This window comes from Bidens hawaiensis, unplaced genomic scaffold, assembly GCF_021521415.1.
Source record: "Bidens hawaiensis isolate Kalapana, Puna unplaced genomic scaffold, B.hawaiensis_p1.1 tig00006365_1, whole genome shotgun sequence".
In the NCBI taxonomy this organism is placed as follows: domain Eukaryota; kingdom Viridiplantae; phylum Streptophyta; class Magnoliopsida; order Asterales; family Asteraceae; genus Bidens; species Bidens hawaiensis.
In genome coordinates, this window is record NW_027491425.1 from 1,044,868 (window position 1) to 1,116,956 (window position 72,089).

At 37.0% G+C, this 72,089-nt stretch overlaps 4 protein-coding genes and 1 pseudogene across 4 annotated transcripts in view; 1 reads left to right on the forward strand and 4 right to left on the reverse strand.

Annotated features, from left to right (window-relative positions):
• Positions 1-11,271: 11,271 nt before the first annotated feature.
• On the reverse strand, positions 11,272-13,257 carry LOC143632157 (protein COFACTOR ASSEMBLY OF COMPLEX C SUBUNIT B CCB3, chloroplastic-like). The gene is made up of 4 exons (XM_077100735.1): positions 13,224-13,257; positions 13,108-13,148; positions 12,201-12,406; positions 11,272-11,626 (listed from the first exon to the last, which is right to left on the reverse strand). The coding sequence occupies exons 1-4, from the start codon at positions 13,255-13,257 to the stop codon at positions 11,272-11,274; spliced, it is 636 nt and encodes a 211-aa protein (XP_076956850.1).
• A 19,357-nt stretch (positions 13,258-32,614) lies between these two features.
• On the forward strand, positions 32,615-35,092 carry LOC143632106 (protein S-acyltransferase 11-like). The gene is made up of 4 exons (XM_077100690.1): positions 32,615-32,667; positions 33,790-34,015; positions 34,106-34,404; positions 34,494-35,092. The coding sequence occupies exons 1-4, from the start codon at positions 32,623-32,625 to the stop codon at positions 34,965-34,967; spliced, it is 1,044 nt and encodes a 347-aa protein (XP_076956805.1). The 5' UTR covers positions 32,615-32,622; the 3' UTR covers positions 34,968-35,092.
• Positions 35,093-35,664: 572 nt separating this feature from the next.
• Positions 35,665-36,473, reverse strand: LOC143632159 (pentatricopeptide repeat-containing protein At1g09220, mitochondrial-like; annotated as a pseudogene).
• A 2,795-nt stretch (positions 36,474-39,268) lies between these two features.
• On the reverse strand, positions 39,269-45,937 carry LOC143632128 (uncharacterized). Its single transcript, XM_077100708.1, has 7 exons — positions 45,805-45,937; positions 43,881-44,276; positions 43,060-43,137; positions 41,328-42,972; positions 40,842-40,936; positions 40,392-40,533; positions 39,269-40,056 (listed from the first exon to the last, which is right to left on the reverse strand). The coding sequence occupies exons 2-7, from the start codon at positions 43,899-43,901 to the stop codon at positions 39,383-39,385; spliced, it is 2,655 nt and encodes an 884-aa protein (XP_076956823.1). The 5' UTR covers positions 43,902-44,276; positions 45,805-45,937; the 3' UTR covers positions 39,269-39,382.
• A 25,281-nt stretch (positions 45,938-71,218) lies between these two features.
• Positions 71,219-72,089, reverse strand: part of LOC143632160 (uncharacterized) — a 1,015-nt gene continuing 144 nt past the window's right edge. The window contains exons 2-4 of the mRNA XM_077100736.1: positions 71,827-72,055; positions 71,414-71,778; positions 71,219-71,314 (exon numbers count right to left, since the gene is read on the reverse strand). Coding sequence (XP_076956851.1) covers positions 71,219-71,314; positions 71,414-71,778; positions 71,827-72,055 — 690 coding nt within the window. The remainder of the gene's footprint in view (positions 71,315-71,413; positions 71,779-71,826; positions 72,056-72,089) is intronic.

The following is a 72,089-nucleotide window of genomic DNA, read 5'->3' on the forward strand; positions in this document are numbered from 1 at the left end:
TTTTGCTATTTTTTAACCTTTTTTTACTAATTTTTATATTTGTTTTCAGGAAAGAGAAAAAGTTATATTTATATTTACATTTTTTATTCACTTTAATTATGGACCACAAGATTTAAACATTAATTAAAAACATGTTGTTGAGAATGGGTTTCTAGAGTTTTCACAAGTCAAGTGGGTTTTCATTTTAACCTTACATATATAGGGTAAGGTTAAAATAAAAACCCACTTGAGTTGTGAAAACCTGCGGAAACCCTATGTAACATCGTTTTTTTTTTGTTACATGTAATATATGTTGTAACATTTAATACAAAACATCGAAACATCAAAAAAAATGTTTTGCTATTTTTTAACATTTTTTACTAATTTTTATATATGTTTTCAGAAGAGAGAAAAAGTTATATTTATATTTACATCTTTTATTCACTTTAATTGTGGATCACAAAATTTAAACATTAATTAAAAACATGTGGTTGAGAATGAGTTTCTAGAGTTTTCACAACGTAAGTGGGTTTTCATTTTATACTTAGCCTATATACACACACACACACACACACACACACATTAGCATGCTATCGTTGGATTTTTTTTTTTTTTTTTGGAAAAAAGATAGTGAGTTTAAAAAATATTTATGGCTTTAATTTTTTGTTATTGTTTTAAATTCTTTATATGACTTATAACAGCATCTAAAAGATTTAGGGTACACTAATCATGGAATATAGTGTGCTCTTCAAGCAAGACGAGCAACATGCATGTAATCCAAAACATAAAACAAAATACTCTCAAGCATGTGGGAATTTCACGTGTGTACTGCGTATCCTTTATGTAAAAATTGAAAAACTGTAATTAGTGGTATGGGCGATGCGAAAGATATGAAATGTTTGTCATTAGGTAGCGGTGCATGATTCCGGACAAGTGATAACATGAGCATTTGTTGATGATTGTACGATAATGAGAGAACACGACAAGGTTATGAATGATAGATGGATGTTGATAAAATAGAGCCGACCCCATTGATTTTAGACTATAGAAGCTATATATGCATGTTCTTGGGTGGTGCATAGAAACAAAACTAGGGCAGAACAACAAAATTATACGTCCGAAAGGATTACGAAAATACCCTTTTATATAATTGAATAGGAATATATGATCAATTGATTGTTCATAATACGTGTGATTGAAAGGACCAAAAGTGAAAAGAAGTCATATCCTACTAATTTATAGGTAACCAAACTTTAATAATAGACAAATTTGGTTTAGATTTTCATGATTTTAGGGAAGGGTAGATCATTGAAATGACCACAAGTAAAAATTAATAAACTTACACATTCGAAACTAAGTGACTATGCAACAATACAAAACGAACTTTAGGTAAATAATTGTGAAAATCAAACAATTCACTTGTATGTGGTGCTTAATATATAATGAGAGTTTGTAATGTAGTGAGGTAACCGATTACACAACTCTCTTATGTATCACAGTAAAAACTAAAGGTACAACTAAATTACACGACTTTCGTGATTATTGAAGGGCCCATAAGTGTTCTGAAGGGTGTCAACTAGACCCATTAAATATTTTTATGTTCAATATATTAAATTGAAATGCGAGTGACACCTTAAGTTTTTTCTGGCAGTGATACTCATGAAAGTCAGTGGTTTCAAGAACCGTCTCGAATTTTGTGCCCAAAACGGATAATAAAATCGGATTCCTTTTCATAAAATAAAGAGTTAATTGCAATTATTGTCCCTGTAGTGGAACAAAACGCAGGTTGCACCCCGTGATGCCATTTTCGCAGATATGGGCCTTGTGGTGGGAGTTTTATTTTTTACAATTGACTTTTCCGTTAGTTTGATTGCTCGTTTGACCGTTAAAAAAGAGAAAAATCGTCTTTTAACGAACAACAATAATAATAATAATAATACGTCATTCATTAATCCCACTTGTAACCTTTTGGTTTTTCCGTATTCGAATTCGTATTTGTTTATCCGATTCGGGAATGCATTCGGATCTTTCTTATTAATAAATTATGCAATTATTAGTAACTTAATTGTGTTTATCTTATTTTATGATTCCTTAACTTTCATTTGTGCTAAATAGCCCTTAGAAACTTTTAAAATCGCTTAAAATGGCTTAAAATGCATCTTTGGAACCACAGGGACTAAAACTGCCAAAAATGGAAACCTGGTGGAAACCACTCCTTCGCGCGGTTAATCCTTCGTGCGGCGCGAAGAACCCCCAGGTCAGCCAAATTTGGGTTCGATTTCCGTTTAATGCTAAATCTTTCCCTAATCGAATTTAAATCGCGAAAATTGGGCAAAAATTTATTGAATCTGCTAGGCAATGATGTCTAGGTTCATCCTTTGTATTTTGATCAATATATCTAAGATTTTAAGGCTCGATTTCGTCTTTAACGCGATATTCATTTACCAAAACCGACTTGTTTCTTGTCAGACAAATTGATATAATGACTATATAAACGTATCATAACTCCAAACCCTAGAGTTTACTGAAACCTTGCATTCCCAGACGTCACCTACCTTAAACTGATGATTTCTTTCTCGTTTTTGCTTAATTACTCGAAGACTTAAGGCTGCAGTTTGACTTTGACTTTTTTCTGATCTTTGACCTCAATTTCTCGTCAACTCAAGCATTATCCGGGTAAGTTGTTAGCTGGTCAATTGTTTAATAACACTCACTTTTCAATAACCCTCAATCAATTTCTGAGATTGAGGGGTATTGACGGGTCAATTTGAGTCAAACCTGCTTAAGGGCAAAATAGTCAATAACTTTTACTAATCGATTTCACATGCTTCTAATCGAAACCGACTTTTGATCCAGAAGAATTTTATTTTTGTTTCGAGATTCTAAGGCTACTGACCAAAACCTGACTTCCGACTTGTTGTTCGGATTATGGTCAGTACCAGCTCGCTTAAATGTTTAATTTCTCATAATCGGACTTCTAGACATCCATTTGGAATGATTCCAACGGAAATGTTTCGGTTTTATTCATAGTTATTTGTCTCAAAGTTTCAGGTCTATTTGATTTACCTCACACGACGCGTTAGAGGACGATTCGTTTGTTTATTCATCGTTTATTCTTATTCTTATTCACTCGCTTAAGCAATAAGGTGAGATTTATCATTCCCTTCTATTTACTGATTTTATCAAAGTTTTAGGGACATATGCATACTTGTACTAATATTAACTTTTACCTTTATATTACGTACCTATACAAAACGAGCAAACGAATGATTGTGTGTATTCGATCAACTGTTATTTGTTACTTGCTTAAATGCTTATAATTCTATCATATTCGGAGAGGTCCATCATATTCATTATAATATGATCATACGACTGTCAAAGTAGCCATAGCCCGTGTTCGTGAGGCATGGTCAATAGACACATTAACTGTTTACGGTTTGATTGTTTAATTACCGCATTTATTTCGTTTTGCTTATTTTTATATATATTATTGTATCATGAAAACTGGTGATATTCTTACTCAACCTAGTGTTGACAAATTCTCTTTATTTTCTATGCATATGCATGTATCAGTTGACTTGAATCTTAAGTTGAAGAACTCATAGAAGGACCTTAGGGAATAAATGAAGACTATTTATATTTTTAATTGTTTGGATTGTTTTTGACATGTTTGAATGTTTGTGCACTTAAATTTGAAAGAATTAATTTAATAGATATTGTCATATATGATAGTACCTTTGAGCTGTGAACAATCAGTTCGCGCCCCGGCATTTCCGCCATAGGTTGGGGCGTGACACCACCCCACCACCTGAAAGGGACTATCCGTTGACAACCTCCACCACCACCTGATATTTTAGTCGGAAAACTCCACCACCACTCACCCTCTTCTGTCGTCCTATACTACCACCTTATGGCTTGGTTGAAGGTTTGGTGGGTGAAGCTGAATTAGATGGGTTTCAGAGGATAAAGTGTGCTTTAGATTGGTTCCTCCACTGCCGACACCACTTCGGTCAACCGCCACCACCCACATGAAAACACACTGCCGCTGCCACCATGCCGCTCCACTTCTCCGACCGAAATCTCATCAAACTCCAATTAATTTCCAAATCGTAAAATTAAAAACCCTAGAAAATTAAAATGGGAACAAATGTAACATCCGTATTACGAGATTACTAAATAAAAGAAAATTATTGTTTCGTGTGTGTCGCTCGTTTAATTGTGTGCGTGTTTATATTTGGATAAGGATTGAGATTGGTGAAGGAAGTGGGTGGTGGGGTCCATAGCCCTCTGTATAAGGCCATCATCCCCATCCCTTCACCATTTCTTCCCACAACACACACACACTTCCTAGAACACACACACTCTCTCTCAAGACCCGAATCCGAATCCGGGCTAAAGTAAGGAAGATCTTGGCGATCAAGTGCCTTCAAACAACAAGAATCACGTCCAGATCCTCGAGCTGTCCAGATCTGAACCAAACCCGAAGCCAAAGGTGAGTTTTAGCCAACAAGTTTAAGTTTTGTGGTTGAGTTCGACATGCAAATCGATATCTTAGTAGATCGGGTTGAAAGATGTAAGAAAAACATAAACTTGGTGAGTCATAGCCTCACGGGTATGATATAGGACAAAAAGGTGATGTTCGGACCTCATAAAACACGGGTATACAAGTTGGTACGACCCAAAACCCATAAAAAGGGTAAAATCGGGTCCTAAGGAGGAAACAAGGAGAAAAATGGCTTTAAAATGGTAAAAACGAAGAAAGGCAGGTATTTCGCTTCGCTCAGCCGTGAGAAGCGAAACAGGTACTTCGCTTCGCTCAGCCGTGAGAAGCGAAACAGGTATTTCGCTTCGCTCAGCCGTGAGAAGCGAAACCGCTCAGCCATGAAAAGCGAAACAGGTACTTCGCTTCGCTCAACCATGAGAAGCGAAACAGGTAGTTCGCTTCGCTCAACCGTGAGAAGCGAAACAGGTACTTCGCTTCGCTCAGCCATGAGAAGCGAAACAGGTATTTCGCTTCGCTCAGCCGTGAGAAGCAAAAAGTTATGCGAAGCGAAATTCTATGCGAAATTCCTTCCAGGCGAAATTGTTTAAGTTGTGACCCGATTCATTTTCTGATGCGTTTTTGCTAAAGTACCTATTAACGAAAATAAAATTTTTTCGAGCTGACCTGGCAGCTTAACCCCAGCCAGGGGCTCTGCCCCTTGGACCCTGCTAGGGGCTACCACCCCTAGACCCCGCTACCAGGGGCGCTGCCCCCGGACCCCGTTAGTTGAGGGTTTCATTAACTTAGATGTAAGAAGTAGTAGTAATGGTTAATTGACGCGCGTAATGTATTGTACAGTTAGCCATGCACAGCTAAGGAAGGGCATTATCATTGACGGTGAGAGAAATCGTCTCCAGGTGAGTTCTAGCCCCATTTCTCTTTGAGATGGTTTCGGGGCTGTGTGCATACTTGTAAGAATAGTAATATATATATACTTATGCGCTTAACGTGAATGATTAATGCAAGAATAAAGGAAAGATATATATATATATCTATGTGATTAACATAACTGATTAATGTAAGAATGAAAGAAAGAGGTTAGAACTTGCATATGTTAGTTGTTTAACTTAACATGTTTGTAAGAATCTAGAAGGAATGTGAAGTAAGAGTCAGGGTGGCAGACCCTTCTAATACCTGGGCAAAGTCAGGGTGACAGGCCCTTCTAATACCTGGGCAAGAATAGTAAGAGTCAGGGTGGCAGGCCCTTCTAATACCTAGGCAAGAATAGAGTGGCCGACTCTACAATATCGGTGCAAGAAGTCGGGTGGCAGACCCTTATAATATCTGTGCAAGAATGTATGTATAATTGTATGTTTGTAAGAATGTGTAAGAGTAGTACAAATAATACTTGTATGGAAATGAAAGAATGTGTAAGAATAATCCTGTAAACTGTTAACTAGAACTCACTCAGCGTAGCTGACTATTAGTATGCACGCAGGTGAATAGGATGCGACGGGTTGCTTGAGGGAAGACACGTGGCAACAAAGTGAAGACTGGCATCGAAGAAAAGGAGATTCACATGTCGTTTACGTTACCCTTTAAGATTTAATGTATTTTGTTTAAAAACAAGCACTCATGTTATGTAAGAATGTTTAATATTATGTATTCCGCGAAAAGTTTTTAATTAACTCTGATTTTAGAACTGTGTTTATGAGTAAATCCAACGCCAAAATAGGGCTTCCGGGAACGGGGCCTTACAACAAATTAGGATAAATGGTTTGCGATTGAAACGGGTAAAAGGGTCTTCAAGAGCGACTCTATAATGGCCATACCATGAAGCATAAGGGCCATCTGGAGGTTGGTTGAAATACCTTCAAGTTAAATTTTCTCCTTTGACAAATGAAGGCCACTACCACATAATACTTGCAGCACTACAAAGAACCGCATGAGCATTATCTGTACTAGCAAGTAGTACATTGTAATTAGTCCTTCTTAAGCAGTGTAACGTGCTACTAAAATCTATGTGACCAGATATTAGAAAAAGATGAGCAGGTGGTGAATTTTGGGACAACCAATATATTAGGTCCACTTAAAGAGACACATTTGCGTTGTTCTTCTACCTGTATGAAACAATAGAAAACTAACTATTAACTGTACACATTCTAATAAGACTATAATTCTGTGTGTAAAACTATAGGTGCAAAGAGTAATTTATGTAACCAATTCATCCAACAATTGGGAAGACAGCGCCTCCTAATTAGCCATAGACAACTGCATAACGTTACCAAATTCCATAACTTGAATCGGTTCTTTAGTTCCAAATGGCCTAACGACGGGCGTTATGAACTGCGTAACTTTATAAACATTAACATTACATGACACCTAAAAATTTTTGAAGTCCTACAAACCGAAACCCTAACGTTCCTCACGTCCTTAGGATTACTACGTCTTGAGTGTGAGTGGCAGAATGGCGTGACATCGGGTGACGAGGTTGAGAAATGGGAGGTGGTTAGTGATGGTGTACGGTAGAGGAGAGAGAGGGAGATGGTTATGGAAGTAAGGTGTTTCATGGCGGTTGTTTGTCTCTGTGTGTATTTAAAATTACAGGGTTGCAATTGCAAAGGTCCAAATTTCATGTATAAAACCAAAGGGTTGCAATTGCAAGGGTAGAACGATCTTTTCGTTGAAAAAAACGTTGTTTCGCAGCGAGGGTCCTGATTGCAAAAAAAGGACCACCACAGGGCCCATATCTGCGAAAATGGCACCACGGGGTTGCAACCTACGTTTTAGGTTCCACCACAAGAACCATAATTGTAATTAACTCTAAAATAAAAAATGTTTTGGATTCTATGATTCTTATATGTCTCTATGTGTATTTATATACCACAAACCAATTGCCAACAATCCTAAAGCCTAATTTAGGGAGTGTTTGGGATTCCTTGTTTTACCTCCTTATAACTTATAACTTATTGGTTATAAGTCATAAGGTGTTTGAGAAAGTTAAAAATTACGAGTGTATCATATTTTACAAATTTGTAGCTTATAACTTATGACTTATATAGGAATCCCAAACACCCCCTTAATTACATATGATTTATACTTTTTTTTTTATAATTTAAGGTGTAATAAGAAACTAGGACTGAAACCCCTTATTTGTTTCCCAAATTAAGTTTCCTGGACCAAGTGCGACTTTGTAGCCGAATTACTTGAGTTACCTGATTGCGTTTCCCCAGGCCGCCCCCATCACCCTTAAGTAGGCTAGGGTCAAACCTCACCTCGTTTTTTTTAATTGTCGAATAATGTTTGCTTGAAATATTTGTAGGTGGGACTTGGGAGGGAAGATAATATAAATTCTACATTCTAACTAAGGCTTGTAAAATTTAACCACCTGTTTTCTTAAATCTACAAGCTATTAGCAAAATCTACATAGGCGAATTAATTAATTGGTTGAATCACTTATGTATCAGCTATTTACAAAACCATAACTTAATATCAAAATCTTTGCATTTCCTAAAATACCACATTACTTTTTCGTGCAATTTAAATATGAATGTTAACTTCAAACTTCACAAAGAAAGCATCAACGGTTACTTGGACCTTCTCATTCGTTAATCGTTGGTACTAATACACCCAAAAGAATCTTACCACTCTAATAAAAGAGTATCATGTTTTGTCACTTGTCATGCTTTCATGACTCCCTATTTTTCTAACTTATATTCCCTAGATTAATCAATTTAATTTAATTATGCATTTAATATATTAGTAATTACATTGTATTAACTTTTAAGATTCTAACTTATAAGTATCGAATTTGGCTTAATAACTGTTCAAAAGTCAAAGCAATACTGACGACTAAAAATGTTGATCTTTTAAAATAAAGTTTATCTGTTTTAATTAAAATCTAGATTTGTTCTGCTTAGAATTTTTTCTATGGAGATTTAATTTTTTGAAATTTTTTCTATTCAATTATTTTTCACTAATGCTTGGATTTCAACTTTATTTTCATCAATAGCTTATCGTTATCCTATCCTTGGTTTCCAATTTTCAACCGGGCATTACATGGAATGGTTAATGAGCTATAAATGGATATGATATGTGAGCTATAAATTAGTTTTGAAGCTGACGTATATAGACAGACGGGTTTTAAACCGGGTTAAACATGTTTTTGACTAATCGGTTCCAAAATATCTTTCTTATTGTAACATAAGCAATTGTTAATATCATTATTATAATTACAATCATATTTTCCTTCACAATAAATCGATTTTTCAATGGGGCATTACATGGAATGGTTAATGAGCTATAAATGGATATGATATGTGAGCTATAAATTAGTTTTAAGCTACAAACGGGTTTTAAACAGGATGAAACCTGTTTTTGTCTAACCGGTTCCAAAATATCGGCTTCAAACCAGTTTAGCTAAAAAAAACTCCTAACCCGGTGGTTTATAACTACAAACCGGTTTTTGTAATATCAGGTTCAAACCGGTGTTCCTATTATGCTCCTTAGAAATCTTAACCAGAAAGAAGGCTTATGTAACGGTACTCGACTACAAATTATATCTTTAGGTACTCGTGTAGTTGAAGCAAAAATAATTTCTAGAACTAACATTGGACATAGAGTTTTAATCCACATATCACCACTGACTCCAACAGACAACAAAATAGTATATAAGTTTCAAAGACAATAGTTTCCCCTTGCAGTATGTTTTGCGATGACCATAAACAAAACCAAGGTCAATCATTATCTAGGGTTGGTTTGTACTTAAAAGAATCCGTGTTCTCATAAGGACAGCTATGTCGTCTTATCAAGAGTTACAAGCAGGTGTGGGCTAAAGATTCTGATTTTTGATAAACAAGGTAATCTGACCAATACAACCATAAATGTAGTGTACAAGAAATTTTTTTCTTATTTGTAAAATAGTTGCGTAATGTTTGTTTTGTAATACCTGTAATTTTAATGTAAGTTGTAATTGTATTAATAATATATGATAATTATGTTATGTGTTATTGATTGTATATTGCTTAATGTTTAAATATTATAATTTTATTAATTCTCCATGTAATACACGAGTCTCAAACTAGTTTAATTCGTATATATCTCCCAGTCCCACTAAGAGCTATTACAAAAATATGTCATACATATATAATAAAATTTATTTTATGGAACATAGTAAATGTGAAGTTTCAACAATATATTTATAAATATTAAATTCTCAAAGTCCAATTTTAGACGTCTAGTGGCTGGGCCCGCTAGTCAGTGAGTGGTCAGGCCTGTTTTTTCACTGTGGGCTGTGGCCCAGGGCCGATTGTCCGGCCCAACCAGCCTGGTTTCCTTTCACATCGAATAGTGCAAACTGCAAACCCAGACCACTGTTTTCAGATTTCAAAATAATTTTTCACAACAGCCCCACCATTATCTATGATTGGCAACATATCCCCTATACCAACAGAAACCAACAAAACTCTTAACAGGTATATCAAAATAATCAAAACCGATAAAGCTTTTGCAGCCCTTATTGTTGCATTTTCAATTTCAGACCTCCAAGAGGCCCATAGCCCATTGACTTTGACTCCCATTGACTACAATCAGTAGGTCTAGCCGTTAAAACCCGTTTAGATCCAATTTAGGAAACTATTTTAGATCCGATTTAGAAACCTACTCGTAACTTATTTATTAATATTTTTTTGTAACGCTTATAAAAGTTTTTTGGAAACTTTATGTTATTAGTCAATAATAATCCCAACTTTGTTTATTACCATCAGTGGTCCCAAATTTAAAAATGTTGGTTCTCAATAGTCCCCTGTTAAAAAAAACCTAACGGTGTTAAGTTTTTTTCAAATTTCAAACTAATTTATCAGGGCTTTTGATCGGAAGGAGGATACAAGTCGATTAACGTAAAACTTAGCTCGAAATGATGCTTCAAATGGCTTGATTAGTGCTTCAAATCGGGTGTTTGAATTTAAAATTAACAAAAATTAAGTTGTTTGGAGTATCGTTTCGAGCTAAGTTTTACATCAATCGACTCGTATCATTCTTCCAATCAAAAGCCCAAAAAATCAGTTTGAAATTCGAAAAAAGCTTAACGCCATTAGGTTTTTTTAACGGGAGACCATTGAGAGCCAACTTTTTTAAATTTGGGACCGCTAGTGAGAATAAAAAAAGTTGGGATTATTATCGACCAATAACAGAAAGTTGGCATTATTAATATCCAATTTTCCAAGTTTTTTTCGTTTTTCAAAAGAACATTTTCCTTAAGAAAAATGTGTAGGTAATGAACAGTAGTTAAATAAGTTCCTTTTCTTTTTCACTTTCAATTTTTTACTGTTCTATTATTATAGTCAATTTTGAGTGTGTTCCACTTTTAACCTTTCGGATACGATATCTTATAAAATACCGAGTATTTCTTTGCGACATACCTGCTTTTATCTATGCGTCGATATTCCAGCTAAACTTTTACCTAGAATTACAATTTTGCTACTAATATATGGTAAATGTTGTTTGAGTTTATGTGTTATTATGAACTATAAAAGCTTTTTTTATCTAATGACAAGTACACTTGATGTGGCGCACAAGTGACGGATTTTTTTAATGGCGTCGAGCGCAAGTGGGGCCTACGTTGATTTTCCTTGATGTAAAAAAAAATAAAAATCAACTTGCAGTATACACATTTTAATACATCAAGCTAAAGTTAACAAACAAGAAAGTAATAATCAAGCATGACCATCACAAGCAAACAGAAAATTATACTTTATTGAGGTCTTGGTTCAAAAATTTGCAGATTTCTTTATAACTCAATACATAATAATCTACACCTGTTGAGACAAAAGGACAAGCAAGCCTTGAGGACCGACTAATATTTCACTAAGGAAACTAATCAACCCGAACCAAACCACAGGAGTTACATCAACCCCACCAAGGGGCGGAATCACCTTCCGTGTAACTGTCAAAATCGGCTCTGTGGGGGCATATGCTATAACATAAGGAAACTTCCCAACCGGAAGCTTTGGATACCATGACATCACGATTCTTATAATGAAGAGGAATGAGAATGCTGATAAAAACGGGCCCAAAATGGCTATCGCCAACTTAGCTGAGCCCGGGTCCAGATCCATCAAAAACAAGCTTTGCATATTCTCTGGTATGACATCTGATAAGTGCCTTCTGTTAAGGATCAATGAGTCCCGGTTACAAACAATATCAGCCAAAACGATAACAGTTAAAGTTGGCAAGATGGGTGTGTTGGATAATAGGCCAAAACGGGTTTGGATTGAAACACGTCAATTTTAGTACCGGTTGAAATGGGACAGGCGAGGATAGGTTGTTTGCAAACACTTTTAGTGTCCATTCTTTTAAAACAGTTGATGTGTTAGGTATGATCACAAAAACAAAACTTTACGCTAATGATCTAAATCTTCAGATATGAACAATTAAGGAGGTTTTATGCATCATAAATCGACTTTTTTCCAAACCCTTTTAGCTAAAAAAATCAATTTTACCCGTGAGATAAAACACAACCCAAATCAACCCGTATGCAAATAAGCGGGTCAAAATTGCCACTTGTTTTATAGTACTCCGTTAACGCCTTGACATTTCAATGCTAGCCTACACGATTGTTCCTATTTGTAGTCACCGAAGGGCAATTTAGACATTTTCGCATGTCAGTCTAACTTCTAGGTTCCAATTTCAGAAGATGGAGGGAGTAAAAAAAAAAGTGGGTGGAGAAAACGTTACATACATAACTTCAATGGAATTGATTGAAGCTGATAAAGGGATGTCAATGCTAGGAACTGCAACTTCTAACGAGCAAAACGCTTGATATCTTCGGGCCTGCTGGCGTGGGACTCGTTTTGTTGGGCATAGGAGTCTTTTCTGTGAAAAGAGAGGAATCACAACTGTTTTTAAGTGTAAATATCTCACTGCATCCGTAAATTGCAAGTCTAACTAACATAAACAAAGTAAACCTAATAAGAATGGAAGTACAAAACTTTCTAGATCATCCATGCTATGTTTCACCAAGCAACTACAATAAAACTTCAAAAGTGATATACGTTTAAATTTCTGACTAGAACGTGATGATTTCATTCAACTCTTTAGGAAATACCATAAACCGAAAAATATCAATAAATTTGTAACAAAATTAGATGTTAAACCGACCAAACTTAAAGCGAGAAAAAACTTCACTGAAACTTGTGAAAAGGTAACAGATGCCAGCGTAGTGAGCTTCAACTTCCAACTATGACACACGTATTACGAACAAAAGCATTTAATCTCGTCTCACTGATTGACCCAGTAAGTTGCTGTGTCTTATAGGGTGTTTGAGCTTATTTTTAATAGCTTAAAAACTCCAAAATCTTGGCTTCTGCTTATCAGCATTTCTTTCCTTAAATAAACTGATAAGCTGTTGCAATAAGCTAACCCAAACAAACCACTAATTTGTTGGACTTAACTGGATAACACCGATATTTTTGTGGTAGATCACCACGACTCTTTTCTATTATAAGACGAAAACCACACAAAATAAAATAACCATAGACCATCACTTTGTCAATAAAATACATAAATTAGTAAGTAAATAAAGGGGCAGCTAGTTGGTTAATCCAGTGCATAAACAAAGAGTAAGGAGAGAATGAGTTGCTGCTTACAGGGATTGGAGACGAATTAAGGTTCATTCGTACGGAATAACCTGCAAAACAACAAGAATTTAGAGAGAAAACGGGAAAATTGCAAGCTCTAATTATTAATATTATTATTAGTATACCTTTGGTCGGAACTGAAAAGGAAGAAACCGCCATTGTTGGCTCTCAGGGAAAGTGGAATGTTATCTTGATGGTATGTATGTACGGTCCACCAAACTTAACAGCTGACATTTGTTGTAGCCGAGGTACAATAACGGGTAGAAATAAACTGGTTGACGGAACTGAACCGGTTTGAAACCAATTATGTGGAAACTGGTTTGGAACTGATTGAAACCAGGTTTGGAACCGGTTTGTAATTTTCTCCACCAAAACCGGTTCCAATCCGGTTGACCGAACCGAAACAGGTCAAAACCCGAACCGAAATCAATCGTACTATGGTAAGAAACCGGTTTCAACCTGAACCGATCATAAACCGGTTTTGACTTTTATTGACCAAACCGAACCGGTTTTGAGTTTTAAACCGGTTTGTGCACCTCTAATCGCGGGTGCTCTTATTTTACTTGGGTTTAGTTTTTCGGGTCGGTTTACTCAACTCTAATCAGCTAATCTCTCTCAGGTTTTTTGGATTCGGGTTTAATGGGTTTCGAGTATTTGGCCTAAAACGCTTTAAAAATATAAATAAATAAACAAAATGTTAAAATTAAAGCAACATTATTATCACCACTTGTAACATAAATAAGCTTTTATTCGAATCAAACGATCTATGGCTACCAATATATCTCGCGGTAACAAAAATGTATTGTTCTGAGGTATATCAAGGTTTAGTCTCTGATTCATATATCGTCGACCAATCCCTCCCATTTCACATCTTTGTTGAAAGAATTTTTCTTTTTTTTTTTTTTTGTAAATCCTCATATAAGGATTCAGAAAATACCCAATGCAGGTTCGATTCCCACTACCTGCTCTATCACCTTTTATATTTAGTCTATTATCTTAATATATTTATCTTAAATACTCTAACTCTAATTAATACGTCATGTCGTCATTCATGATTGAATATACAATTCAAAGAATTTTCTTATAAAAATCCTACTATATTCTTACTATATTCTTCTTTTTTTTTTTCTGCATAATCCAAAAATACAGTTCGTAGAATTAAAGCAACACTATCGTATTAACCTATAGAATCGATCGAACAACACCTGTAGATGCGAACCAACTTGAAATTAATTCCAATATTTATTAGAATAAATAGGCAACTATAACTTAGAAGTAGAGTAGCAAGAATTTAGAGATAAGTGGGAAAAATGAGCCCCTATTATTATTAAGCCGCTGGTCTGAACTAGGGACGGGATTTCTTTCCTGAATACCCTTACCCATACTCGTACTCCTATATTCGATATGGGTATTGATACCAAGATTTTAGGGTTTTGGTATTCGATACTTACGGATGCGGGTGGTACATGTTTGGAATATGAAGAGACTTTTATCGGGATGTCAAACTTAACCCATGCGTATCATCTTTAAGCGGTTCAAGGCTTGATGCGATACCCGTTGCTTGCCGGTTCAAGGCTTCAAGTGCACGCCCTAAGTAGTATAGTTTATTGAATGTCGGAACCGTACCGGTACCCAGACCAATTCTGTTGATTTGCTACTTGTACCGTTACAAATACCAAGTTCAGTGGAGATTTAAACAGGAAAAAAAAGTGGTACCAAAATGGGTATCGTACCAAAAGTACCCTGAAGAGGTAGGTCCCAGCAGAGCCCAGTTGGACCCGCAAGACTCACCTTGAAAAGGGACGTCTGCGCGGTTGAACCCGCAAGACTTAACTAAAGGGACGTCTGCGCAGAAACCAACTGGATCAGCAGGACCCACCACGCTCAGAGACGTGACGTCCTTACGCGCAGTACGCAAGCTGTTCCCGCAGGAAACGCCTCCCAATGGTTTCCAAGTACTCCGCCTGTTCCCGCAGTTACGGATACCAGCCATCAGGGAAGGCTACCCGCGCAGCATGGCTACACGCACAAGGCTTAACTCTCATAAAAATTCAGTAGTCACCTGAAGAAGGAATGAGCAAGCCGGGAACAGTCCCGCACAAAGGCGGGAGGGGGAATACTCCCGCCCAAATGAGCCAGTCCGTACGATACTGAAAGATCTTTTGTACTGTACCTGACGAGGTATGGGCAAAAGATCTGACCAAAGATACGACAGCTCATTGACAGCAGTATGGCGAGCAGCATGCTCTTGTACTGTATGTCACTATTAGCCGCTACCTACTCACCAACTCCTGACATACCACGTGCATAGCCTGTAGTTGGTGGAAAAGGAATAGTACACAGCAGGCCTGGTCACTATCAGCCGCTGCCTACCCACCAACTACCAGCATGGCACGTGCGTAGGCCACAGTTGGTAGAACAGGAATACTATTCAGCCGGCTACACCTCCTTGGAAACCTACCTTCGGCTATAAATACCCCAAATGGTATGATCATCTCATCTTATCTTGTATCTGATATATTATACCTGATATCTGCTCTAGCAATCTCTTAATATACATTTATATTCAAGAGCAATCTAGTCTGATTCTCACGCCGGAGGGTGGTCACAAGGAGGAACCCCCCCCCCCTTCTCAGTGACGAGCTCACGGTGTCTGTTTTGCAGGTTATCAGAAGAACCATCTTTGCCGGGTCTAACCCCTCGTGGGAAACATCTATTCAACCCCCAGGTTACCCGTAATCTGCCCGGGGTCGGTTAGTGTTTCTTCATTGGCGCCATCCGTGGGAAAAAGCTAGAACTTCATTTCTTCAGTTTTTTTTTCAAACTTCTGGAAAGATGGTTAACGTTACTCCGGTCCCAAGGCCAACGAGTTACCAGGAAGCCCCGGTAATCACAACCCCAGCTACTGGGGGGAACACCGGCGAGCACACAAATTTTACGAACACTACCCCGGTTACCCAAGCCGGGGCAAGTGCAGTAAATTTTACGAACACTACCCCAGTTACCCAAGCTGGGCAAGTGCAGTAAACAACCATCCCCTGGGATTCAATAATACCCAGGTGGAAAGACAACAGACGAGACTCCCCCTCCAAACACTTGAACAAGTTAAAGCATGGGCGGAGGCACGTCAGAAGGAATTCCAAGCTCAGTTGGACGAACGCTTGCGTTCCGTCCAACAGGCTGACGAATTTGGAATCACTCGCCAACAGCTCAACATGAGCAGTGAGTGCGAGTCCTCGGACGATGATCAGGAGGAATCTGACACCGACGCAAACCCTCGCCTTAGGGCGAAAGGGAAGCGTAAGGAAACGGACTTCCAAACGAGAAGGAATTTCGGAGAAACCTTCAAACAAAGGAACGCGGGGGGAAACCCACGTGACTTCTCCAAAACCTTCAGACCAACTGCTGCAAACGCGGGAACATCCAAGTTTGCAAGGGACATTGAGGAAGCAATCGCCCCGAAAAGTGCCAAGCAGATGCCCAACATCGGCACTTATGATGGTATATCCGACCCAGATGATCACCTGAACAGATTCATAGCGGGGGCAACCGTCAGCAACTGGACGGAACCCACGTGGTGTTATATGTTCCAGATGACACTGGTTGGAGCGGCTAGAGCGTGGTTTGACCGTTTACCGGTCCTCCACATCTATGATTGGGCGGACTTCCAACACAAGTTTAGCCAACACTTCAGTCAACAGAGGAAATATATTGAAGAACAGTGGACGATCCTCAACTGCGTTAGAGATAAGGATGAACCTTTACTAGACTTCATCACCCGCTTTAACTCGAAAAAGCTGAGTCTGGGCGTTATAAGCGAGGACCTTGTTCGCGCCGCTTTCATCCAAGGCGCCGAATACCCAGAGCTTATCCGCACATTGACGTGTAAAGATGGCATTCCACCCACATGGGATGCCATCATGACGGCAGCCAAGCGCTTTGCCGAAACGGAGAAGCAACTGGGTGAGAATCTGCCCCAGACTACAAACTTCTACACGCAGAGGACTAGAGAAAACAATGTCCAGACCGCCTGGCAAAACAAAAGGAGGAAGCCAAGCATATGGCAGTCAAGGGTAAACTTTGACACCTCATCCAGCTCTCGCTCCCTATTAGGCGGAAGGGGTAATACACACCCATCAAGCCAACACCCCAGGTGGACGCCCCTCACCAAAAGCGTCACGGAGATATTTGCTACTGAGAAACTCCCATGGCCAAAAGATCCAACGGTCCGACAACGACCTGACGCGGACCAGAGCAAATACTGTGACTTCCACGGCACAAAGGGTCACACCACTGAGAAGTGTTCATCTTTGAGGAATATTATCGAAACATTCGTCAAGGAGGGCAAACTTACACACCTGGTGGCATCAATCAGGAATAGAGGGAAGAATGACAACCGATACAAAAGCAACGGACGAAAGCCCGTTGACATCAGCATTCACATGGTTCGTGGTAACATCAGAGGAAGAAAAAGACAGACGACAGAACCATGCGCATGGAAATAAGCTGAGGTGCGCTTCCCGCGAGTGCCAGGAGGACCCAGCAAAGAAGGCCCTATCGTCATCAAAAGCCAGCTGGGGCACTACATCACTTCCCGCACTCTTGTTGACAACGGTGCCTCGTCAACAGTTATGTACAGGCAGTTCTTCGACAAGCTAGATGATGAAGACAAGGAACGCTTGGAAACGGTCTACGCCTCGATGGAAGGGTTCGACGGCAGCACAAACACCCCTCTGGGTATCCTATCTTTCCCCGTCACTCTCACAGACGGAAAACTCTCCCGCACAGAGGATGTGGACTTTGTCGTAATGAGGAAGCCACACCACACGTACGACATTCTCTTCGGGAGAGACGGGATGGCAAGATTCAATGCCGTAGTGTCTTCAGTCCACGGCATGATGGGATGGCCAACAGCTGAGGGCGTGGCTATGGTCACCGGTATTCCCCAGGTATGCATCGCATCTGTCTCATCAACACCCAAACCAAAGATGGCTAAACCCACCATCACCGAACCAGAAGAATGGGCTTTTAATGGAAAATACCCCGACCAGGCGGTTACCATTGGCCCAACAATAACTGATCCTACGCGCACATTACTCAAACGCTTACTACAAAAAAACGCTGACATCTTCGCATGGAAACCAGCAGACATGATTGGTGTACCTCGAAGTAAAGCAGAGCATAAGCTCAAGTGTGACCAGGCTTTTACGCCGGTCATACAAAAGCGTAGAGTAATGGGGGCGGAACAAGCTAACGCGTGTAGAACCCAAGTCAAGGAACTCCTTGACGCGGGCATCGTACGCGTTAGCAGATATCAAACTTGGGTTGCAAATCCCGTTATGGTACCGAAGTCTAACAAGCAATGGCGCATGTGCATAGATTTCAAAGACTTGAACAAAGCATGCCCCAAAGATTGTTACCCGTTACCCGAAATTGATCTTAAGGTAGATTCGTTATCACCGTTTCGCCTTAAATGCTTCCTTGATGCGTATAAAAGGGTACCATCAAATCCACATGGCCGTTGACGATCAGGACAAAACCGCATTTCGGACGCCCGATGGCACATTCTGTTATCAAATGATGCCATTCGGACTTAAGAATGCCGGGTCCACATACCAACGCCTGATGGACAAAGAGTTTCATGCCCAAATTGGGAGGAACTTGGAAGTATACATGGATGACCTGGTCATTAAAAGCCTTAATCCAGAAGCGATGTTGAAAGACATCGAAGAAACATTCAACACACTCAGAAGGATAAACATGAAGCTCAACCCGAGCAAGTGTTCCTTTGGGGTGGAAGAAGGGAAGTTCTTAGGAGTCATTGTTACAAAAGATGGCTTCAGAGCGAACCCTGAAAAGGTCGAAGCCATTATCAAAATGGAATCACCTACTACCATCAAGCAAGCTCAGACACTGAACGGACGCCTAGTTGCACTTAACCGCTTCTTGGCAAATCATGCGGATAGGTCGTTCCCATTCGTGTCGACGCTGAGAAACTGTCTAAAGAAAACGCACTTCCGCTGGACACCAGAAGCGGAAGCAGCTTTTCAGGAAATTCGGTCACGTTTGATCGAACTCCCAACGCTCACAGCACCAGAAGCGGAAGAGGAATTAATCCTATACCTCTCCGCCACAGATAGAGCAACCGGGGCCGTCCTGTTAGTCGAGCGAAAAGGCATCCAGATGCCAATCTACTATGTTAGCCGTCTCCTAACAGACGTCGAAACTCGGTACTCTACCCTGGAAAAATTAGTCTTAGCACTTGTACAGGCTTCACGCAGGCTAAGACGATATTTCCAAGGTCACCCAATTACTATTCTCACCAACTTCAAACTTGCAAACGTTTTAGGCAAACCCGAACTTTCGGGACGCCTAGCCAAATGGGCAATAGAATTGGGAGAATACGCGATAAAATACAAGCCAAGGCCAGCTATAAAAGGCCAGGTCTTGGCCGACTTTATTGCCGAAGTCCCCGCATCGCGGGAGAAAGAGTGCCAGGACGAGGCTCAACCCTCTCCAGCACTAGACATCGATGAAGTCTGGCGACTTTACACTGATGGAGCGGCCAGCAGCGAGGGCTCAGGCGCAGGGTTAAAACTTACCAACCCAGCAGGCCAAGAATACACTTACGCTATTCGACTAGACTTTCCAAGTACGAATAACGAAGCTGAGTATGAAGCATTCTTGGCCGGGTTGAGGATTGCGCGTAAAATGGGAGTAAAGAACTTGGAAGCCCATGTGGATTCCATGTTAGTTGCCAATCAGATAAACGGGACGTACACGGCCGTAAACGACACAATGGCCCTGTACCTCGCTCAAGCAAAAACCCTCATGCGCGATTTTAATGATTGTAAAGTCATACACGTCAAGCGTAGCGAGAACAAATCTGCGGATGCGTTAAGCAAGCTTGCGTCATTAGCTTTCACTCACTTGGGAAAGGACATCCGCATTGAACTCCTGGGAGCACCATCAGTCCCACACAAGGAAGTCTGTGTCATCCAAACCGGCACAGAAACATGGATGACACCAATAATAAATTACCTTGCGGCGGGCATACTACCAGAGTCAAAAACACAGGCAAGAAAACTACGCTGTAAAGCACTGAACTATCAACTCATCGATGACATCCTTTACAGACGTAACTTTCTTGGCCCCCTCCTCAGATGCGTTGACGACCAAGATGCCAACTACCTCCTAAGGGAAGTACACGAAGGCATCTGTGGGATACATGCAGGTCCACGCGCAGTTGTAGCTAAGCTAAACAACGCGGGATACTTTTGGCCGGGGATGCATACGGATGCGCTGGCGTACATCAGAAAGTGCAGGTCTTGTCAGCTCTATGCACCCAACACGCATCGCCCGAAGAATGAACTTGTTCCAGTCACCTCTGCATGGCCATTTCAGAAATGGGCCATCGACGTAACAGGCCCATTTCCCACAGCAGCAGGGATCGTCCAGTTTCTAGTGGTCGCCATCGACTACTTCACCAAGTGGATAGAGGCAAAACCCTTAGCCCAAACGACCGCGAAACATATCAAAAAATTCATTTGGGAATTTATCATTTGTCGTTTCGGGCTTCCACAGAATTTGGTGAGCGATAACGGCACCAACTTTGCTGACAAGAAGCTACAACAGTGGCTTAAAGAACTTCAAATCACCCACACCTTTACCTCGGTGGCGCACCCGCAGGGTAATGGTGAGGTGGAAAGAGCAAATAGGAGCATCGTCGACGGCATAAAGAGAAGACTATTGGAACACAGATCCGGCTGGGTGGACGAAGTTCCACACGTACTTTGGGCACACAGAACGATGAAAAAGGCAAGTACGGGAGAAACCCCGTTCAGCCTCACTTATGGCACTGAAGCCATGGTCCCGGTCGAAATTGGTTTACCCTCACCAAGGGTCATGATTCAACCAGGGGACAATAATGCGGAAAGACGGTTAGACCTTATGCTAACCGAGGAACGCAGAGACTTAGCCGCAATGCGTGAAGAGAACTACAAACGACAAATGCAAAAGTACTACAACACGCGGGTAAAACTCTGCAACTTCAATGTAGGAGACTACATATTGCGTAACAACGAGGCTTCGAACCAAGATCGCCCAGGAAAGCTGACCCCTGTCTGGGAAGGTCCGTACGATATCAAACAAGTGCTGGGAAAGGGCGCATACCGGCTCGAAAGGCTTGATGGCACTCCCGTCCCAAGAACATGGAACGGAGCTCAATTACGCAAATGTTACATGTAGATCAATTCCAAATTTGTAAAAGGCCCAGAGCCACTTCTAATGGAAATGATTCTCCTTAAAACATTGACGCTGATGATTTTACATCTATACTAGTAAACTTTCCACACGGATATGCCGGTCTTCACCGCATAATTACGAGGAAAGTCGTTGCGTGGGGAGGGCGGCAAAACCCGCATAAACCCAAAAAACGGCAAACCTTCACGCAGGTCAGTCATAGGTAAACTTTGGTCATTCCACTAAATGAAAATGCCGGTCCTAACCGCACAAATCATAAGAAGAAACCGAACCTATTGACAACCGCGCGTCGAACGGTTAACTTATCCAAAGCACTGGGAAAATTGCTAAAATAAACTAAAATATGCATGCGCAATTCATATAACGTTTATAACGCAAGTCTCAAAGATTCAAAAGTAAGCGGGAAAATACCCCTTACCTTGGCAACCAAGTAATTATAAGACGGGTGCGGGTACAGTGTCAAGGCAAAACCCTTCACATACTTAGCACCCGCAGGGAATTGACGCCAGGAATACCTCGGCAACCAAGTAACTATAAGACGGGTGCGGGTACAGTGTCAAGGCAAAACCCTTCACATACTTAGCACCCGCAGGGAATTGACGCCAGGAATACCTTGGAAGTAAAGTAACTATAAGACGAGTGCGGGTACAGTGTCAAGGCAAAACCCTTCACATACCTAGCACTCCGCAGGGAAATGAAACCAAGAAGGATCTTCTGGGCCATGCTTGCGCAAACGGGAATAACATCCCCGCATAGCGGGAACGTCGAGAACTAGATTGTTCAAAACTACCAAAACCTCATGGAGAATCTACACAAGAGGTACTCAACGCTCCTGACTTGCGAGGAGGTTACAGACCTACCCGCATCATACCCAAAGATCAAGCAGAACAGTGGGAAATTCTGCGTGACATTAGGACTTCCGCGGGAAGAACCCTCATAGAAAACCTTAAAACTAAACCCTTTTCAAAAACCCTTTGCTTAAGTCCAAAAGTTCACCTCACTTTATTAAACATTCATGAGAAGAACATTGGACTGGGGGGACTTGAAGAGGTAGGTCCCAGCAGAGCCCAGTTGGACCCGTAAGACTCACCTTGAAAAGGGACGTCTGCGCGGTTGAACCCGCAAGACTTAACTAAAGGGACGTCTGCGCAGAAACCAACTGGATCAGCAGGACCCACCACGCTCAGAGACGTGACGTCCTTACGCGCAGTACGCAAGCTGTTCCCGCAGGAAACGCCTCCCAATGGTTTCCAAGTACTCCGCCTGTTCCCGCAGTTACGGATACCAGCCATCAGGGAAGGCTACCCGCGCAGCATGGCTACATGCACAAGGCTTAACTCTCATAAAAATTCAGTAGTCACCTGAAGAAGGAATGAGCAAGCCGGGAACAGTCCCGCACAAAGGCGGGAGGGGGAATACTCCCGCCCAAATGAGCCAGTCCGTACGATACTGAAAGATCTTTTGTACTGTACCTGACGAGGTATGGGCAAAAGATCTGACCAAAGATACGACAGCTCATTGACAGCAGTATGGCGAGCAGCATGCTCTTGTACTGTATGTCACTATTAGCCGCTACCTACTCACCAACTCCTGACATACCACGTGCATAGCCTGTAGTTGGTGGAAAAGGAATAGTACACAGCAGGCCTGGTCACTATCAGCCGCTGCTTACCCACCAACTACCAGCATGGCACGTGCGTAGGCCACAGTTGGTAGAACAGGAATACTATTCAGCCGGCTACACCTCCTTGGAAACCTACCTTCGGCTATAAATACCCCAAATGGTATGATCATCTCATCTTATCTTGTATCTGATATATTATACCTGATATCTGCTCTAGCAATCTCTTAATATACATTTATATTCAAGAGCAATCTAGTCTGATTCTCACGCCGGAGGGTGGTCACAAGGAGAAACCCCCCCCCCCCCTTCTCAGTGACGAGCTCACGGTGTCTGTTTTGCAGGTTATCAGAAGAACCATCTTTGCCGGGTCTAACCCCTCGTGGGAAACATCTATTCAACCCCCAGGTTACCCGTAATCTGCCCTGGGTCGGTTAGTGTTTCTTCATACCCGTATCCCTACGATAAAATCCGGCACGGTATTTGGTACCCAGTTTTACTGATTTTTTATGCTGGTACGAGTACAGCACGATACCGATCTCATCCTTAGTTAGGGGTGTTTTATTGTACTTTTGAGTTTCTATTTTTCCGAGCCCGTTTCCTCGGGTTTGAAAAATAAATAAAATGCTAAAATTAATGCAGCATTATCATCATCACTTGAATGTAAATAAGCACATAATAAACCAACATAATCCAAAAATGCAATCCGTAGAATTAAGGCGACATTATCATCTTTACCTATAAAATCGATTGAACAACACTTGCAGAATCAAAGCAACTTGAAATCAAAATTAGAAATTTAGAATAAATAGGCAATTATACCTTAGAAGTAGAATAGCAACAAAATTAAAATAGATGGAATGCCAATCAAAGAGTTTATGATGTAATACTAAACGACTGAATGTGCACGCATTAATAGTTACGGTATAAAACGCAAAAGGGCTTTTTTGGTATACCCGAAACCCCTAAACGAGTAACAAGTAACCGAATCGAATTAGAATTGTCCGGGGTCAGGTTTCATGAATACGAGTATTTTTGAATTCGGGATTACCGTTTCTCGGGTCAGGTTTCAAGATATAGATTAAAGTGGCAGGCCTAGGTATAATGGAAACATGCACTTTTTCCTACTTTTTTTTATTTATTAAAAAATTTGGAATTATTAACTTGCTTGTTTATTTTGGCATAATCGTATGGGTGTTGGTAAACACAGTTTTATTTGTTGACTTTAATAAATTGTTTTCAAGCTTAATCCCATACATGTTCTTACTCTATGTAATATCATAATCACCATAATAAATTACACTAACTAATCAAAATAACATAAAAAGTAATTAAAAGAATCCATACCCAGAAACATAAAAATTGAAAATTTATGGTTATCATTTATCAAATTTATTGAAATTGTATACATTTTTTTTCTTCCTAAAACTATTTAATCCTTTGTGTACTTGTACAATCTAACTGAGTGGTTGTTATTCTAAAAAATATGTATTATACAATACATAATAATAGAGATATGTTTATATAAAGCTTATTTAATATTGAGACTGTATAATATACATTAATTTTAAACAGAGATTGTATAATATACATTAATACGTAATGACTGAATGTCAATGTGTGATATAATGATATATAATTAATTGTTTTAGCTGAATTGATATTATAACATATAATTATATAAGAAATTTAAAACTCTTTTTGAATATTCATCAAATCAACTTCATTTTATAACATGAAACATCATTACAAGCAAGATATTTACAACGACATGTATACACCCAAACCATATTATTTCAAAGAACCCAAGCACCCTCCCCCCCCTTCTCTCTCTCTCTCTCTCTCTCTCACGATTACACTTTAAACGAAAACTCACACCACCTTTTCAATGTTAGGACCGAGTTATTGCTCTTGTTTTTCATCCACAAGTAGCTTAGTTAGGGCTGTAAACGAACCAAACGTTCAATGATCAGTTCGTGACCGTTCGGCGGAAAGTTTATTTGCATTCGTTCGCATAATAAATGAAAAAAAACCACGAACAAAATGTAGCATTTTGGTTTTTCCGTATTTGTGTTCGTATTTGTTTACCTGATTCGGGAATGCTATTCGGATCTTTCATATTTATAAAATATTACATTTATTAGTATTTAACTTGGTGTAATTCATTTTATATCCTCATGTTATTTAAACTCGTCAATCGCCCCTTAAAATACCTTAAACTCGCTTAAAATGGCTAAGAGTCGCATTTTGGGAAGTACAAGGACTAAATGTGACAAAAACCAAACATTATGATGATCAGGGTTTGCCGCGTCGTGCGGGGAGCATACTCAAAGTTTTCGTGTGACGTGGGCAACTATCAGATAAGCCAAAAACTGTTTATTTTCAATTTGATCTCTAAATCGTTCTAATTTGAGTGTTCTGATGAGAATTGAGCCATAAGAAAAGTAATTTTGTAATATACAGAAATTTGAAACCATAAAATAATGATAAAATGTCGGGTTATGATGTCGAATATTAAAAGTGCTAATATCTCGTTATATCGATAGAACGTTAATATCGAATAATGAAACACGTTACATATGAATATTAATATAATAAGTGTAAAGGTGTTTTAAGTTAGTTAATAAACTAAAAGGTTGAAAGTGTTAATCTTTAATTTAAATTTGGGATAATAAAGGAGTTATTGTAGCCATTTTTTTTAAAACCCCAAATTGCAATCAGTAGACTTTACGTCTTCATAATCTCCGACGAAGACGGAACCCTTTTTTTTTGAGTTATCCTAATCCAAACAAAACTACTAAACCGAAAATTTTGATCTTCATCACTCGTATAAATATCATACATCGATTTCGTTCATCCGAAACCCTGAGTCTATGTGATTCTCTGCTGACTTCGCCACCATCTACAACCGTGTTCCCTTCCGAGTTAAACCGCCACCACCGCTAATCTGTTGCGGCCGAAGAAAACCATCACAACCGCCGCGACTTACCTCGCCTATCTGATTTGTTCTGTTCGGTTGTCGTGGTTCTCATACAATTTGTGGACGACGTTGACTTTACTTTTGCTTTGCTTGCTAAATTAAGGTACGGTTTCTGTTTTTGTCCTCTCAGTATTAATTTATAATTCGTAACTTCGTAGTACGGTTTCCGTTTTCGTTTATTCGTAGTATAAATTCTAATCCGTTACTTTGTAGTGCGGACTTTCAGTATTTCATATTTTAGCACCACCAAGTTGTCTCTATCGATACAACCCATTTTGGTTTTTGGACATTTTATATGTCGTCAACTTTTTATTTAGTTTTGTTCAGTTTCGATCCGTTTTAGCTATTAGTTTTGGTTAGAGATACTTGTAGCGTGCAATAGATTTTATAAACTCGTACTCATTGTTGCATGTTCCTATGGATAATAATATGAATTTCTGTTAATATGTTATATGTTAGGCAGTTATATTGCCTTTCAGGTTTAGTACTCTGTTACCCGAGCACAACACTTTTCGTGACAGTGTGTTTTAAAAGTTCACGGTGTCTCTAACTAGTACTATGGTAGTACTTTGGCCGTTTAGGGGCGTATGGATCGATCCTAGTTCAGTTATATGTTACACGTTATATGTCACACGTTATATGTCACAAGTTATATGTTATATGTTTCGGTTCTGGGTACTCCTTTAATACGCGACTTATTTTAGTAACATCACTCGTCGTGCAAGTCAGTCTCCGTTATATGTTTAGTAATACGTTTAGTATCGGTTTTTGTCATATGCTCTAAAAGTATCAGACTTCGGTATCATACTTATTTTGGTTAAGATAGATTTTGTTATATTATTTTGCTTCTGTTTATTCGTCTTATCGTCGTTACTGTTGTTCTTTCCGTTACTGGGCAATTTTTGGCTCAGCCGTGTTTTCTTTGTCTGTGTTTTCTTATTTGTTCACAGGTAATTCGGGAAATCATGGGAATTAGTGATGTGAGAGAGTAACAAAGTTCAAGATTTTAAAAAGTTAATTCTTTTTGGTTTAATAATGTGGCTTAGGTTGCTTTGATTTATTGTAATTTGGATTGTGGCCTTGATTTGATATCTGTAATAGTGACACGACAGCCTGCTCCGGGTTGGGGTGTTACAAATTTGGTCATGTATCAAGCCTAGGTTCATTTTATTATAAATTAGTATAATTAAGAACTTTGGTGTCACAAAGTGTATTATTTCTGTTTTCCTATATATAGTAATAGTTTTGATATTTAACATATACACTTGTGTTGGCTGGATGGTATTGTTGTAGTGGGTAAGTACTTGTATCAGTTAGGAATCCGGGTTCGAATCTCAAATGTTTGTTTTATTTTTTTAAGTGTGTTATTTATGTTTTTGTGTATGTTAGAATGGTTTGTCTTTCAACATTAATTTTGGTTTGGACCGAATAGTTGTGTTGTTTAGTGAACCAGGTTGAATTTGCGTACAAATACCGCATTTTTTTAGTATCGATGCAGTAACGAAAACTGACCGAATTCTAATTTTGTTTTTATTTTTGTTTTTTCAGTATCGTAACGAACGTGATGAAGACCGACCAAATTTTTTAGACTCATCGCCTCAACAACCAGGATCGACAACGCTCGGGTATTACCAACGCCCGCGCTTTACTGATCGACGCCACCACATTGGTCCACCTCGGTTTTTAAATTGTTTTTGTTTTAGTTCCGATACCAAAACGCGCATATCCAAAACTGACCGAATTCGTGTCGACTTACCGCCTCAAATCCGGGGCCTACAACACTTGGGTTTTACCAACGTCCGAGTTTTACTAACCTGCCCGGCGCAACGCACCGGGTAAAACACTAGTTGGACATAAAAACGAATCATTGGGTTAAATCGCCCGATTTCGTCATTAATTGGTTATTCTCATTCCTAATCGAACTAGTTTACCTTAATCGTTTAATAAAAACGAATTTAGGTCTTCGCTATATAAACCAACACATCAAAAACCCTAAAACCCTTCTGCAACTTCAGCCTCCATCATAAAATTCAACCTCCATTGGTGTTCTTTTGTGTTTTGGAAGTTCTTCTCGGTTTGACTTTCCAATATCAAGACTTTTGCTTTGACTTGATTTCTAACCTTCTCTATTTGTAATCCGGGTAAGTTGTAAAAAGCGGAAATGTTCTTCTTGATATGACAAACAAAAGCCCTCAATCAATTTTGATGATTAACGGGATTTTGCCTGTCAATTGCAAACCGACTAATTTAGGGTTCACTTTAAGCAAGTTTAATGCTTTAATCGAGTTCTCAACATTCTAATCGGAATTAGCTTTCGGTACAGAAGAGTTTTATCTTTGTTTTTATGTTTTACATCTGATGGACCAGAACCCAAACCCAGATTCATTGTTCAGATTCTGACCCGTGTCAGCTCGTTTAAATCTTGTTTAATTCATAACTTGACTTATGTAAGTCCGTTTACTATAATTACAGTTTAGTTCTAATTATAGTTTAGTTCTTCTCAGTTTTGACTTTATTTTATTTCTCAAATTTACAGGTATTTTTGTGTCGAACTAGTCAACACGTTAAAATTCGCGTTCTTATTTTATTATTTTCTCGCCAAATAAGAGAGATGAGTAAATCACTAAATCCTCACTTTTAGTTTTACTATTTGGGGGCTCTATGCATACCAATAACATATTTTATTTATCTCATATATCTCGAAGTACAAATCATGTTGTTGTGTTATTTGTCAATTGAATGATGTACTAATTGTTTAGTTGTTTATTTAGCGCATTTGAAGTGGTCCATCATAATCTTATTATAGTATGATCATACACCGTCTTAGTAGCTATCAATTGTGTTCGTTTAATCATAGCCAAGCGACACCCTATTATTTGTATTTAATTGTCAATTTCACTATACATCGTGATTTGTTATATATATATATACACACACTCTAATAAAGGAATACCACTTTTGTCACTTGTCAATCTCATAGTCATCCTCACATTTTTCTTCAACCAATTTTAATATATAGTCATTGTCTTTAAGCCATTTCAATAAATGAATTCCATTTTTTTTTATTAAATGTAAATCCTAACCGATTTATTTATTAATATTAATGGTGAAATAAGAAAATACGGAAATATAAAAATTGAAGTTGCAGGCCTGTTAGAATAAAATTTTAAAGTCATGGGTAATTGCAAATAAAGAAAATAAAGATGCATCATTGTCGAAGAATTTGGATTTGTATGGTAAACTAAAAATTGTATTTAAGCTATGATTCGAGCAACAGTGTATAATTTTTTATATAAGATTGGTTTTAAATTTGGATTAATAATTTTTTCATATGCATTTGAACTTAAAAAATGTGTATTTTCTTAATTTTCTCCAAACATTTTGTATAAATATTACAAACATGGAGAATACCTATTATATATATCTTGGTGTTTGTCATTAAATCATTGAAGTTGAATATTATAACTATAATCCATATGTATGACGATTTACTATATGAATTATCTGTTATTTTGTAAGGGTACATATGAAATTAATTCTTTATTTATATGACTTTTTTGTGTATCATAAAATGTTTTTGCAATAAAAAGATCAATATTTAGTTTTCAATATTTTCTTGCATAACTCAGACTAAAATGCTTTATAAACATATATTTTTTGACTTGATTTATATTTTTTTTATACCTTTAAATATAGTTAATTTAATATGTCTAATAAGACAAATTAGTGTTTATTATATGGTTTATATAAGACAAATTGGGTTTACGTTAGTGTCACATGTTGATTATTACATAATTAAAGTGTTTATTATGGTTTATTTTGAAAATAATAAAGCTATATATAGATTTTTTTTAAAAGTTACAGTCATAACATTTATTATTAAAGTATGTTATAAAAATTCCCTAAGATTCACACTTATTATAATGTAATCTAATAGAAATATTTATTATTTTTAAAAGGTTAAAAAACAGTTTTCTAAAAGCCCAAAATCCTGGCTTTTCAAAATGGCTTTTTAAAAAAGCCAGTAAGCATATTTCAAACTAAATCCCAAACATGCTCTAAAAATTCTAGGGATGATTATATCAACAACGTTCAGGTAATATGGTTTTTGGGATAATCATGTTTTTTTGATAAACATGAGCAGGTAATCTCAAATGACATTATATTAATTGATTAAAAGGTATGATATTTTATATGCATGAATTTTTTTTTTGTTAGTTTCATGGATACATTATCATTTATCTATAGTTGATATGTACTTGAAGAACCTTATTTGTCACACATAAGAGTTATAAGCACACCTATATGTTACCTTATCAAGAGTTACAAGCAGACATGAACTAAAGATTTTGATTTTTGATAAATAATGTATACATGCAAATACAATCACAAATACAGTGTACAAGGAATGTCTTACTTATGTATAACATATTTGAGTAATCTTAATTATGTAATTTCTGTAATTTAATGTAAATTATAATTGTATTAACAATATATGATCATTTAATTGACTGTATTCACTTAATGGTTAAAATTAAAATTTTCATTAATTACCCGTGTAATACACAGGCCTTAAACTAGTGTGCGCGCACGTGTGTGTGTATCAAATCAATGATTTAGTTGCTCAACAATTTTGTTGACAAATTAGATTGTTTTTATGCATACTGCAGGTAACTATATTGGATTAAGTGAAGATTGAAGAAACGTAGTTCTTGCTTTAGGCTATTATTAACTTGATATTATTTTGCAAATTTGTTTGTTTTGGAAAGTATTGGATTATTGTAATTTCTTTTGATGAATGGTGTACTTGATTTGAGAAATCAAGTAATTTTGGATATTGCCATTAATTATTGTATGATAGTGTCTTGAGTGCCGTGAGTGATCAGACATTTCCGTCATAGGTTTAAGTGTGACACAAAAAATTTTGTTCATTTAGTTAAATAAACGAACATGAACAAAGGTTATGTTCGTTCATTTGTGTTCGCGAACATTCGATTATGTGTCATTTATGTTCATCTACGTCCGCTTGTTTATATTCATTAGTTAAAGGTTTGTTTTATACTTTTATACTACTTATTTGTAATAAGTTAATAACCAACCTAAAATTTAAAATTTTAATTTTACTGATTATGTCCGATTTTTTTCGTTAGTGCTATGATTTATAAAATTTTGCTTTAACTAGTAACAAATCTAACTTGTTTTTGTTTTATGATTATCATTATCTCAACTGATTGAGTAAACTAGCAAGAGATCATTACGCATTCCGCCGTTCCACCTCTTATTCCCATATCAGGCAAAGCACCGTCGCGACTGGAATACCTCTCTTGGCCATAAGCATCTAAGTAAGCATGTATACCAACTTTTTTGGAGATAAAGTTGTTCCATACCATCACATAATTCCCCTCCAAACCTAAGTTAGCCTTAAGGCCACCCTTTAGGCTTTTAACTGAAAAATCACAACCTTCCTCCAAACCCCAAGCTGGTCGATCCTCGCCCTCCACCAACCAAACCTGTTGACATGACAATAGCAGGCTCCTCAATCCCCTCACTTCCTCCGACCAATATGGCTATCGGTTCCAGCCCCACTTCCCATACATATCGCCATCGTACATCAATAGCCAATCAGAAACATTGAACCCCTTTCGTATCTTGAGTTCAAACAGAAGAGGAAATCTTATATCAAAATCCCACATCACCCCACCAACAATATGGTCAAAAGAGAGCGTTATTCTTATCCTTCACCTTGTTTATATCAACTTTCTTAGATCAATACCAGGTGCTTCGATTTCACGATATTCTACCATAACCCTGGGATAGACACTTTGGCCTAAATGCATGATCACTCCGAGAGATGGATAGCCCCAACAATATTCCTCCAAAGTCCATCTTTTTCTCTTTTAAACCTCCTCCATTTCACAAGCATAGCTATATTCGTTTCCTTTAATGGCCCAAGGCCGAGACCCCCTTTTGACAACCTTTTGCCATGTTACCCAATTTATTTTAGTCTCGTCTTCTAACCTGCCCAAGAAAATACTCTTTGGATTCTTTCCATTTTCTCGATAGCCCCTTTCAGAGCTTCACATAGAGAGAAACAATAAGTCGGAAGCGAATTTAATACCCGCCTTTGTTACCATCACCCTCCTCCAATGGATATATTTTTTTTCATAATAACAATAATATATGATTGTTTATTGGATTACATCGAAACAGAAGGCAAACGAGCAACAAGCTGCGCCGCTACTCCTTTTTGAATCGCAAAACCCAATCGTTTCCGAAATAACTCCGTCATCGGATCCCACGAGCCTACCAAATTGATATTACCAACCGCTTACTCAAAAACATATATATATATATTGATGGCATAAAGAAATATTTTTAGAAAGTGTTGGTAGTTAAAGAATCCAAACAGCCGGTTTGTGCGGCGCACCCACGAAAACTTTGTTTGTACTTTGTCACAAACATAAACCCTTACAAGTACAAAACATCATTCAGAACTCCCAACAGATAAATCCTCTTCTTCTTCTTCTTCTTCTTCTTCTTCTGTTGTTTCTCAATTAGATTAGATATAAGATATTGTTTCAATTGTCAACGAGATTTCCTCTAAATCGTTGACTTTTCAACTAGTGGTTGCTTTGGTTTATTCACTTATGCGATTCAATCCATGGATTCAGGCCCATCTTCTTCCTCTGTCTCACCTACCAAACAGGTAATCAATCTTCTTCACCAACACACGTCGTCGTTTTCATCATCACTTACTGTTGGATTATTATTATTATTATGTAGATCTATTTGCCCCACTTACAAGTCTTGTTAACGTACTAATCCATAGTACAACAAAACATACACACATACACAGATGATTTAGGACTGCCCCGGCGGTAATGGGTCATAACGGGTTGATTCGAAAAAGGGTTAATTTGGTTCGGGTCACCATTGGGAAAGGGCTCGTGTCAGACCGGGTTTTGGGTTAAAACGGGTTGGCTTAAAAAATGGTTTTCTTTTTGAAATTACCGTACATTTCAGTTTTGCTTCTGATTTTCGGTGTAGGATACTTGTGTTTAAATGCAGGGTATGCGCATTCTGATGCCGGTCACACGTGCTTAAATGCGCGCACCGGAATGGGAAGCACATTAAACGCCACACAACGCGTATAACCCGGTCCCAGTATGTGCTTGATGCGTTACTGATTCCACACAAGTAACCAACGCTTGTTGCGCGCAGCGTCGGCTACACGTATTTAATGTCGGTTACATGAATTGGGGCGTAACAGACGGTGTCTGTTACACGTGTATTGACTAATGTATTGTAATTTACATATCTTAGTCGATTCAAAAAATCCAACATTATAGAAGGAAACAAGATCAAAGCTTACAGTTTCAGGTTAAAGTGGATATAGAAGTGAGCATGGGTCGGTTCAGTTTGGTTATGGGCTAAAACCGAACCTGTTATTGATATTTCAGTAAGCTGTTGACTTTGGACATAGGTAGATTCAAACTAATCTCAAATTAGTAAATCCATTTATATCTTTAGTAAAAAAAATATCAGCAATTTTTTTTATTTATAAAAGTGAATAAGTGACAACGATATGTCTTATGGAAATATATAACGGTTTTCCGGGCTGGCGTATAGCGTATCATTTATTAAAAAATGGAGGTTGGTTTTGATGCCAGTTCTGTTAATAGAGGTTATGGTTTATCAATTGATCCGGTTTGGGGTCTTGGTTATTTGGTTTTTCTGCTCGCCTCTAGAAGTTTTTAAGATAACAAAAAACATATATAAAAACATTGGTACTATTATTCACTACTTACAAGTTCAATTTCTCACTTAGGAGGATGATTATGTGACATCCATAACCGAGGAACACGAGACGACCTGTTGGGGATGTGGACTGCGGCTTATTATTTCACCTTATGCACCCGTTTTCAAGTGTGGTTGGTGTGGAGCCATTACTAATCACAATGCTCGTAAATATGATAACAAGTACTTGTGGTTAAGACGTCTGCGAGACCGATGCTTTGTCATTGTTCTCCTGCTATTTATGCTTTTCATCATAGGTAACTTTTATAATTATACTGGCATATAATTTCCCTAATTACTTACTCTTTTTATGCATCGTATATCAGATTGGCTTCCTTTTTTTGCAGGTAGTGGTGTTTGGGCTATATATCCGGTCATATTTTCTAAGGGTTATTTTTATGGTACATTTCATATGACTGTCACGGTTATTTTGTCAATAGCCACACTTTCAACTTATGTTCTTGCTGCATTTCGGTCACCTGGTGCACCACCGCGTATATCTTGGGGCAGCTACCCGACCATGGGTCGAGGTGGGCTCATGGATTACACCTTTTGTAATGTGTGTTCAAACCCAAAGTCACCCAACACTCATCATTGTCGGTCGTGTGGAATGTGCGTGTTGGACATGGATCATCATTGCCCATTCGTAAGTAATTTTATTAACTTCAAAACTGGAAGCAGTTCGTTTATAATTAATTTTTAACTTTTAATATTACCATTTTTATTTTAATGTAGATCGGTAATTGTGTGGGTGCCGGAAATCATAGAAGCTTCATTCTCTTCCTCATGTCAGCAGTAGCGAGTACTTTCTATGTTTCGATCATGTCTTCATACATAGTATATCAAATCTGGCCACCGTTACGACACATTCCTTCGGTTAAGCTGACTTGGTCAACCATCTTCACATACCTCACAGAAAGTGCGCTCCCTTTTCTCATATCAGTAGAGTCGCTCCCGTTGAGAGGTTTTGTACTCATTTACCTGTTTTTTGCAAGCGTTTCTGTAGCAATCGGTTTGGCGGTGCTGCTATGGCAGCAAATTTGCTTTATATATGAAGGGAAGACATATTTAAGTCATTTGAATTCAAATGGAAATGACGATGTTGAGGAAAAAGATTGCCAAAATATTGTTAGGTTTTTCGGGTGTTCTAATTCTGCAACAAGATATTTGCTTAGTTTCTGGAATTTTAAGAAGAGCCACAAGAAGTGAAATGCAGAGTGTGTAGCATTTTTGTTTTGTGTTGGACTAAAGGTGATTATAATTTACATCTATACTAGAAATTAGTAAAAGTGTATGATTTTGTACAATTTAGTGTTTTATAATTTATATACATCATTTATTATTTTCGAAGTGTGGCTTATTTTAAGTTCTTGTTTTCTCGACTCGTTACTGGATGTATTTTGCGCAAACTAAATGCTGTCGTGTATTATTTGAGGGGGAAGGCGCGTTGGAAGCCGTTTCAGTTACAATCTTTGATGGAAATCAACGTCTATAAACTAAATGTCGAGTATTGGTCATACTCAGACATTAGTTTAGCACAACTTTTTAAGTAGGCTTGTGCACGTAATTTAAATTCATATTTCGAATCGAAAATAAAAATTTAAAAATTCAATGCCTAAATTTAGGAGAATTAAAGTTTGATTCGAAAACCGAATCCAAAGTTGGAATTTGAATTCGATTTGAATCGATTTTGAGTAATATAACATGAATAATCATGTTGGTCCTAAAAATATCTTTTGAAATTATTTTAAAAAATAATAATAAAAAAAATGAAAATAAATAGCACTATATACCCACAGTTATAAAGTGTGTAGACATAATATAAGAGATTATAAAGAATTCATTCAAAGCACATAATTTAAGAATTAAGCTAACAATACACTCTTTGCTCTATATATATAACACTATTATTCAGGATTCAAATAGAACTACAACCAGGTTGTTTACAAACATCCATTTGATCCATTTTTCTCCTAACATTCTCCGAATCAACATAATCGCCTACACCCGAAAATATATTTGACAAAAGCACATAATCACCCGAATACCGCCTCTCCATTTCAAATATTCTATCTGTAATCCTCTTCCCCATCTCAATATTATTATAGTAACTACATGCCCCAAGAAGTGTCCTCCAAATAACATCATTACCATATCTTTTGGCACCTCTAAAGCCATCTTCTCCGCTTCTTCAAGCCTCCCTGCTCTAGCCAACATGTCGATCAAGCACCCGTAATGCTTAATGCCAGGCACAATACACGACTCGTTAACCATTTTCTTGAAAAAAACTAACCCTTCTTCAACTAATCCACCATGACTACACGTGCTTAAAATGCTCAAAAACGTAACCCTATTAGGCTTCATGCCGACTTGCTCCATTCTTTTGAAACAATCCACGGCTTCTTTTGCCATACCATGCATTGCAAAAACAGTTATTATCGATGTCCACGACACTAAATTCTTCTTATCGTTTTCTATAAACTCGAAAACTCGCAACGCGCTACCCACACTCCCGCATCTTGCATACACATCAAGAAGCGCATTTGTAACGCGTATATCCGTCACATAAAACCCGTTTTTCTCTCCATACGCGTGAATACACTGGCATAATTCCAAAGACCCAAGATTCCAAACAGCAGGGTAAACCGCCAAAACGGTTATTTCAGTTGCGAAAGGAAATAGGTATATCGGGAAGTGGGGCACCAGGAGGATCATAAACGGGTGTATCAGAGGTTGTTGGATCGGGTAAGGATGTATTAGTGAGAGGTGTGGATTGCTCAGATGTAGACGGAGTATCGGAGGGTATTTCGGGGTCGTGGCCAGGGTGTGAATCAAGAGTCGCTGATGTTTGACCCCTACCCCGCCTAGCATATGTGAAAAGCAGTGGCGGAGATTCTGTCGGTGGGTCAGAATCAGTAGAGATTGGATCGGTAGAAGGAATTGACACAGGAATGGTGGGGATGAAGGGAGATGTGGGTATATCGAGGTCGGGAAACGGGTCAGAAACAGGAGTGGAACACTCGAGAAAGTAAGGAGACTTGTGAAAAGTGACATCGGCACTGGTAAAGTATCGGTGAAGTGATGGGCTATAGCATCGATACCCTTTTTGAACCCGTGAGTAACCAAGAAAGACACAACGAATGGCTCGGGGATCAAGTTTGATGGTTTTTGGACTATGGTCATGAACATAGGCGACGCAACCAAATACTTTAGGTGCGAGAGGAAATGGATCATCGTTGGGAAATAGTACAGAAAACGGTGTTTTACCATGAAGAACGGTTGAGGGCATGCGGTTAATCAGATATGTGGCAGTGAGAACGGCATCTCCCCAAAAACGATGAGGAACACGTGATTGGATCATGATTGTGCGAGCAACATCCAATATGTGACGATTTTTGCGTTCGGACACACCATTTTGTTGAGATGTATAAGCACACGATGATTCATGAATAATGCCGTTGGTTTTTAAGTATGAAGAAAAGTCGGTGGAAAAATATTCTTTAGCATTATCAGATCGAAAAGTTTTAATGGTGGTGTTAAATTGGTTTTGAACATAAGCATTAAATTCTCGAAATATGGAAAATACCTCACTACGAGATTTCAACAAATAAACCCAAGTAGTGCGAGAATAGTCATCAATAAAGGTAATAAAATATTCAAAACCCAACGTAGATTTGATAGGGCAAAGACCCCATACATCAGAATGCAACAGTTCAAAACAAGAACTGACTCGATTGGGCACCCTAGGGGGATAGGGACGCCTGGTATGTTTACCAAGTTGACACGACTCACAATGAAAATTAAAAGACGAAAGTGGTAAATCTGGTCGCATTTGCCTCAGAACCGCTGTAGAGGGATGACCTAACCGACAGTGAGCCTCCCTGACAGCGGAATCACATAAGTTTGCTACAGGATGCGAAAACGGGGATATACGATAGAGACCTCCTGATTCAAAACCAGTACCAATTACCCGGTTTGTTCCTAGTTCATGAAAAACGCAGTGAGTTGGGTAAAAGGTCACAGAACAGTTGTTTTGTTTGGTAATCTGACTCACTGAACAAAGACTGGTAGGAAATTTAGGAACAAATAGGATAGAAGACAGTTTTAGGTTTTCCGAGTTACTGATGGATCCTATGCCGAGAACAGGACATGAAGATCCATCGGCAAGACGTACCGGTGCATGGGAAACATTTTGAAGACTAGAAAAATACCCCGATTCCCAGTCATGTGATGTGTGGCTTCAGAATCAATCACCCTGATAAGTCAAGGCTAGAAGGTTTACCTGAATGTGCCGAGCTGGTTTGAGGATGAGGCAACTGGAAGGTAAGAAACCGTTGAATAAGATCATGCTCCTCTTTAGTAAATGTATACATGTATGTATTTTCGCCCATAGTGATACACGAAACTGAAAATTGACTGTGAACAGTAACAAGTGCGGGTGGAGGGTGGGAACAGATTCCGGCGTAAACAGTTAATCATCGTGAACAGTTAATCCCGGCAGCGAACAGTAATTCCGGCAGCGAACAGTAACTTTCCGGCAGTGAACAGAAATTCCGGCAAACGAACAGTAACTTCCGGCAATGAACATTGACTTCCGGCATGAACAGTATTTTCCGGCTTGAACAGTGATTTCCGGCTCGAACAGTGATTTCCGGCTTGAACAGAATTTTCCGGCTTGAACAGTGATTTCCGGCGTGAACAGTATTCCGATGAACAGTGATTCCAACGTGAACAGTGCTCGTCGGTGAACAGTACTTTCACGGTCGGAAAAAAAAAAGATTTCGTGACAGGACAGAACAACAAGGCAGGGGCTTGTTTCAGATCTGAAGGCTGCTGGTGACGGCTGGTCAGACTCGGGTTCGGGTCAGATCGCGGCTAGGGTTTGGATCGAGAGCCGTAGCTCTGATACCATGTAAAGAAGATGGTTGTAGTGAAAGTAATGTTTATTACTTGAAGGTGTGAGAAATACATAAACAACTACATCTATTTATACACAAATAAACCCTAGCTATCAAACCATAAAAGGCCCATGGGCTTTAGCCAACTATATGGGCTAAAACCCTAATTATAACTAAATTCAACTAACAGTTGTAAACCTTATATTCAAATAAATTAGTTACAGAGAGATAACATTCATCTAACCTTTCAGTTCCGCAAAAGATCTAGCGAAGCCCAAAACTGATTTGAGCATAGCTTCAAACTTTAAGAACATGAGACTACTTTTTGTTATTTATTTCTTTTCGGGCTGCAATATTGCTGTTTGTATAAATCTGCTGGGGTTAGCCCCTTCTCTTGTTTACTGTATCTGTAAGGGATATACACACATACTCCATACATAATAAATACTTGCATATCTGCTAGTCATCTATCTACCTCGCACACTATTGAAACAATTAGCTATAAAATATAAGAAATAATAATCTTGAGCAATTTTAAAACTATCTATTTGCAAAGAATCAAATATCACGAAAACAAGACAGAATTTATGATCATACAGAAGGAAAACAAAATTATGGAAATAACTTGATCTTATGTACAGCTCTTTGATGTAACAAGTTGTAAACGCAACCATGGAAAGCTTGTGTTGGTTTAACCTCATTTGAGAATTGATCAATCCAAGTGGCTCATGTCATAGGCCAATCAAGCTGCTGCACTGTTCCATTAACTAAATTCCATGATCCATCAGCAATCTCATCATATAATTGGTTCCAATCCCATGAAGAGTACCCCACAAAAAACCAGTAATCGGTCATCGACCGATTATTTGACTTCAGATTTTGTATTAAATTAATTGTGACTAATTGGTCAAGGAAGTAGATATCTGGTAGCACTTCAGGGAGCTCATCTTTGGAAGACTCTCTAGTTAAAGAAACAAGAGGCAGATCACGTGCTATGACAGGACCACCGTAAGACAGTGGTGCTTGTTTCAGGGAATCCAACTCTTCGTGTGATGAGAGGGATTCCCAACTAATAAGCTTGTTGATTATCAGACCTTGAAATCCAGTAGTTTGATTTGCTTTGACTATGAGAATTTTTGATCTGGAAAATGGGTATACATCGGTAAGTTTTTGTGTGGCAACAAGTATGGAACCAGGTATTATTCCGAGTCCAGATTCACTGGGATCATATGGTGTACGTGGCTCGATCTTTTTGTTAGTGATTCCTGACATTTGGGTCTGGGTTTGGGTCCGGTCCTTTAGTAAAATCTCATGGTTTTCCTCATGCGTTACATGTTCTGATGCATCCGTAAATTGATTCTCATTCCAAACCCCATATTCAGCTTCAGTCCATAAAGTACCTACAGCATAGAAAATATAAGATCCTGATAAAATATCAATAACTGAGTCTGAAACCTATAATCAATAAAAGGATCAGTTGATGAAGAATTCACATTTTCTTGGTATCAAGAATTGGGTAGCCTTATTGTTATGTAGTTTTGTTAGTTGGAAACATAAGGACCAGTCTGGTAAACATTCAAAGTGCACGGCTAGCTTAATAATAATTCCTGACCATAACTAAGTCATTAGAAGTTAAATCTTTGTAAGGAAACACTTATGGAAATGGTTCGGTTTGATGGTTAGAATAGAACTACAAAAAATAAGATTGGCCAATAACTTCAAAAGTTCAAATTACCTCGCTCCTTATAAATCCAGTAAGAGTTGCCACCTTGATCAGCAATAAATTTGATAATATTAACAGCAGATAATTCTCCGTCATACAAGATTGCTTCCTTCCTTTTTGCTGGATACAACAGCAGAGATGGGTAAAGATCCCTCTGCATATAAAGAGCATATCAATATACATAATTTTTTTACATTGATACAATTATTGATGCATTTTGATAATAGACTATTGTGTGTGTACATACATACAGACACATATACACAGGTTTTAGTGATCCGAAGGGAAGTACAAAGCATCACAACATCTCAAAATTACGAAATGAAATCTAAAGAAACCCTGAGGTCAACAGTAAACAGATGTTGCTTATTGATCTCGTGCCTTTAAAATAGAATACACAAACTCTGCTTGAATTGAAAACACATATAGGCATAACAAAACAAGATTAAAGAAAACAGGTACCTTAGTCAATGACTTTAGTAGCAAACTACAGTCATTTTCTGTGCAATCCATCATATAGATGATCGGGAGCTTCGTTATGATGTCATTAATGCCATCTGCAGCACATTTAAACTTTATTAGCAACATGATTGCATCGTTCATGTCTCAAAACTATTAAATGAAAATGAGATCGACAATATACAGACAAATGCATAGATTTTTTGTATAATACCTTAATAGGCTAATAGCCTTTAACACAATCTGACAATCCTTTAGTTTGAAATAGATGAGCATGTTCTGTATGCCTATATCAGCATCTATTATATTTGAAACAACTTATTTTCTCTAAATGCTATCACATTACAGTGGTATATTGATTTGATTGGCCAAGTACAGTAAAAAAAAATCGTCCGAATAATAATGACCGGGTAAAACAGTAAAAGAAGAATAAGAACAAACGAGTGGAAAATAAAAGAAGTAAAAAGGTAACTTTACTTCAGGACGTACCATTTCCTGATGATGATCGCTCATCCTTAAATTGGCTTTTCACCATATCGCCATAACCCTTGAACGCACGGTATACTTCACGTAGAACAAGTTCTGTCCTCAGACAAAATCCACACCAGCTACTAGTAAAAAGAACCAATACATCTTTCTTCCATGCACAGTCAGGACTAACAGAACCAGAGTGGTTACCAACAACCAACTCCATAAAGTTAAGAGCATTAAAACGCGGTATAGAATCAACCTCATGAAAATCTTGACTGACAAACGGTGGGCGTGGGGCCTCCTTAGGTTCAAGAACAAGAGACTTAGACCGTTGATATGGTTGAAGTCTTCCATTAAGAAACATGTGAAAAAAACCAGATAGTGAAGAATAGCCAAAATCATCCTCTTGAGGATAAACATAATGTTGATGTGAAATAGGATCAATAATCACTAATGAAGGGATCTTCAGAACACCAGTCAATGCTTCAAGTAACCGAAATTGCCCATCAACAAAGAAAAATGAACAGTTAGACCCCTTTTCAACTTCCTCATTTCCAAAAGTGGCAACTAACTGAACAGTTGTATCAACAGAAATCTTCTCATCTTCCTTTCCAGAATGTTCTAGATCATCAGCATGTACCACTTGATCCTTTTCAAGCTCAGCATTGCTTCCACTAAGATGTTTCATAGATAGTTCGGTCTGTATATCATCAGATTGAACATTGTCTGACAATGTGATATCAATATCATCAGAGAGTAGCTGAAAGCCGACATCTTTAGCAACTGAACTCAGTTTTTTTTGTTTCTTCTGCTGAAGAACATATGTCAAGACATCTTGCAAGGAATTACCTTGCAAATTTGAAGCAAGATTATCAAAAGTAATATGCTTACCCTCATTCATGGTTATGATAGTAATCTTATCTTTTAGTTGAGTTACCTTTTGAAATGATGTTGACATCTCCAATTTAGGATGGTGGGAAGCACTCCTTGTGACATGAGCTCGATTGAAAACGTTTTGATCATCCGTTTTAGATGGAATGTGATGGTTAAGTGCTAGTTCTCTTAAAACAGTAAGAGATTCCTTGCTCTTTCTTCTAATTTTTAAGGAATCAGATGATCTGTCAATGAAAAGTAGTGCTGATGACCTATCTGATGGTAAACCAGGATCAAAATCATACTCATCACCTTTAAGCTGCATAAAAGTCAAGAAATCAGATCTAAATGATAGAGAATGATTAAAGGAGAAAGCATATAAACTTGCCTCTCTAACAGGTGATGGATTAATCTCTATAACTCTTTTGAGATCACTTCCTCCTTTAAAAACCTTAGTGCAGCTAGGGCATCCAGTAGAGTATAGCATGATTGACCATGAACCCGTATCTGCAACCCCTAGAGATGATATTAATGATCTCTCAGACACTAAACCAAACTTAAACCTTTCAGGTGGCAGAAAGAATTCTCCAACAAAACTAGTAAAATTATATAGTGAAGACTCAAACAGCTGGAACTCCTCAAAACTGCAGAAAGATGGATCTCCATCACTTGATGACATTTTCTTAGCCTCCAAGAAATCACTCTCATTTAGAGGAATGAATTCACCAAGCCCAGGAAGAAAGTTAAACTGATCATCAACATTGCAGGTAATCTTTTCATTTTCCGTCCCCTGTTTCAAGAAAGAAAATATTTCACGTTATTATCAGCACCTTTTATTTTCCTTTTGGCCTCATAACTATGAGGAAGTAGAAACTACCATCCACCTGATTCTTCTTCCCGTCATTTGCACTTGTTTCATCGGGTTCTCCAAATAAACCTGCTCTAAGAGGGACACCTGTATGGATTCCATTAGTACAATAAAACATCTCTGAACATATAAGGACAAATGCAAATGTTCTTTTTGAAACTTAGGATTCTTTGTAGAATCAATCAAGGAATAAGCAATTTTAGGATTCTAGTTTGCTGGTATGGATTCCATTAATATAAGCACTCGTATGCTGGTTATTTGTCTCTTAATTAGTTAATTCTAGTTGCTACTTTAGACAATATCACTTAAGAGTCTTAGACTTGTGTGTGTGTGGTAAAGGTGGAAAAATGGGTGGTTCAGTGGTTGTGTAATGGCTCAAAACGGATAATATTAGGTATGAGTCAGCCGGGTCGTCCCAAAATCACTTTTCGTCTGAAAAATATCATTTTTAATAAATTTATTGTATCACATTTAAAAAAAAATGATTTAGGAGGTTTTCATGCATTAAAAATACACTTCAGAACTTCGACCCATTTCTTTGAAGTTATTATTTTAGTGTGTTACAGATAGAACATAACTCGACTCAATCCATTCATAAGTAAATGGATTGCGAGTGGCACCTCTAAAGAATGTATGAGAGATGTAAACATTCAAATAACACAGATCAACAGAAAAGCAAATAAAATATTTGCTTTGCTCCAGAGCACAAAAAGGAAGGAAAAACAAAAAAAGCTACCATAAAATAAGTCAGGTAACCTCCCACCTTAACAATTTTGTTCTTAAGTTTATTTTACTCTATAAAGAAAGTAAAAATGGTGAGAAAATAATACCAGAAGAGTTTTCAGATCCATTATTCATGACTTTGGCCATCAGTTTGGGTGTCCATCCACAAAACTCCAAAAGAAGTAAAGCTTTGTCAGTTGACTTGAGGAATGTTGTTAGATCCTCTATGGTTGATAAAGGCTTAAGGGGAATTTCTTCAGGCAAAAGTGACATAAGATAACGAACAGATGATAATATGTTCTGAGCCCGAAGTGTTCCTTGATACTTGTATGGAAAAGAGTGGCGGTAACATAAAATATCTATTTCCATTTTAGCACCCAGAGCATCTGCCAGCATCTTATCATGATTTCTATGAATGAGCATTAACTTCAGAGTTCCAAATTCCTCTTTCGTTTTAACCTTGTGGGCTAATTCTTTCATAAGAGATCGTGCCTCGCCAGACCCTGGACATTAAATGAGACCTATCAGATTTGTGATAGCATTTCGCATGGAATATTCAAATTTTATCCTTTTAATATCCAAAAGTTCAAACACACAAGTCAGGCGTGCACTTATACTAAGTCATGTTAAGTTACATTCCTGTGCACTAACTCAAAGATGAGGTTAACCAAATTCTCTTCCACATCTATAAGCATTCTAGGTTGCATTCAAACTTTCCAAAGCTAGGTTTAATAAGTTAAAACTTAAAAGGTAAAATGGCCCTCGTTATAACACCTCAAACGTCAAACGAAATTAAAGACACTGGAATCCAACGAACCTTAACATAAGTGAAAATGTATTGTATGACAGATCATCTAAAGGCTGAAACACACATTAGAAAGTGATTCAATATCTATTAAAATATATAAGCTAATGACATTAGGAGGTCAATATTTCCATAAAAAGGACATAATGTTCGACAATAGAGCATTGACACAATCATAATCTGTTGCTTCCAATCTAGTTTAGTCTATATCTGACTGAATTTACTCACACCCTGCAACCGTGCAACCTTTATACTGTCAATTTAAACCAGCCCAAGCTCAATATATCCTAGATCCTCACCAACAACAATACACAAATTATCTTTCACTAAAGACATAAGCAGCTATCCCACAATACATGCATTGCAAAGCAGGTTGCGTCACATTAACTATTCAAACAATTTGTCCTCACATCAAATCAGGTTAATATAACAAGACGAATGAAGAATAGACTATCTGATCAGAGTTCAGCTGGAGAAGATGAGATCCGTATCCGATGAGGAGCTTAAGACCTACAAAACCTATAACCCTTTGTCTCATCACAGGCAGGGAGTCCTCCATGTGACCAGCCTCCAAGTGATCTTCAACAGTTCAACTAACACTCCACATAGCAGCATAAATCCCTGGGCGGAACAACTTCAAGCCCTAATGTTTATATTTCACTTCACAATCCATTTGAATTCTAACATTTCTCTTCAAATTTAAGAACTAGTATAACCTAAACCTCAATTATGTTTCGATAATCACTATGTATGAGTCAACAAAACAGACGTATTGTCGTATTTCAATTTGGACTCGTTTGTCAACACCATATCTTGTAAACAGCGATAGATATATTACACAAGTCGAGTAAGCTTCGATCACATTAACTACTCATACAATATGTTCTCACATCAAATCATGTTAAAATAACAAGACTAACACTCCACATAGCAACATATATCCTAGGCAAAACAGCTTCATAACTCACTGAGCCCTAACGTTTACATTCCACTTCACAATCCATGTGGATCCAAACATTCGTCTTCAAATTCGATAACTAGCTTAACCTAAAGCTCAATTTCGTTTCAGTACTTACTATATCTATCTATTAGTCAACAACACATACGTACTGCTATATTGTTACATCTCCTAGAAATCGATTACAGAACAATACAATACAGATTCCGTTAATTCCAATGAACATAAAACTACAGTTACGTGATTGAAGAAAATGAATTAGTATTACATGGCACGGTGACGATGAGGATGAGATGAGGATTGAGGCGAATTTGAGATGAGAAATTGTGCTTCGTGAGGATCTGCCATTCGTCTGTAGTACTGGTGGAGTCGGAGCGTACCGATTGGATTGAAAATGATAATGATAATAAGAAGATGATGATGGTGATAATCAGTAGCTCTGGTGATGAACGGCGATTCAGAAACGGTGGTGCAGGATCTGTCATTGGTGACGTCAGAAATAACTGTTGACTGGAGGTGACCTTCTCTTCTACTGCAGGATTTTAATTAATACACATTTTGCATTTTATCCATTTATTTTGGGATTAAAATGATACATACAGGGTTTTGTCACATTTTTCATTTTCAACTCTTTGATAAAAATCATCAGTCTATTTGTTTATGAGTGAATTGTTTGTAGTAGATGTGAATGCATTCATAGCATTTGTTATAGCTTGTCTAAAATTAAAAGTGTGGATACAAACATTTATGTGGAGAAATGAAAAATTTAACACCAATTATTTATTTATGTCTTCTAAATAATAATTTTAATAGTATATATATGTCCCTCATGTAACAAAGGAAAATGCACATCCACAAAACTTACCGATTTGTCTATTTCTACTCTCTTATTTTCTTTGCCATCTTCAAGTTGAAAGATTACTTTAATAATCATGTTATAATTAGTGGTCAAATTATAATAACATCATTAATTTTGACCTACCTAATTATAGTTATATTATAGCACATTATTAGCGTTAGTGCTTTTATATTTGATCAAGAAGATCGAAAAGCACAAAGACATTTATCGTAAGCAAGGTAAGCACTATATTAATTTATTATAAGCGACGTAAACATTGCAGAAAGGAGAATTTTTATGATATATATTGACAAGATGATAGTATGATAAATGAAACAAGTATAGAGAATGTTTTCTAAATTGATAATTGTGTAACTATCAACAATCTAATTTAGCTATGCAATTAGCATCTCCTTTTTATCCCAACCAACTTTATTTGTGTTCAACAGCGTTTATATATCCGTACTAACATTTTATTCTTACGTTAACATTTTTTCCGTTCTTTTAATTTTATGCATATCAGTTTATTTTGATTTTGTAATTCATGTCTCAGTTCTCCTTTTTCTTTTATTTACAAAAAGGAAAAAGAAAGAATGCTTTCATTATAAATGGTATACTGTTATAAACAAGCCTAATAATCAAACAATAAGAGAGGAACATGCAGGGAGAAAGGTAGAGGGATTTCATTAATTTGTGTAAAATACAATGAGATACAACAAGATATTATATAGGGATGGAGAAATTTGGAGAATAAGCCAGTCTATTTTAGGTGTTGATAACCATATCAATAATTATTCATAATACTCCCCCTTGGTTATCAACTTTATACGCTTGGAGATGCTGCCTCATTAAAAACATTACTAGGAAAACCCAGTAGGACAAAACCATAGCTAAGGGAAAAAGAGTGCAGCACGTATTGTCTCCCCCTGATTTGCATATCCGTTAAAATGATAAATATCGATCTTCTGTGAAAGCTTCAAAACTTTTGTACTCAGTCATTTGTGCCTTCGTCCCTTGACAGGCGAATTGTTAAGTTGAACAATATTACATGATCTTCATGTGAAAACTTTTTTTGTGTCATCTCGTAACCATATACTATTGATACCCTGTTGTGTTTCTCTGCATGACAAGACCAACAAAACTTGTTTTGATGGGTTAGTAAAATATAAACACATATCTTTCATACCTGAAATATATGTTTAACCCATTCCGATGTCTCTTAGCTGAACACATGCCGATAAATATAAATAAAGAAAATAATAATCATATATAGCTAACAATACGATATAATGCACTTATGCATTTAATTGTGCTATTTCAAAACTAATAATATTTCATATTAAGGTAGGAAATGATATTAGAGTGCATTGTTGTGCATCCTTTAACGTACTCAAATAATGAATCTTGTCTTTTATAAAATGTCTCAACATCTTTTAGATATACTTTGATGGATTGATAAACATATAATTACACATATACTCGAACTACAGGTCGAGAAATAATCACATCATGTCAAGGTATTTCAAAAACTATCCTTCTAAAAGTTATGCAGTTTCTCTCGATGATGTGTACATCATCACTGCAAACTGTGATTATATGAACTTTTAAGAGTAAAATTTTGATAAAAGCATGACTAATGACGTCCAACTTATCTCCCTCCTTATCAAAATATTTCCTAATTGTACGTACCACGCTGAATCCGACTATTTAGTCCATATGCAATTTCTTAACCTTGTAGAACATTTATTGATGCTTTCATGCCGATGCTTAGGCGTTTTCAATCCATCACAAAATTCTTTCCATCTTAACCAATTATTTATGTGCATTCACTCCTCATGAGTTTTGCTACATGAACTTGCTCATTTGATACATCAATTTATATATCATATATCAAAACCCATATTGTACCATTCTTTGTTTATTAAGATACGATAATCATTAGGTACAATTTCTTCTATGTATACTTATTGGTGTACAAGAATTACATCCTTAAGATGTTTCAATTAACCTTTTAAGCATTCACGTGCTAGGAACTCTTCAGGAGTTTCAGATATATTTAACATATAAAATAATCATAACGTATTCAAATATGAATCTGCATACAACATGAGTTATAGTGTTCTCGAGAATATAATTGACATTATCCTTAATAGACTTTCATGTAAACTTTCAGTGTCAACTGAATCACAATATTTATTAGACGCACATCAATTCTCTTTTCGTATTACCGGATTATTTAGGTATCAGAAAGTCACTGCTATCAATTCTCTTTTCGTATTACCAGACTAGTTAGGTATCAGAAAGTCACTGCTTCCACCATTGGAGAATGTGTCTCCTCAAATCAATCATGGATCTTTGCAAAATCTTTGTGCCACTAATTTTGCCTTATATCACTTAATTGAATTTTCATCATATAAAAGATCCGTTTGTATCTAACACATTTTACAACTTTAGTTGTATGGACTGTTAGTCCAAAAAGCTTTCCGTTATTTAGAGAATTCAACTATGCCCTATATGCGACTTTCCAATTTGGCCAATCATTTTTCATAGGCAGATCTTAAATCATGATCCTCATCATTTTCAAGCGCTATATTATATACAAAATTATAACGACGTCGACTTTATTTCGATTCCATATATCTTGTAGACATGATAAAATACAATTTACTGAGAGCTCTTTGTTTTCAGGTACCTGAGGTTTTTTCAATAACCATCATGTCTAACGTTTCTCAAGGGACCTTTTGACTATACCTCGACTTGACCATCTTTATTACCTGCTCCAATTTTCGAGGAATCATTATTCTCGGAATCGACTAGTCTACCACGCTTCAGGCGTGCCTTAGACTCACTAGTCGTTACCAATGTATGGTTGTCCTTCCAGGACGTTTAAATTAATTGGAGCATAAGCAGTTGTTATAGGTATCTTAGCTAGACACTTTGTTTTGGTCAGTGAATCGTCTGGTAATTGATTCGTTAATCTTTATACATGAATTATTCTTTGAACTTTTAGTTCATATAATTTAATTTGAGGATCAATGGTAACTCAAACTAATTTCGTTTTCCAACTTCTTTATATCTCCCCCTAATGTTAGGAATGTTGCTTTACTAAAGTGAAAACCAATGAGCCATAAACAAATATCTCATTAATAGCTCTAACTCTTTAATCATAGATAATATATAATACCGACATAAATTCCCAACTTCATTTATGGTCTCATCTTTGTGTCTTGTGGTGGATTAATTTCAATATATAACAAAAACGAAATATTAGATGAGAGATACTTGGTTACTGACCAAAAACCAATTGCAATGGGGAGGAAGTATCACAACTTGTTGGCTCGCTGTGAATGCATGTAAAATGACAAATACCTAAATAAAACATGAACTTTTGCTCTCATGATCATTGACGTTGCAACCAACTGTAGGCGTTTGATGATCGTCTTAACAAAATCAATTCGTCTATTAATAGTGATTTACCAAAATAAATATGAAAATCTAATATTGTGGTTGCTATCTCATTAGCTAAGCCACAAATCACACAAACTTCATGTTGTGAAATTGATAACCATTTAGACGATGCATCGATTTAAAACACTAAATGGCATCATGTTAGGATATGTGTATCTTTTTCTCATTCCATAACATCTAGGGATTCACACCCTTCTTTAGTTGGTAAATAATTCCCCTTGAGAGCAATATTACAAGTATAACTATTGGGAAGAATCTTTTGGTTCTTCAATAAATTTCACATCATTGACTTAGTGTAGTTTAACCGGTCATGCCATTAGATAATCATGATCCATAAACTTTAGGTTTATGATCGTATATGTATTATGCTTCCTTAATAGATGACTATATTTATTAGAGAACATAGTATCATCTTCTCAAGTGATCATGTGATTTCACTTTTATATTGCTATAATTTGTTCTCATATATGATCAATATCAATGCCACTTCTAGTGGTCGATCTCATTATTATTAGCATGAATATCTTTAAATATCACATGGTCGAGCTTACTATTAGCATAATCATCATTACACTTTGCTCAATTTTAATCATGATAATGATATACGTAACAAGTATTATATAATCACATTCACATCGGGAATGGAGTAAACCAAACAAGCTTCATGGTTTTATTATTTTTCCAGAGATAGATACAAGATCACTTCAATATTTTAATACTATTTTACAATATTACTACTTTAAGAGCAACGCTGAGGCGTGACACATGAAAATTGTTTAATTATGTTTTTCTTGAAAACAATCCTCTCTGCACATAATGCATAATATAAATGAAGCAATAGCTACATAACCATTATTATAATTTCTTTAACATTGTTAATGATCTCAACAATCAATACATTGTCATAATCATTTCAAGCAATGAAGTAAACAAAAACAAACTCATGGTTTTATTACTTATCTAACATATAATATTAGATCATCTCAAATCATTCATAAATTTTCAATAATATTGCTACCTCTGCAGCATATTTGAGATATTGCAAATGCTAATTGTTTTATCCAAGTTTCCATTATAATAACTTTCTCTTCACATAATATTAATTGAGAAATAATTGCTTGCCCAAGTCATATACTGACTTATTGGTCTACATCTTACAACCTTTTATAACTTGATAATGAGATCATAATATAGGACACTTCGGGTGTCATATCTATGCACATCTCTTTCATGAGAGTGATAATAAGCAACAACTTTAGCTTGTTGTTTGATTCAATGTTATATATATTATTGAATACAAAGCATACAAAACTCAAATAAAAATACTCTATCATATAAGAGTTTTCATTCCTTACAAACAAATATATAACATATGTATTAACTATCAGTCATAAATATATCTTGTGTACAAGTATTTATCAATTTACTTTACACATAAACCAATATCTCCATCCACATGATCATTTATGATTTGTGAAGTTAATTTATAAATTAAAGTCTTATACAACTTATAAATTTGTGTACAAGTATTTATCAATTTGTGAAGTTAATATATTCAAACAAGACAAGTTATCAAAGTATATATACATAAACAAACCATTAATACTAATAAGCCCACGTTGCAAACCCTGACTCTAGTTTACCCTTCGACTTGTCTATACCAGAACAAGTTGAATAAAAAACGTACACTCACAAGGATTGGCGCGACCAATCAGAACGGGATTTGTCGGGCCCCAATAGTACTATTCACATTATCTAACGGCTTCAGCGGAGTTAATTGCTTCGTGTTAATCAAGGAATTTTATTGGTATACAAACGAACAACTTATTTACGTATTAAGTTTATTAACGCATAAATATCAACTTTCAAACTTCAATAATAATTGTCACACCCCGACCAATGAAGGCGGAAACGTCGAGGCACGACATGATTGCTCATTGCACAGTGACACTATAAAGTTACAATATTTAAACAACTCATTTAAATCCATATCATTATAAATAACACAACAATTGTTCATACAAAATGCCAAATAGATAGATAAACAAATAACTTGTTCTTTTATTTTCTAATATCCTAAAGCCAAGATAATAAGTTTCTTCAAGTAATCCAATCAAGCTAACATCAAACCTGTAACATTGCATAAAATAGAGTTTGTCAACACGAAGGTTGGTGAGCAATTTTCATAGTTTTGGACAATAAGTATATAGTATGAAATCCACAACTAGTATATGAAAACAATAAATAATAGCAACAATTTAGATAATAAAACCGTCAATAAGATTACATTGACGAACCGTCAATAAGAATACATTGACGACAATAATGAAATCGTCAATAAGAATACATTGACGACACCTTTCTATATGGGGATACCATATATACTCGGAATTAACGTATGATCATACTTTGATGAGGCTACCCGCCTTAGCATTCAAAAATTTGCACATAATCATGTAAAGAATATAACACCAAATCGAGCATTTATTTATGTAAACATATACAATACGTGTTGTGGTTTAAGACTCAAGTATAAATCAAATTTGAATAAGTATGCAATGCCACCCCCAAAACGAAAGATGGAAAACAGGGGATGAAAAGTACTCACATTAACAAGTAACTTGAAAGATAGTGTCGTGAATAATCGAAGAGATCGGTTTAACGAGCAAGACCTATATTAAACGGGTCTTGTGTTAGTAGGTGGTCTTGGAAGGGTTTAAAATAAAATACATGACAAATAAAGTAAATAAATAAAGTTTAGGATTTAAAATGTAAATATTTGAGAAATTAAAGAAACGAGTTTTGTAAAATAAGTTTACTCGAAACCAGGTCTCGGTATTCTATTCATTAGTTTTTTTCTTTTTCTTTTACTCAACATATGTTAAGTAATAATGTGGGTTAAAATGCGATATTGCAAAACCCTTAGTTATAAGAATACCAAAACGAGGTTTAAACGAGTGTTCGGGTTTGTCGGTTCGAGACTTGATAATTGACCAAGCTCACAGTTAACTTCCCAAAATAATAAATGTTATGAGATAACTCAATAAAATCAAAATAGACTTAACCAAGTATTTAGTTCTATTGTGAAGAACATTAACGTTCGTTAAGCGAGTATACGACCTTATCGGTTCGAACTTGTTATAAGATCAAGTTGGTTACCGACATGCCAAGTATGTTTAGAAATTAACTAAAATTGAGTTAAAATATAATCTTGAAGAAAAATATGAGTTTTGGTGGCTAAAAACACACTTGTGTGTCTTAAGCGAGTGAACTCGGTTTAGTTCGGTTTTTGTTTCGGTCCTTGACTCGGAATAAGACCGAGGATGGTTACCACATACCCAATTACCATGGAACTTGTAAAATAACTTATAAATAATAATACTCAAGTTGTACATTCAAAAAGTTAACAATAAAGCTTTTAAACAAAAGTTCGGTTTTTGGTTCGGTCCTTGACTCGGAATAAGACCGAGGATGGTTACCACATACCCAATTACCATGGAACTTGTAAAATAACTTATAAATAATAATACTTAAGTTTTACATTCAAAAAGTTAACAATAATGCTTTTAAACAAAAGTTCGGTTTTTGGTTCGGTTCTCAACTCGGGATGAAACCGAGGCTAGTCACCACATATCCAATACCATGGAACTTGACAAATATGAACAATAAACTAAAATATGTAGAAGTTAAGCAAGTATAACAAGTTATATGGTTAGATTTGTTAAATATATAAACAAGGACTACAAAGTCCTCCATGTAACCTTGCCTTACTAGCCCGACATTTCAACCGGCCGAGACCGGAGAAATGAAAGACCGAAGGTAAACAAGGAGTGTATATTATATATATGTTGTAACATCAAGCTTTAAGTATTGAGAAGTTAGTTAAAATGAAAGATTAGCTTATGAAGAACAACCTTCGAATTCAAGAATTTGAGAGAGAAATGAAGAAATGAGCAAGCACAAATGAAGAAGATGGGTGTGTATATATAGGGTAAGTTGAATGGGTCTTTCATAAATGGTGTTTCATGAAAATGGGTTGGTTATAGACCCAAGAAAGCACAAACTACAAATGGGTCCTTCAAGTCTCAATTTTGGTAGTTTTAGTCCCTGGAGTTCGTTTTGAGCGTTTTCGGGGAATTTTAAGAACCGAAAAAGGTGTTTTTTTTTATCCAACAACTATAAAACAAATATTTAACATACAATTCATCATTTTGATAATATCGAAAGGTTCGGGATACAAAACGGATCGGGTTTACATTAAGAATACAAGTATAAAATAACCCAAAAATGACAAATGTCACAATAATAATCCATGTTTTCCCCAAAATAGTTTAAAAACGTTTAAAAAGGGGTCTACAAGAACTCACTTTCGATTACGAGCGCACAAAGTGATCGGTTGGCTGAAAGGGTATTTGATCACGAGTCTATACCAAATATGGCCTAATTAGGTTTGAAGCTAAAACATCTCATAAATCGAAAACGAAATAACGGTAAAATGCAAAACATGACTTAACGACCGAATACGATATATGAACGGTTACTCGCATTATTAACCGAACACATCTCGTGGAGTATACTTTTATAGATAAGTATTTTATAAAGCACGAGTGGCGTTTTTAAAAGTATATATAATGTCGGGTTTTGTTATTTTAACGAAACCGGTTTGCTCGGTTTGGTTTAATAAAAGTTATAAAATTTTTATTTTCTTAAAAATAATACAAGTTAAACTTTAATTTTATAAAATAAATTTATTTATTTTAACACCATTAATTCAGTAACTTATTATATTATTTTATAAAATTTATATTTAATAAAGATTACTTTTACAAAATCACTTTTATTTACCTTTAAAGTTTATTATAAGTTTTATTAAATCATAAAAGTAATCAAACGAGTTTAGAAAATTTTCTAAAAATTCACAAGTTCTTATTTTCTTTAGAAGTTTATGAATTTTTTTTAATAAAATTTGAAGTTTTTCTAATATGTTTTCTATGCGCATAACTTTTATATAGACACATAAAACAAAGAAAATTTTGAAAATCATACTTTCAAGTGTCCAAATGTAATGAAATTTTAACTGGAACAATTGTACATCAAAATAGAGTTCCTTTAAAAATTTGAACTCATTTGGAGTTTTGTATTTCTCAATTTTTGCTTTATTTTATGTAACTAATTTAAAATCATTTCAAATCAACTCCAATTTTTATAAAATTTTAAACGAGTGCCTCATATTATATATAGAAGTTTTTGAAACAATTTGGGATTTTTTTCTGAACTTGAAAGTAACACGTTTGATTTTTCTTTAAAATTCGACATTATAACGACTAGTTTTCGTTTAAAACCCAAAACTCAAACATCAAAGTTCACCACTTCAATTTTCTCAACAAACACTTAATATCCACTGATAAAAAAAACTAAAAATGATCATAACCAACAATAATAAACACATTTAGTTGGATCAAAAGTATATATCTTTTTTCAAACTAGTGCATGCATGCTTTAACTAGTTGTACATTTTGTGATTTTCTTTTTATTCATAAAATTTTACAAATAAAAACATAAAATTCTGGAAAATTTTAAAATCTTGACATGTTTATATAAGAATTTATTAAAAACTTTGATCATATGAACATTGTTTATAAAATTTTTCTTTATAAAAGTTACAGTAACTCATACATATGCCACTTTTATACATGATTGTTTTATGTTTTTGGTTTTTTTCACAATCTATGATCCTGAGACCAAAGTAAAAGAATGAGTGTAACCAAGATCAACCATAATAACATACTTTTCATCCAAAGTTACCAAGAAAAATATGAAAGAAAGATTAAAAAGTGTCTATCACTCAAGATCACTTGAACACTTGATTTTTAACTACTTCTTTGAGTTGAGATATATAAAATGTACCTTCAACTAACACAACAGAGTAGCACTTGAACTCTATTTTATAGCATGTTTATAAAAACATTTTTTCAACTTTTTGATAATAAGAAACAAATTGCAAAAGAAACAAAGAATATAAATACTAGATGTATGTATGTGTTCATCATATGAGATCATATGAACACATATTTGCTTATGAAATGCTTTACAAATAGAATATAAAAGACCTTAGTGCAGCAAAAATAACTCTTAAAACTTTCAGAGAGTGAATGGTGGTTTTCAAAAAGTTGTTATTTATAACAATAACTAGTTGGCTCACCCGTAGCATTGCGGCGGCCTTGGGCTGCTAATTGGATGTCTGGGCGCAAACTTGTTAGGCTTAGTTCATATTATAGTTGCTAATATATGCTGCCTTTTTAAGCTTTGCATGTTGATACTTGCTAAACAAATGTTGTAGCTAATTGAAGCAATATTATTTCATAAAAAAGTTTTGAAACCATGGAATTGAAATAAAACACACACTAAATAAGCCCATATATATGGAATTACCATCCTTACGACCTTACATAAGTTTCATCCACACAACACCATCATTATACCTCCACAGCTAACAAAGAAATTCCACAATGTGAATACATACATACACAATAAAGTATACTAAAAACATGTTTATGTGCCCTGCTTGCGGTGCGCGCATATAATGTATATATGTGTGAACCCTCGGGTGGGCAAAAGTAAAATTGCACTAATTTTGACGTTATTTTACTAATTTTGTGAAAATAACGTTAAAAGTGATGGAAGGTTAATCAGGCATCATGTGGTTGCGTTGATAGCCGAAAGACAAGGGTACATGCACCAATCAGCCGGCGTCCCGATGATTGAGTGCTATGTGCCTTATGTAATATGTCCAAGGCTTGATGCAAAAACTACTATCGAGCCGGGGGTCTCACCGGAAGCAGCCTCTCTATCCTCATGGGGTAGAGGTAAGGCTGTCTACATCTTACCCTCCTCAGACCCTACCAAAGCTTTGCTATTGGTGGGATATACTGAGTACGATGATGATGATGATGATTGTTGACACTTGACACAGTGGTTGGCTGGTTGCAGCCTTCATATTTTACCGACAATAAATCATTTCACCTACAAAATAACAAAATATAGTTAGCTATATCATCATCATATGCTATTTTTCTTAAAAACTATGTCAGCAATAATATATAAGTAAAACGCTAAAGTTCATTTTCTTATGCACCTTTGAAATGAGAACATTGATGCCTGTATGTTTGTTATCCCAACCAAATTTATTAATGGAGTTGCCCGACAATATACTTGCTGTATTGCCTTGGTCTTGACGCCTTGTGTAACCAAGATGATGCCATAGCATTTAATCCTGATAAAACTAACTCATTAATACATATGTTGCATAATAACAGTTATATATATAGCGAAGCATAACTTAAGTTATTTAACTGATAATACCCGATAACCATTGTTGTCGGTGTAAAACAAATTTATGCTGGATTTGGTAACTTTGGTGCTCTCCATATCCCATCCACATCTTCATCCCTATACGTGTTTAGCAGCAAAAACTATAGAAATGAGTTTGGAGCTCAAATCAATTAAACAAAAACTATATTTAGCAGCAAGCAAGTTTCACTAACCATATCACTATATGAGAAGCAAAATAATTTCACTTTGGCTTGATGTAAATCTATAGAAATGTGTAAGTGAGCATGTTCTATATTGATATTGGTCTGGCTATTTAAAAGTCTAAAAACATGTAACATTCTCAAATTAAAGCCAATTTTACATAATGTCAACATTAAACCAATGTATAACTTAATTAACTATAAGAAACCTACTTGTAAGTAGAGATTCAAATAGACCACAAAATCATAAAATTGCTAAGATCTATGAACAAATGAACAATTAAAACTAAACAATTACATCCAAAGACACAAAATCAAATCCAACTTAAGAGCCTCCTTAAGTTTAGAACATATACCAGACATATAGCTCTTAGATGTTTCTTCTTGATCCAAATTAAGCTACTCTATTTCAAAATCCAATTTTGCCTGTAGAGTAATCAAACATGAAACCAAAAGTAGTAATTCATTTTACAAAAGACACTCAGAGTTCCAATTAATGTTCAAAAGTATGCAGTCCTCAGTAGCGTTTCTTCACCTAATTAAGAAGAAATAGGCGTCACCAAAATTTGTGTACCTCTTGCAACACCAAATCATCAACTCTGTTATGGAACACCTAAAATAAAAGAAAGAGTGCCCGATGAGGGAAACCGTACAAGAACTCAGAGGCCGTGGTCAGAAATATGCACCACCATAAACGACCACCGTCTGCCGCCACTGTACGCAATGACCATCGCCAACACCACACCACCGCCACCAAGAGTCCGGAAACCGAACCCGGCAGAATTTTTTTTTGAAATGGTGTGTATTACAAAAAAAATTAGGTTTAACGGGGAAGTAAAAAAAAAGATTTTTGGTGTATCCACTATTGAGAATAGCGGATTAGGAGGAAAATTAATTTGGATCCATTTGGATCCGCTATTGAGAATGACGGATCAACCTGCAACCTACAATCCGCTATTGAGAATAGCGGATTAGGATAACTCCGTTAGGCGCCAAGTTAACCCAGTTAAGAAACCAAACAACCAAACTAACCCCACTAATTTTTTTAAAAAAATAAATATATAAAATTAATTTATCATTAAAATCAAAACGATTACAATAAAGTGGCAGGCAAACGGGCAACAAGCTGCGCCGCAACCCCCTTTTGAATAGCAAAACCAATTCTACTAAAAAGAAAGCGTTGGGTCGTAGGAGACGACAAAGTACCATGAACGACACGCTGAACCTTGTTTAGAAAATTCACGGCCTCCGGGGCCAGAAACCCAAATGTATCCAAAGCAAAAGGGAGAAACACATGTTGATTTTCTAAACAGGCTTTCTCGTGTTTGGCAACTTTGCCCGATTCGGCCTTCAACGCAGCCTGACCCACAACAAATCCGCGGTCCCTGAGCCCGACAAGAGGAGACACTCCTGTAAGGTCCACACAAGCGTGTTTCCCCCCTGCCCACCCAAACACAAGAATATCAGCTGGTCGTAACGTGGACCTCTGTAAGAAAGTTAACCGGGGCCTCCTTTTTTGCAGAAATCCCTGCCCGTTTAAGAACATCGCACAGAAACATCCATAATTCATCTGCCAATTTCACATGCATGCCTACTACCAATGCAAGGCTGATAAAGATTCCCTCAAATGCAAGGCTGCCAAACACCAATGTCACATGCATGCCAATTTCACATTCATAATTCATCTGCCAATTTCACATGCATGCCAATTTCACATCCATAATTCATCTACCCCCTTCACATGCAAGGCTGTCATGCAAAGGTTTCAATGGTGTCCACATAAACAAAATATTAAAGCTGCCAACTACCAATTCACATGCAACCTTTAAGACTCGTGAGCTACCATGAATGCACCCTACAAGCTGCCATGAGCTCATGACAAGATGACCTGTGAGCTGTTTATGAAACCCTATTATGAAGAAGACGATGACCAAAAAAAATTATTTTTCTTAGGCCGCCATGACCCGTGAGCGGATTAGGGTTTTTTTTTAAAAAAATTAATTTTTCCTAATCCGCCATTCTCAATAGCGGATTAGGTTTTTTTATAAAAAAAACTATTTCTTCCTAATCCGTCATTGGTAATGGCGGATTAGGTTTTTATAATTTTCTTTATCCTAATCCGTCGTTGCTAATGGCGGATTAGGCTATTTTTGAAGACAGTAACATAATAATAATATTATTAGTATACACTATTTTCATAGTATTATAAATCAGTGACACTAGTTGGTATATTATAAACATATGACTACTTGGTAATTAACCACCTACTAAAATGGATCCTAACGTTGTATATGCTAGTGGTCCAACAAGAGTCATACCCAAGGAGTTATGTTACCTATGTTGTGCTCCTACTTACTACCGTATGATTTGCACGACGTGGATCATATATTGTGTAAGTGTTTATATATTTATTTTATTGATACAATATTTCTTTTAATTGAGTAATTATATATCTGTTTTGTTAGTGTAAGTGTGATCTTCCTCAGCCTGAAGCAAAAGTACACCCCCCTCATCGGAGTTAACTTTTGACCAATTGAATCCTGATTTGTTAGAAGACCCAAATGTACTGAAGAGTATTTATGAAAACGAAGGGAAAGAAGTTGAACCAGAGTACCACCATGACCCGTATCCTGGAGAGCACTCATCGGATTCCGAGTGTTCAAATGACGATTGTCATTGGAAGTAATCTATGTTTTAATAAAGTTGTTATGTTTTTTATGTGTTTTTAATAAAGTTGTTATGTGTTTTGTTATTTGTTTTTAATCAAGTTGTTTATTTAATTCTAACACTTTTAAAATTTAGACTAATAACTCTTATAATTTACTTCAAGAAAATAAAAAACAAAAACAATAAATTACAATTTATAATAATCTACTATATTCTATATAAATACCACACACACCCACACTTCAACACTCAAACTCACAAACCTCATCCAACACTTTGAAGACTCTCACCCAACAAGAAAACGAATACGAACTTGTATCTCAACCCGGGTCCAAGGGATGAAAGTCTCTTGTACCTAGGATCCGAATACCAAGCCAAAAATTTGTTCCTCAATCCACTAGAGGGGGAGAGGTCTACAATGGATTTTAAACATGGGGATGGTTCATTTTGGGAGCGAGTTATGGACGGTGACATTACTCTAACGGGTAGAGTTTTGAGGTTTATCCGTTTATTTGGATTTGGCGGTATCGTACGTTGTGGTTATAGAAGAGTTGACCGAGCGTTGATAGAAGCACTGGTTGAAAGGTGGCGGCCCAAAACAAACACATTTCACCTGCCATTTGGCGAGGCGACTGTCACCTTAGGAGGATGTTAACGTTATATGGGGGTTACCCATTGAGGGTGAGGCGTTAACTGGGTACGAGGGTTCGTTTGCCTACAACGAACGGAGGCAAATGTGCCTAACTTATTTGGGTTTGATACACAACAATCTGATTATAAAAATCAATTTTTAAAACTCAATACTATGCTAACATTTATGTTAGATAACCCAATAACAGATGAATCTACTAATGCACAATGTATGTAGCGTGCCCGTTGTGTCTGCCTAATAGTGGCTACTGATAACATATTAGGAGATCCAAATAATGGGTACGCGTCATTACATTTATTAACTCATTTGACTGACTTTGAAGTTAGTGGGCGACTGAGTTGGGGTGCTACTGCCCTAGCGTGTTTGTATAGAGAACTATATAAGGGAACCTGACCACAAACAAAGGTAGTTGGCGGCCCAATGTCACTGCTACAAATATGGGCATGGACCCGGATTCGACCATTGAGACCCACAATTATCGATCAACAAATCGATTGGAAAAATCCATATGGAGCAAGGTAATTACGTACCATTGTAATACTAATATAATCATTAATATTCTAACACTTATTATTGTCTTCCTGAAAGTGGGCGGAGCATACCATTAGTAACAGGGAGACTCCTTCACACGTGCTGAAGGCCCACCAGACAACACTACAAAATCTACGAGAGGCCGAAGTATTTTTTCCTTACCATAAAAGTTTTTTAAATACATTGTAAATACTAAATATTAACATTTTTTCTTTATTTTAACAGTTTGATTGAATGCCTTATCGGGACGTGATGCATAGACTCCCGCAAATGTGTCTAACATGCATAAACAGTTGGAGGTCACGATGTTTTCTAATTTATTGGAACGTCGTTGAATATCATCCGGTGGAAAGGGTGATGAGACAGTTTGGATTTCTTCAGGAGATCCCTGACCCATTCCCTTTTTCACGTGAAGTGCTTCGGATACTCCGTAAGACAGTACGGAAAGGGAGGTTGGGCACAGACTGGTTTGCGTTTCATGCCGAGTATGTCAAAAATTGGAACCATAGACACGCAAATGTGGTGCAAGGTGCGCCGACCAACACGTCTACGGCACTCCATACTTACAATGATTGGTTCCATCGACATACTGTGTTATATATAAAGGACCCAAGGTACGTCCCTAGTGTTGTACATACTGGATTCGATGATCACGGTGGAACGGCAAGATACTTGGTTAGTATAATTACTAATGTAAAATTAAATTTAATAAATAAGTAATGCGTTTGGGTTTTAATTATTTTTGGTTTTTTTAGGTGGATGGATTAGGCTTCATTGGTCAAGAAGCCATCAGAATGCAGAACATGGGCCCTGAACATTACTACGAAAATTTTGGAGGGGTCCAAGGCTTGGCTTCTCAGCTAATTCAATCTGTTAATCATGTTGATCAGCCTTCATATATACAGACTAATGAACCGGATTTGAGACATGATAACACGCTCCCCCAACGTGCTCCGCGTGGTCGGGGGCGTCGTGGTCGACAAAGACCTCGAGTAAACCTCGTACATGATAATGATGAGGGGGAGGGTCCCTCAAATTTTGGAGGGCCCACAGCCAACTATGAGGAGGGTCCCTCAAATTTTGGAGGGCCTACAGCCAACTATGGGGAGGGTCCCTCAAATTTTGGAGGCCCTACTCCCAACTATGGGGAGGGTCCCTCAAATTTTGGAGGGGCAACACTAGATTGGCAAGCCGGTTATCGATCTTCGTTTCAAAATTTTGGACAGGGATCATCAAGCAATCAACAAGGTACCCAGTCGAATGTTAACAACAACCAAGAAAACAATTGGGTATCCTCTTTGTTTGACTGCACTCCTTCTAGTAATATGATTCCTGCGATGTACACGAACAACCCCGGACACTTCCAGAATTTTGATTATACCGGTGTTAGTGTACAACAATCGCATTACCAACATTTAACTCTGGTTCAAATGAGCTTGGACCTACAGCTGACTCAACACGAAGGCTCCAGTCCACTAACTGATGAGGAACGTCAAGATCCAGAACATAGACGTGTACAACCACGAAGACATGTTGGTTGTGGCACGGGTGGCTGTATGATCCGCCATCCGCATAGACATTAAATAATTACATAGATTGTAACTTTAAATTCAGCACATGTAATATTGTATTTTTTTTTATAATTTTTAAAAATTAATTTTAACTAAGATATTTAAAATGAAAAAACATTTTTTTATTAATAAACCTAGTTTATCTTTATACGATATCAATAACATAAAATATTAAAATAACTATTACATTAATAAATTTCTTTATATTATAACTAGGTTTTGAAGAAGGAAAAGATCAAATCTTAAAAGGACTTAATTAACATATTTGGTTTTATGAGGTCATAGGGACCAATGCCTAACATAGATGAAAAATTGGTTTGGTTTGTTAGGTCTTGATATAACATTTAGTTGTTTTTAAAAAATACTGGTTAAATAAGTAAGACTATGATGAAAACGATGAAAATAAATATTTGATGTAACCGCACAAACTAACTTCACACCTGAGACATTTTCAACCTTACAACTTTTTAAATTAGAAGAACCACCAAACTAAACTGGAAAACCCATCTTAAAGAAATCTTATGAATATGTTTACCAAACGCAACATTAATTTTTTTTTAAACCTAATCCGCTATTTGTAATGAAGGATTAGGAAAAAAAAAATTCTGGTCTTCGACTTCTTCATGGTTGGGAGCATTGCATCAATTATAAATACCACCATCCTTCCACTTTCTAATTCAACCCTCCTTCCACTTTCTCATTCAAGCATCAAATGTCTTCTTCTTTGTCATTCAAAACCTTTGTAGTACAGTTATATTATGGGGGTGAAGTGTCATACACACAAGGGGTTGCTATGGGTGCTCCGGGAACTCGTAGCACTACGTTCTTAGTTACTCAACAGATCAATTATTCCGAGTTGGTTGACAACATATGTAGATGTGTTCAAATTGACCGTCAATGTTGTTGTCTAGAGTTAACACTCTACTATGAATACAATGGAGCTTCATATACCGCACATATTCACCAAGAAAGTGATATGTATTTAATATACCAACTAGCTTCCCTTGTTCCTGGTTACACCTGTAAAATTCATGTGGCTTGGACGACGGTAGTTCCATACTTGCAACAACATGAGCATGGTAGTTCCTCAATCATTGAAGACTACGATGAAGGTTAGTTTACTTCCTTTTTACATCCTTTTTAATAATTTTCATACCCAATAAAATGTGGTAAATGGTAATACATAAATTTTTTTTGTAAGACTCTCTTGCTGAAGAAATTGAAGACACATCAGAGAGTGAACCATCTGTTTCTGAATATGAATCAGAGGATGACGAACCACTCCCTCCTTTGCCTCAACAACAAAGTCAGGGACTTACCCATTTTCCCGAACTTAATGTTGTTGGTAGAGGAATGGATGAAGACTATATTCCCATGGATAATTTTGCGGAAGATGAAATGGAGTTTTGGGACAAAAAAGATCCAGAAATACGTTTAAATATGTATTTCACTTCAAAAGGCCAAGTTGATTACGCCGTTAGAATGTGGAATATCAACCAAAACAGAGAGATATTTATGGCAGAAACCCGACCCAAAGTCTTCACAGCGAAATGTAAAAGTATCAAGCAAACAAACAACCAGCACGATACCTCTCAACCATGTATTTGGACATGCACGGCAAGAAAAATAAAAGATTCCAATTGTTTCAAAATGACAACATGGACCCCGGCTCACTCGTGTTTCACCACTGTTTCTCGCAACAACAACTGAGCCCTAAGATCAAAAGTTGTAGCAACCCACATCCAACAACAAGTTCTTGCAAATGTATTGTATACTGTGAAACAAATTCAGTCTCTGATCAAAGAGAAACTGAATGTTGATATCACTTACGGAAAGGATTGGGCTGCCAGTAAAAAAGCCGTCGAAAACATATACGGTAGCTGGGATGAAAACTTCCATGAATTACCAAGCTACACAATAGCACTACAACAAGCAAACCCCGGTATGTTGTCCAGTGGTTACATCATCCCTATAGTCCAAGTGACTGATCAGTATTCAAGTATGTATTTTGGGCATTCCGTCCAAGGATTGAAGCCATTAAATTTTGCATTCCTGTGATCTCTATAGATGCCACCCATCTAAGGGGCACTTACAAAGGAAAAATATTGATGGCGGTTTCCAAAAACGCAAACAACATGATCTTGCCGATTGCGTACGCATTAGTGGATGAGGAAACAAACGAGAGCTGGAAGTGGTTTCTTCAACAATTTGCTGACAACGTTGAAGACCCCCAAGGCGAAAGTTGTGTGTAATTTCTGACAGGCATGCGAGTATAAACATGCCATGGATAATTTAGAATCCTAGAAGGAACCCCACGCCTACCATCGATTTTGTCTAAGGCATGTAAGAAGCAATTTCATGGTGAAGTTCAAGAGTGTGAGCCTCAAAAGGATGTGTTGGGAGATCGAAAGCACAACACAACAAAGAAAGTATGATCGCCTGATGGATGAGCTTAAGGAAACAAACAAAGAAGCGTGGTGGTACCTCCGTCAAATAGATAAAAAAAAATGGACAGTCCTGTGTGACAGTGGGAATCGACGATGGGGTAACCTCACCACGAACATATCGGAAAGCATGAACAATGTGTTACGTGGTGCTAGGATGCTCCCAATAAAGGCATTAATTGAATATACCTTTAAAAAAGAAGTTGAACAATACGCTATACACTACACAACTGCGTATAATTGTTCAACGGACTTTCCTCACCGCATGTGGACAATCTTTCATAATCGTGAAATCAGGGCTCGACAACACCGAGTGTTCCCTTATTCAGCACGTCATCAAAGGTACATGGTGGAGTCATCCCTACAAACATCAGACGAATCTGGCTACAGTCTGTATACAGTAGAATTCCAAGAATGAACCTCCACATGTGATAAGTGGCAAATTTATCGTTTCCCATGTAGCCATGCAATTGCAGTATGCCACCACTTAGATGAAAGTCAAAGAAAAACTGCTGGTCCAAGGTTTTACACAGAAACATACCGTGCACAATACAGCCACTAGTATTTTCCGGTGCCTCATAAACAAGATTGGATGTACGCCGATTGGCGAATTCATGGGGACCCGTCGAAGATAACTATCGTAAGGAGAAGACGGCGTGCGAGGAGGATGCACAACGAGATGGACGCCAGCTACGCTGAGGAAACGACGGGTCATAGGTGTTTTGGTTGTAAATCAACGGGCCACAGGATCAACAATTGTCCGAACTGACAACATTAATTATTGTATTTTTTATCATGTATTTAAGTTTCTGTTTGTTTTATTTTATGTCTTAAGTATAACTTAGTTTTCAAGAGAAGTACCTGTCATGAATTGGATCATATTTCATTTAATATCTATGGACTCTTTATGTTTTATGCATTCTTCATTAATCACTACCGTTTTTAAGTCTATCTGATTATTGAATTTAAAAAATGCGCTTTCTTTAATTAGTTTCTAACTATGTATTGTTTATTGTTTAACCTCACAAATAATATACTCTATGGATAGAGAGATAGTTGATGCTTGATATTTGATGGTGATAGTTAAATTACAAAGCTACCTAGTAACACATTTTCCACAAACTCTTTGTGTTCGACACCCACTTCCTGCTATCTATTTAGTTGTATTTGGTTTATTTTTGAGTAAGTTTTCGACCTCACGTCATTAGTTAAAAAAATAGATTAGGCGAGTTAAATACATGTTACATGTTTGTATCCATTTATATGTAATATTAATATCTTAAATAGTAATATACTAATATATAAAAGTAGAAGATAATAAAAGTTCAAGTTACATGTTTGTATCCATTTATATGTAAAAAATTCATACTTGACATGATTTTCGAGTTCATGTAAGGTTTGATTAATATTAATTCATGTTATAATCCAGGTGTTTTCCTCCAAAAATCAAATGGTTACTGTTGTTTCAACATCGTCAAAATATTATCTAAAAAATTAGGGTTTTCAATTTAAAACCTAATCCATCATTATGAATGTTGGATTAGGAAAAATTAATTTTTTTTAAAAAACCTATTCCGCGGATTAGGAAAAGATAATTTTTTTTTGTCTTCATTTTCTTCATCGTGACAGATCAAAGACAGCTCATGTGAAGGGGGCAGGTTGCAGTGTACATTAAGGAGGGAATCAATGGCACTTTGCAGCTTTGAGGAAATCTTTATCAGCTTTGAGCTTTACAGTAGGCATGCATGTGAAATTTGTAGATGAATTATGGATGTTTGCAGTACAATAATAATAAGGGGTAGAATCCAAAGTTAGGTTAGTTAGGTTAGTTTGGTTGCCTAACCTAATCGCTATTCTCAATAGCGGACTAGTGATCCGTCATTCTCAATAGCGGATCCAAATGGATCCAAATTAATTTTCCTCCTAATCCGCTATTCTCAATAGCGGATACACCAAAAACCTTTTTTTTTTACTTCCTCGTTAACCTAATTTTTTTTTGTAATACACACCATTTCAAAAAAAAATTCAAACCCGGCAACAGTGATTACGGCAAGGAAGACGTAGGATGGTGTTAAAACAGTTGAAAAGCATCAATACGTTGGTGACCCCAAGTGATGGCGAGAGGCAGTGGAAAGAGGATGGTGTCAATATGAGGAGTTTCACAGAAGTAACAAAAGAAGAAAATAGGTGTGGAGGAGGTTCATGGAAAGTAATAATACACGTGGCTCATAACTAGGAAATTAGGATAGATACATCTTTGAAAGCAGATGGTTTCCAAAGTGGTAGTGTGGTACAACAGCTCAAGCGAAAGGGACAACATTGGAAGCCTAAGGTAATTTCAAACTGGTACAACAGGTAAAGCATAAGGTAAAATGTTAGAAGCATAAGAACTCCCACAAATGTAACATATATAATGTGTATTGAGGCAAATGGGAAATTATGCCACGTTTGGGATGGGGTTTTTGGGGTGGCTTAATTTGTTGATTGCAAGTGGCATGTACGTATAGTTAGCTGTATGTCTAGTGTAGGCTACAATGATTAGGACTTTTTTTAATTATAAGTTTTATACAAAACACACTAGTATATATAAACTAGTACTTCAAATCAGATAAAGCAATTTAATGTTTAGAATATAATGTACTTTCGATTTATATAAGTTTATATATAAATTTATACTTTTATTCATCAAGAAGGTCTTTGGTTCGAGTTCTTAAGTAAATACGCATGTTTATGCACAAATTGCATGTGTGAATATTTACACAAATGATCACATACTTGACACGAAAAAAATATATATATGTTGCATAAATATATAAATGAAACGATCCTAGATAATATTACTACTGATTGAATGTGAAGGCTTATCTCATTACAATAAAATACATGAATATATACACGACTGGTAGCTACAATTAAGGGAGTGATTGGCTCCTCATAAATGGAGAGAATAAACAGTATTAACTAAAACAATATTTTGAATTTTAAACATATTGATTGATTGCCTTGACTTCTGCCTATTACCCCCTGTCAAGTGAAAACTGTAGCGGACCAACTTTAAGCATCTTGCGGAAGCGTTCAAAGAGTGGCCTTGGAAGACTCTTTGTAAAGATGTGGGCTACCGAAAGCGTGGTAGGAACAAATTTTGTGTGGAGACGGCCGACAGAGACTAATTCACGAACAAAATGGTAGTCTATGTCAGTGTGTTTTGCTCGTTTATGCGATACCGGATTTTGACTTAAAAATAAGGCACTTTTGTTGTCACATAAAATTGTAGGACGATCAGGTGGGAGAGCATGTAGTTCTCGGAGGAGATGAGTTATCTAAATGATTTCAGCTGCCGTATTTGCCATCACTCGATACTCTAACTCACAACTTGATCTTGACACCGTCGGTTGCTTCTTGGCACTCCATGAGACCAAATTTCCTCCTAAGTAAATGGAATATCTATATGTGGAACGTCTAGTTTCAATGCATCGAGCCCAGTCTGCACCTGAGTAACCCACTAAAGCTGTTTTGGTGGGTTTGTTAAACGTTAAACCAAATGATAGTGTACCCTTGACATATCGTAGGATGCGTTTCACAAGTCGGAAGTGTGAGGTGGTAGGGTTTTGGAGGTATTGGCTGGCTTGGTTTATGGAGTATGAAAGATCCGAGCGAGTAATTGTAAGGTATTGTAGAGCACCGACTAAGGAGCGGTATAAGGTGGGATCATGAAAGGCTGTGCCGGTCGAGGTGAAGGTGTCGGTTGTGGTTAGAGGGGTGGCGACAGGTTTTGCATCTAAGAGACCCGCTCGAGAAAGAATGTCGTGGGCGTATTTCACTTGGCTTAAAAAAAGACTGGAGGAGGTGTTGATTACCTCGAGACCAAGAAAGTAACTCAATGAACCGAGATCTTTTATTTTAAACTCGTTGTGTAGACGATTTGTAAACATATTTATAACACTGGAGTCATTTCCGGTGATAATTATGTTGTCTACATAAACGAGTAGATAAATGATGACCGTATCGGTTTTAAAAACAAATAGTGATGGGTGGGGTCCGCTCGACTACAATTAAAACCAAGTGTATCGAGGAAGGCACTTAATCGTTGAAACCAAGCACGAGGTTCTTGTTTAAGGCCATATAAAGCTCAATTAAGTTTGCACACATGAGTCAGGAATTTAGAGTTTACAAAACCTGGTGGTTGTTCCATGCAAACGGTTTCGGTAAGGTGGCCGTTTAAGAATGCATTATTTACGTCCAATTGCCGCATTTGCCATTTGTAGATAGTCGTGAGACTGAGGACAATCCGAATGGTAGAGGCTTTTACCACGGGACTAAATGTATGAGAAAAATCAAGTCCGGGAACTTGAGTGAAGCCTTGAGCGACTAAACGCGCTTTGTATCGATCAAGTGTACCATCGGCTTTGTATTTGATTCGAAATATCCATTTTGAACCAACCACATTTGAGTTGATAGGACGTTCCACAAGCTCCAATGTGTTGTTGTTTTGAAGAGCTGCTAATTCATCATTCATGGCTATTACCCATTTTGAATTTTTGAGAGCAGTTTTTATGCCTTTAGGGACTTGTGAGACAAAAAGTGCCTGAGGGAGTTGATTGAAGGAAAAAATAGAGAGGTCAGCAAAGTGTCTTGGTTTAAAGACTCCTACCTTGGACCTTGTGGTCGTTGGGTGTAGAGGGGTTAGGTTCCACATGATTGGTGGGTGATACGGGGTCCGAAAAATGAGATGAGGAAGAGGAAGGTGGGGCAGTTACGGTTGGACTGGTGGTTATATATATAGGGACAGTAGGAGAATTGTTGGGTGAAGCTTGGGCTGTTAATGGTTGGGCTTGGTCAGGTGTATATTGGGCTTGAGGAATGGATGGTGTAAGAATTTGTTGTGGGCTGGATATGGTTGGGCATGTGGTACACTGGTGTGATGGAGTGGAGTATGTAGAGCTGGATGATTTAGGTGGGCTAGGAGTGTGATGTGGGCCTGGATTATTGTGGGCCGATGGGTCTTCAATGGTTGGAGAAGGAAGAGTGTTTTCAAAATTTGATAGAAGAAGTTGTGTTTCGTCAACTGTGGAATTTTGTCCAGCAAAAGGAAACGTATCTTCATTAAATCTTGCATGACGAGTTATGTATACTCGTGACTTGGCGAGGTCTACACATCGGTAGCCCTTGTGTTTGGGACTATAGCCAATAAAAATGCATAGTGCACTACATAGTAAGAGTTTGTGTTTGGTATAGTCCCGAAGATACGGGAAATCCCGACACCCAAAAACTTTGAAATTTGAGTACTATGGAGGTTGGTGAAAAAGAGTTTCATATGGGGTTTTGTTGTTGAGAAGGGGTGTTGGTAAACGGTTTATAATATATGTGGCCGATGTGAAAGCGTCAATCCATAAGTTTGCGGGAGCATGTGCAATAAACATCATAGCTAATCCCGTTTCAGTTATATGACAATGTTTCTGTTCGGCCCGCCCATTTTGTTGGGGTGTGTGGGGGCATGATAACCGATGTTGAATGCCACATTGTTGAAAAAGATGTTAAACACGGTTGTTTGTAAATTCCGTTCCACCATCACTTTGAAACACTTTGACTTTGCATGAAAATTGGTTTTGAACAAAGTTTAAAAAGATGGTGAGTATGTTGAAAAAATGGGACTTGGCTTTTAGAGGATAAAACCAAGTAAACCATGAAAAATCATCTACGAATACAACATAGTATAAATACCCATCAGTAGATAATATTGGTGCGGAACCCCAAAGATCACAATGAATTAAATTCAAAACATGTAGTGCTCGCTTAGAATTTTCAACGAAAGATAAACGATGTGCTTTAGATAATTGGCATGATGAACATATTCCTGGTTTAGGTAATAAAGATGTAACAAAAACATGCCCAAGTTTATTCAAAACATAAACAATATCAAAAGAGGCATGTCCTAAGCGACTATGCCATTTATCAAACGATGCACGAAGATGAGATGTGTTAAAGAGCCGCAACTAATGACTTTTGGCCTTGAGAGAGAACGTAGAACCCATTTTCACATGTGCCTCTAGCAAGAACCGTTGCTGTTTTTTGGTCCTAAATGTGAAAGAAAGTGTTAGAAAATAAAACATCAGTCGGTGAGTCATTTGTTAATCTACTGATAGACGGTAGATTTTTTGTGAGATTTGGAACAACGATAACATTTTGCAAAGGTAAATCATTATTAATTTTTGTTTTCCCAATATGGGTTACGGGTAATGATTGACCGTTACCAAATGTGACAAAGGTGTTACCAGGGTCAGCAAAAGGGCCTTCAAGACTTGCCGGGGTGCGAAGCATATGGGTGGTGGAACCCGAGTCAGCAGTCCAATCTGGTGTAGTTTGTGCGATATTGCACTGAGCTAGGAAAGCTTGTGCAAGATTGGCATCGAGATGAGTGGCACGTTGAGCATAAGTTGCTAGATTTGGGCAAGCATTTGCATAATGGCCTTCTTTGCTGCATAGTTGACAGTGTGGTGTGCGTCTCAAAGCTGTGGAACGACCACGGCCGAAAAATGAGCCTCGAAACCGACCACGATTACCTGAGTTACGGTACTATTTGGGGTTACCGTTTTGTTTGTGTGAGTGAGCAGAAAAGGCAGCATGTGGTGGTTGAGTGCCATTTAGAGTTTGGAGAAATATTTCGTGGTTTTCCGCATAAGCAAGTAGATCACGAAAAGGTGGATACGGAAGCACGGCTCGTTGAGCAGTGGAAAAACCTTCAAAGGCGAAACCGAGTCCACAAAGAAACCAATGTTGTTTGTCATTATCACTAACCGGATAACCAATAGCAGCGAGCTGGTCACATAGGGATCGAAATTTCTGACTATAA

Excerpts from the sequence above, each read along its gene's own strand:
- LOC143632157 (XM_077100735.1), bottom strand. The coding sequence starts at position 13,257 with ATGGCGGTTTCTTCCTTTTCAGTTCCGACCAAAG. Across the intron at positions 13,149-13,223 it reads CTTTTCAGTTCCGACCAAAG|GTTATTCCGTACGAATGAAC; the intron begins GTATACTAATAA and ends GTTGTTTTGCAG. Across the intron at positions 11,627-12,200 it reads ATCAATTCCATTGAAGTTAT|AAGGCACTTATCAGATGTCA; the intron begins GTATGTAACGTT and ends GATCCTTAACAG.
- LOC143632106 (XM_077100690.1), top strand. The coding sequence starts at position 32,623 with ATGGATTCAGGCCCATCTTCTTCCTCTGTCTCACCTACCAAACAG. Across the intron at positions 32,668-33,789 it reads CTGTCTCACCTACCAAACAG|GAGGATGATTATGTGACATC; the intron begins GTAATCAATCTT and ends TTTCTCACTTAG. Across the intron at positions 34,016-34,105 it reads ATTTATGCTTTTCATCATAG|GTAGTGGTGTTTGGGCTATA; the intron begins GTAACTTTTATA and ends CTTTTTTTGCAG.
- LOC143632128 (XM_077100708.1), bottom strand. The coding sequence starts at position 43,901 with ATGGATCTGAAAACTCTTCTG. Across the intron at positions 40,534-40,841 it reads TACTAAAGTCATTGACTAAG|AGGGATCTTTACCCATCTCT; the intron begins GTACCTGTTTTC and ends CTTTATATGCAG. Across the intron at positions 40,057-40,391 it reads CTGGATTTATAAGGAGCGAG|GTACTTTATGGACTGAAGCT; the intron begins GTAATTTGAACT and ends TCTATGCTGTAG.